This window comes from Nuphar pumila, chromosome 15 (assembly GCF_984573655.1).
Source record: "Nuphar pumila chromosome 15, dmNupPumi1.hap1.1, whole genome shotgun sequence".
In the NCBI taxonomy this organism is placed as follows: domain Eukaryota; kingdom Viridiplantae; phylum Streptophyta; class Magnoliopsida; order Nymphaeales; family Nymphaeaceae; genus Nuphar; species Nuphar pumila.
In genome coordinates, this window is record NC_143263.1 from 19,182,860 (window position 1) to 19,254,948 (window position 72,089).

A 72,089-nucleotide genomic window follows, 5' to 3' on the forward strand; every position below is an offset into this window, starting at 1 on the left:
CTATCAGTGTCGTTAGACTGCTCAACTTTGATTAAATTCCGAATTGGAGTTCATTGTGAGTCAACCTGCCAACTTTTTGGTCCACTTTTGAGACTGATTTTCCACCAACTTTTGCTACTCACAGTTTGAGCATGCATGGGTTGGGATGCTTGAGTCTGGGAAATTACACTTGCTGGACTCCCGTGGACTGCTTAGGATTCTAACCAACTTGAAGCAGCATGAACAGGATAGCAAAAGGGTTGAGTAGGCCTGTCTTTCCTTAGCAGGTTTGAACTTGTCATATATAACCTGCGGGTCTTGCCCAAGCCCATGGACTTTGCAAATTGTATGGTTGGGTGGTTCAGGTGAGATGATCCTGTTCGGAATGGTGCTTATTCATCTTTGTCCATTCAATATGATTTTGGTTGAATACCCATTTGTAATAAATAAGCAACTGAAGCCAGCTTATGTTCAGTCCTGGTGGCTTCTTGTATATATACCAGCCACCTGATCAGACTTGATTAAATCTGGTCCTTTTATTAAAGTTTTAAATTGGTGATTCTAATATAAACAATGTGGTTATTTGCAGCTAGGTGGTGCTTTCTGAAGGGACGGCTTGCATGGTAATTACAGAAGTCACAAGGTTTGTTATTCAAATTACGATGTGTTTTGTCTGTTTTTTTATTTTTTTGTTCTCCACTGAAAACAACTGATGGGGGCATCACCCACACAGGTTGTTGTCTAGAGCATGGTGACCCGTAAACGGCAAATTTAAGAGCATGATAAAATAACTGAGTGGAACTCAGATTTTGATTTTTCACCTGTAAAAAGCAGAAAAACAGAACTGATAAAATAATATAGTAGAAAAACTTGTGGAGATTCAAAATCTTATGTTTAATGTGCTGTAGTTGTGATGTTCCAAAAGCTTCTTATTTTGTCATTTAGACCAAAGATTAATAGGGCATCAACGGTCTATTTCTCTGGTTAAGATTTAGGGAAGTGACTGGGGACTGACATGGATCAATTTGCTGGTCACCAGCCTAGCTGATGCCTGAATCAGGGTAATCGCACGTTCAGTTGGGTCTCTCACTCATTTTATTTTCGAATTCCAAGACTCTAGTATGAAATGCAGCTAAAGCACATATGAACCAGATGACCCTTCGGAATCTGCGACTGAGGACTCCTAGTTAATTATTGACATCAGTTCCATAAGCACCTGATTAGACACTTTGAGTGTAAAGCCATTAAGGAGGCGTTTATTTCACCCCAAAAAGGTGAGAAAAAGGCTTAAGCTCTTTCTTACAGTTCGTGAAACAAACGCCCCCAATGAGAAACAGGGGTGCCCCCCCCTGCCTTTCACACAATGTGCATCATTTCTTATCAAATTTGTGTCAGACCGCTCTCCATGGGGAGGTGTTTTCCTGGATGGGGGAAGGTTTCATGTGAAAGCGTCTTCCCACCTCCTGCCATGTAATAAGTTCACTATAAAAGAAAGTCGGTAGCTGATGATTAGAAAATGACTCCCCATGCTTTGGCTTCATATGTATAGAGGCAATATGGGTGCTATATGTTTAGGTTCAATGTGCCCGTGTATCTGTTTGGCACGAGCATGGGAGATAATCACTCCTATTGCACATATTTGTAGGAAAGAAAAGATCAACTAATATATTTCTAACCACTTGGGTAGAGACTTGATCTTTTGTATATTTCTGGCTAAACCCTTAGGAACTTGACCTTTGAATATTTTGAATGAAGGAGGCCCCATAAACCCCTCCTACAGAGGCATTATGTGTTTGTTCAGTTCTTCATTCCCGAGCGATCCATTTTTCTACCTTGGAATGTGGCACACAGATGGAAATGAGATATCTGTGTGCAATACGTCACAATCCAATTAGATCCAATTCGCTCCAAGGGGGGTTGGCATAGTGGGGTGTTGCCTTGGCTGCTAGACGGGCAGTCAAGGTTCAATTTTCATGGGCATCGACTCTCTGCACAAGCCAACGTGTAGCATATGCCCTGGGGGCAGGGATCCTAGCCTTGGAGTTATATGCTGCCGGCATGACAACTGTAGGTATGGCTAGCTGAGCTAGCACGACCAGGTCTTCGTGCTGGGTGCAGTTTCTTCGGGTTATAAAAAAAAAGTAGATCCAATTCCAGTGGGACCGTATTACCTTCTCTTGCCATATGATACTGATATTACACATTGTGTTTGCATCATTCAGCTTGTGTTGACCAGAGTTTCTCCCTAATTCCTTCTACTCCTTTACATTTGTTTTATTTATAAGAGTAGCATGCACAACTTCATATCAGAAGTGGTGTAAAGCAAAGGAAATTCAAAGAAGTTGCTGTGAGATCCTTATGGAAACAATCGGCCCGTTCTCTCCAGCCTTCATTATGTGGTACCTTACCTGCAAACCTGTTTATCCAGCACAGATGAGAAATATGTCATCTGCTTATATCTGTGAAATTGAGAAGTCAGTGTTTATAAGTTATGTTTCCCCCTATAGAGGACATGGGACAGGAACACGAGGGTGTTCTTTGTAGAGCAGGGGCTATATAATAAATTGATGCAACCGCACCCTGTGTCCATCCATCTGAAAGATTGAGCTTGATGAAGGGTCCTCGTAAAATAAGATCATCAGTCTCAACTCTCAGCTGTGTAGATGGCTGCCTGCTACTGTGAAGCAAGGCAGCCTCTCCTGAATGTAGGAAAAAAGGGGGTCCGTTTTATGTTCGGCATTGTTCTATGATGTGGTGAGCTTTGGAGAGTCTGCAGTTTTCTACCTTCATTTTGCAGTAAGTTTGTATTGGCAGCGACTGCATGCTGAGTTATCCTTGCCTTTGGTTGCCAATCGGTTGGTTCTCCAATCCATGACTTTATATTGAGAATCTCTGTTGATACAGCACCAACCATTGAGAAGGATGCGACTCCTGGTGCCGTTTGCGGCAATGAATAATTTAAATGTCTATCTAGAGATGGACGGGTAATATGTTACTGCAGATAGAACATGACCGAGAAATCCATCTTTTACCACATCAAGATGGAGATTGGTTATGGCACTGCTGTATATAACATAATGTCACAAGTCTCATTCTTGGGAAAATCTTGCTATTAAATTGTTTATTTACTCAGCAAAATGTTGATATTTATAAAAATAAAAAAAATATTAATTATAAACAAAATATTTAAAATTCTGAAGGATCAATTTTGATGCATTAACTTCAAGATAAATTGTGATGTTGAGTTTTTTAAGGAAAACATCAGTGTTTGAAAAATTGCAACAAAATTATGATAATTTCAAAATATTGACATAGATACAGCAACCCTGTGAAATTGATGCCTCGCTAGAAAATAGAAAAGCACAGTAGAAATGTTCCAATCCTGCCAAGATTGGCTAGGAAGATTCTGATGAGGTGAATTCAGTTATACATTGGCAAGTACTGGTACATTGCCATTGCAATCAATAGTCGTCATTTTTACATGGTCCTGATAAGGGGATGCATTTTGGTTGCATATCAGTGGGCTATTGCAGGTTGACTCTGAACCAGGCCCAGACCTTCGCCGCACCTACTTATGGTCTCCCATTTGTCAGAGCAATGCGAGGGCATACAGTTGGTGGCATGGAGTATGGCACTTCGCCACACATTTGTGCCGTCGTAATGGACAGCAGATTGGAGAGTGATGGCAGTCCTTGGCTTGAGTTGAATCTGGAGCTTATCATCACAATCCACAGATTCAGCTGGTTTGTGTCTTTTTGACTCTGTGAGTTAAGCAAGCTCATGTTAATTGTGTTCCACAGCTATACTGCTCTTGACTAGTTACAATACTCGGAGTTCACTTGGTCATGATCGCTTCTTCACACACTACTCCGATTGGAGTGTTCATGAGCCAGTGGCTTGTTCTAGATATCGGTTAAACTTGTGCTCAGATTTGGGTTGGATATCCAACTGAATCCAAACCCCTTTAGTTGGATTTGACTGTGGAAATGACATCTGATTAGTAATCAGATTCAGATTTGCTTAACATTTTGGGTTCCAGTCAGGGTCCGAATCTGAATCCGATTAGGTATAAAAGGCATATCCAATTACTTGTAAAAGGTAATTGAATCTGGGCTTGGAAATAGTTGCACCCTATTATTGATTAGGTTGGAATCAGTAACGCCTACATCCAAACCAAATCCAACCGGTAGGCTGAGTTTGAAGTTTCAACGGTCTAATGGGAATCACTCATACCTGCAGTGGACGGGCTCCTGAGGTGCATAGCATCGAAGATCCCCCCGGTGGCTCCATCGCAGTGCTTCTCAACTCGATGAGATCCAACCTCATGGTACTGCCACGTCCCATCCTTGTATCCCTCATGGAGAAATAGCTCAAAATGCCTCGCATCCAGCGTTTGCATGGTGCCTAAAAATGGAAAGTGTTCAATTGAATTGCACACAATAGCAACAAATTTCTAGTGATGAGAACTGCTACTATATGATCACATGTAAGTGCGTTGTTTCATAGCTGACCCATCAGTTATAAAATCATATTTTGTGTTTGGATGGGATAAGTTGAGATACTCCACTGCGGAGCATAATGCAATTTCCCGGCTTATCCATTTTATTTGGATAAATTGATACATCCAAACACCCCCGTAAGAGTAATGTATAGATGTCATGTAACAAAGATCCCATTTGAATCGGGTTTTCCTACGAATGGTGGTTCTCGAGATTCTCTTTTCCCATTTTAGCGATGATAGTTGATGTCAATGATGAGATTTCTCTGGTATATATGTCTATTACCCTAAAAAATAAGCTAAAAAAATGATAGGGGCCATCGGAGGTGTAGCATCAGACCTTCACAGTTGTTGAGGTTGCAAACAGGGCACCGGACCAACTGCAGATCTGCATTCATCACAGCTCCGAAGCATTAGGAAAAGCAATTTAGTTCACGGGAGTTGCTCACATTAGGGTTTGACTGTCATAGAGCACTTAAGCCAAATTAAGCCTCTCATGTTCAAAGCCGAGCAACCTATATGCTCCGATTCTCGGCCCAGCCACCCCATCATATGGACTCAGATGAAGTGAAGGGGGCTTGACTTGGCAGGAAGTTGCCCGTAATTGCATCAAGCCCACCTGAGAGTGGGTCAAATAGCCTGAGCACAAGTGCGCAGGCCGACTTAATGGCCGTCTTAGGTAGGTACTTTTTCTAGGTGAAAAGTAATACCAGCAATCCAAATCCCTTGTTTGATGTCTGTCAAGATGCAACAACCCGTCGTCTGCAACACCTTTTCCACTGACGACTTGTTGATCAAGGAAACCTCTGGAATACATAGCTTCTGTGTTGCCAATGCCACTGATGAATCGAAGAAGAACGCCCCAATTCTCATCCAATCTGGTAGAGGAAATCAAGGCAGTTAGTGTCCCTAGGGATTAAACAAAACATCAAGACACTAGGGAATTTAATGTTTGCTTTCATTCATCAAAACACTACGGAAAGCCATATTTGGCAACCCTTTATTCAGAATTGTGTTATTTTCGACTAAGCTAATCAATCACAACCGATTAGTGATTGGGTGTGGGATTAAAAATCAAGCAAGGAGCTAACATGTCTATGAGGTTGCTAATATAAAAAGATAAAGGAGAAGGTTGAACCGAGACATGCCTGGTCTCATGGAGTCCTCTTGTGTCTTCTCTCTTAGTCCAGTTCCACTAGACTCATGTAAACCTAGACGACCAAATTTGTTCCATGGGACTTGGTGGCAAGACGGATTTGTTGAAGGAACCTGGCGGACGTGGACGATTTAGGTACGTTCAGTGGTAAGTAGGACTGAAGTTTTAAATGGTTCAACCTTCCATTGGTTTTCGATGACTATTTGGAGACTCAATAGGTTGCACCAACATGGGCCAGGCCACAAACGTGTCTAGCAAATTGGCAAGGGAGCTATGTGACAAGGATACTCCAATTTAGTTTCATGTCGTCTCCCCATATATCTATTATCTTAATGGAAAATTACACAATAGCCTGTCCCGTGTCCCTTTGTTGACCATGCAATCGTGGCATTGCCCCAGAGGCATGAACCCATGGGGATAAGGATGTAAATGGTTCGGCTTCAAGTCGGATGCAGCCAATAGCAGATCCGACCAATCGGATGTTGGCTAAACGGATTTGGATTCGGATTCCAATTCAGATAGTGAAAAGCTAATACCATGTTCGGTTTTTAACATGTATTCAGATTCGGATATCTATCAAATCCGGATACCCATCCTATTCAATGGCAAAAAAAATCAAAAACCATATCTGCATCCGATTACACGCTTACCAAATCCTACTAAGCAGAACCTGTTAGTTCGGCTATTTTATCCGATACGTTAACATCCCTACATGGGGAAGAAGTGATATACTTTTAGGTCTGCTGTTGATTATGGAAGTAGGAGTCATTAACGGTAGCAAACTTACCGATGTGCTTCTCTGGCTGCCTGGAGGTGTATGAATGTCTGCCATCTGCACAAAACGTACCCAAGTTACATAAATTGCTATACGAAGGGTCAGATATTTGGCTTCCTAACTATTTAGTTACTGAGGAGGTAAGTTTCATATCCTTGTCAATATATTATCTTCCCTCACCAGCGATCTTCAGTATCATTTATCTTGTTGGCTGAAGCAAGAAAAATATTCAGGGATACAAGCAGGGGCGTAGCTAGGATTCATGTGAGGGGGGGGGGGGGATTTTTTTTTTTGAGATAAAATAAAAAATGACTACAATTATTAATAAAAATCTATTTCATATGGACAAATCAAACTATTTTCTGCAGTCAGGACTGGGCTACAAAAATGGATAAAAATCTATTTCATATGGAATCAGGGCTGGGCTAGGACTGGGCCTTTAAATTTTTTTTTTTAACTGGGCCTTTAAATATTTCATATGGAATCTATTTAAATTTTTTTTTAACTACAGCCCAGTTCTGCCCCCCCCCTGTGGATACAAGGCATTTAGAAACATGGTCAGAGATGCACAATCTAATACAAATAGGCGAAACAACAACAGGACATATCGAGTCAATCTTCACTAAACCTGTCTTTAAGGTCCGTAAACTAGTGATATGACACTGGGATTTGGACGCAGCCTGCATGGTATATCCAGTATTTGACTAAACCTAAACTGAGCAAAGTTGAACGTTTATGTCCACCCGAGGGAGTTCCCAATGAACTCAAAAGCAAGTGGTAGGAGAGAGGTTTCAGGCTCACGCAAACTTGTGCATGCCCATGATGGAGTAAGTAAATGGTTGGTAAGACCCAAGGGGTTTGGCGTAGTGGGATGGGGCCTAGACCGTTTGACGGGCAGTCTAGGTTCAAATCTCATGGGTGTCACCTTCTGCGTAAGCTGAAGCTTGGTGACTCCCTGGATCTAGGGGTAGTATAACCCTTTGGAGTTTTAACCTGACATGGATAGAGACCGTAAGCACGGCAGGCTGAACCAGGGAGGCTAGGTTTCTGCGCCTGAAGCGCCGAGTAAAAAAAAAATGGTAGGTAAGCATTACCGAAGGAGGAAGCATAAAGCTCGCTCCATTTGAAAGCGACTTCCCTGGGCGGTGGGACGTGAAGATCTCGTAGACAGGCGTATTTCCACACGCTCTCTTCCGTCATCAATTTGTGGAACCAACGATCCGCCATCCCCAGCCTCACTAGCGACTTCCCGTCCAGGTACTTGGATATCTCCGTCCATATATCATCTTCGTACCTTCAAAATTTTACAGAAAGAAAGAGAACACACCACGAAGTTACGGAAGTAAAATTGAAGACTTTTCACTGAGGTGGGCCAGCTTCAGAAGATTGGCCTCGATATTTCCACTCTTAAAATGGGAAACTCCATTTGCTTTGATGATAGATTTCTCATAATTGAAAAAGAAACCGTTCACCTTCTTTGGTTATCTTCAATATGTCCCATGACTAGAAAGGCTCCTAAACGTAGCGCAGAGGGCAGTCGGGAAAAAGCAGAGATTTCAGAATGTGTGTTTGTGTGCGTGCATGACGGGGCAAAATAGGTGCAAAATTAATTTTTTTTCTTCAAGTCAATGACTTTAGTATCCTTTTAGCGTTTCTTTTGTGTCTCTCGTTTCTTCCTTTCCAGGAGGGCGTAACACCAAACTAGAGAAAACATACAAACGCTCTATATTTACCTTTTGACATGCAAACATACAGTAAAGTCTGAAGATTCCACCGGAAACATAGCGATCCCACCGTTATGCATACCGATCTACGTACAGTTAACGGACAGCAGAAAAAATGTCAAATAACGGGGATGAGTTGAAAAACGATCTGATAGAGCCTCTCAAGATAATTAGCCAAAGAAATTCTTCACTTCGAAAGCCATCGCTTACTGAAAACCAGCCAGGTCCAAGGAAGAACGTCCAGGTTTCCGCAGATCCATTGGATTTTAGCTAAAAGATCATTCTTCAGTAATCTTTCGCATGAAAATTTTCAAATTTATTTTCTTTTCGTTAAATACTGAAAAGCGAAGTGGAAAAGAGGATTAATTTTGGGAAATTTGGCCAGAAATTTCAAATTATAGCATTAAAAGTGGCCGATCTTCATGGAATTCAAGCTACGAACTCCAAATTACAGCGATTGCCTTTCTAATTTCTGGTAGTTCTGCAGCCCCTTGCGGTTAAGTTTATAAAAGAACACCTAGTTATTATCTCACCTGTGCAAGTATGACACTTGAACTCAAGTAATCCAAAAATTCATCAAGAAATTCCCCGATCTAGAAGATCTGAATTTAATAATTTGAATTTCTGAATCTAGAAGGATCCGATCTAAAGAAAAAGTAGAAACAGAAGAAATTCATTATCTTGAACTACTAAATATTTACGTTTCTAGCTTTAACTTTGAGATCGTCCATCTTTACTTTGAAGTATTTGAACTTCAAAAAATGTCTCGCTTCGAACTTTTCAAACTACTAATGAGCAAGCCTATACAAAAATTTAAATTCGTAGATAGACCGCCAGATCAAAATTCATTAAAATTCTATGTTATAGTAATAATAAAATTTTGTGATCGTAAGGTCCCTTCAAAGCTATCAAAAGCTTTCCGGATGAGCGATCTTCATCCAGGAACATCAGATCTGATGGATGCTGAGTTGATGAAATAGATTATCACAAAATTTGAAGAAGATATCATCGATCTTCTTAAGAGCAAACGTGTTTCCCCACAGAGAGAGAGAGAGAGAGAGAGAGAGAGAGAGAGAGAGAGAGAGAGAGAGAGAGAGAGAGAGAGAGAGAGAACTCATGCGTACCATCTGAATTGAGATATCGGCAGAGGGAGGGAGAGAGAGAGCGATTGCGGAGAGGAGCGGCAGCAAGAGATCGTCTTGGCCCTCTTCATGTACTTTCCCATCTCTCTCTCTCTCTCTCCTTCAAAATTGCGCGGGAACAGAAATCGCCCAACAGGGGAAAATGAGGAAATGGACAGAACCTCCCCCTCGTTTTATACTCGGGTGCGTGGCCCCTGCTCCAGTTTAAATATTTTAATTTTTGCAACGAAATAATCAAGATTTTTTTTTCATGAAGAACGGAGAAACAACCGTCATGATTAGAGACCTAATAGCGCTAGCTTGCTTTTCCGACCGTGTAAACCCATCACACACCCCTTGCTATGAGTCGCTCAGCTTCAGCTGAGCCAGGGATAACCAAAGGGGGGCTCCGAGTGATTGGTAGCAGCTGTTAGTCCACGTCTCCCCTATGATGGTACATTACAGGTTCAAAACCAGTTGAATAATAACTGGTGGGGTCTGCCAAACCCCAGCTTGCCTTTCAAAATATAAAAAGCTAATCCCTTGACCTGTATCACCTCTCCTCGTTAATGCAAAGGGTTGACCAATGGAACCTTGACCACCCTTCTAGTGGTCAAGGCCCATTCCACTTTACCAAACCCCCTTGGGCTACGAAACTCAAACATTTATCAAAACAATCATGTCCCTTGATAGTTCATATCGGTTTGATGGATTCATCATTCATTAACGGTCGAGTTCAGATGAGCATATCTTGAGGAAAAAGGTATTAATCACTGCCCCCCAACAAAATGAGGTAGTTGAGTGTAAACATTGTGATTTATTTAACTAAAAATGGTGGTACTGTACAACTAATTTGACATGTTTTCTCAAAAACTCTGTAATTTCTGTTATTCTTCCGATGTCCAAAATCTCAAATACCCAACCTCGTTGGGACTTTTTTATCCTTTGCAATTGCACATTGATGGGTTATTGCGATAAAATTGTATCGTTCGTCAGCTAATGCAAACTCTCACTTAAAATCTAGAATCACAATTTTTTTATGCAGACCTCACGAATTCGCACAAATTTATTTTTAAACACTAGGTGAAATTGAAACCACTAAAATCGCAAATATTTTATGTATTCTCATATACTTCACGAATTCGCATAAATATATTTATGCACATCCTGTTAGACTAAAACCAATAAAATCACAAATATCCTACTTATTCACATATGCTTCACGAATTTACAAAAATATACGTGTGAACCTTTACTTAAACTAAATGTCACAACATTGCAAATATCCATAATAAATATTTGTGAATTTATTACATATATGTGAGTTTTTTTATTATTTATAGAGTTCACGAATCATATATAAACTCATTTTTGTACCTTCGATCACGACCCTCTTCGCTGCATGATCGACTCTACATTGTGGCACATGAAAATTCATAGACAAAGTCACGCATCTGAGATCTTGTAATAAATATGTGCTCTCATATCCAAACCTCCAGGGATTAATACACAGAATTATCTATAAATCAAAACTTTATGATGCATACACAATATACAAGTATACTATAATATTAAATGGTGTATGAGTATAAATCAAAAGTCTAGGTACAATGAAAAAATAAATACCTTCAACACCACCATACCAGTAATGTTTTTTCTTTCACTTCTCGTGTTACTCAAACTTGCATACAGATGTGCAAGTGAGGCTACTCCCCCATGCATATTGATCAACGTTATCCAGGTCTTGCAACAGTTCGATGTACGATGCATGGACTGACTTCCCACAAGTGTTGATGAATATGTATGAGCTAAAGAAGTAGAGCAAGACTATTTTTATCGTCTTGTCCTTCCTACTACCACCCTTTCCTCCAACACATGATAGCTTCGCCTTCATCCTCCTTACCATATTGGGGTCATAGTGGCTCCTAAGCCATAAAAGCTTGATCCTTTCGCTTTCAAATGCATCATCCTTCGCTTTCAAATATATATCACACAAGTGCTTGAAATCTCTCCACCGTTGTCTACTCACTGGCTCCCCATGACACTTCAGTATGATGATTCATGCCACATCCTCCAACGTGATGGTTATCTCAAGATCATCAAACTGGAATATGTTAGTTGTCGGATTCCAAAACTGCACAACGGCCTCTAAGAGGGGGTGATTAATGTTCAATAGTGTGATCTCTAAGAACTTGTAAAAATACATTTGATCTAGCAACTCCTTCGCTTCTTCTATTAGTGTTACAAACTAATGATGTGCTTGGTTCGAGTAGAACCTATAATGTCCCTATAAATTCACATTTTTTAAAACTTTTCTCCAAAACCCAAAATTTTAAGAAAATTTAATTTTTTTTATTACGCGACTCCCATGAGTAATAAGTCAATGTGTTCATCTACGACCACGTTCCAACCATTCTAAATACTAGATTGCCCGCCTGAGCGCAAATGTGAACATATATTAGCCTCCCAGCATCAGATATAGTACAAAGCCAACCTTAGACACAACCTGCTTGAGGCTATTACTCTAAGAGATGTCACATATGAAAATGCGAAAGACGACATTTATTAAAGGTTTAAGACAATTGAGGAGTTACAAAATTTTTTGAGATTTGCAATGATACACACAATTATTATATAAAAGAAAAAACAACATTCATAAGGATTCTCATTGCAAAATATTTAAAAGTTCTCAAAAGTAAAGATCCAGAATTACAAAGTTTAATTGTTTACAAGTTTATCAATATCAAAATATTTGGATCCCCTAAGGATCGCAGTAGGTAAGAGTGGTGTCTCCAAGTGCGTAATAACCCATCCCTCGCTCAGTCTGCCAAAATAATATCTGTAATGTTGTAGGGCATTAACCACATGCCTGTAAGAAACCCAAAACCAAACTTGAGAATACAAATCAAGTTTGTAATTATACAATCAAAGTATAGTTCTCATCATTTATAAAATAAGTGTCAAGGAAATCCACAATAATAAACATTCATATAGCATATACATCTATAAAGTTGTATATGACATATAGGTCAAAATCTCATTCGACCATTCCATCGTACTTGATACGTGCATGTTTTTCAAGTGAATAAGACATAACAATCTATGAAAATGTAAACATTCACATTCTTTTATAAAAAAAAAGCATACACACGTCCAACTCATGACTATGGTATGCATTCTTACATTTATCAAATCATCATGTTTGTTCTTAAGATACTTAATGCACTTAAGCATTTAAACAAATAGACCCTAACTCAACCATTCTCGTGTGTTTCACACATACCAACACCTCACGTGCAAACCTATTAAGTCTATGACTTGAAGCAAAAGGTCAACCACATAACCTTAAAATGTCTTTTTCATTCTCATGTAAATTAATTTGTAATGACATATATAAACATTAACAAACTCTACATGTCTAGATCTATATGTTTATACACATGATTGCAGTGATTCTAAAAATCTAATGTATTGTTTCTCTTATTTATTTAAATACATCTAGTACAAAAGAGGGTATAGCCGCCTAGAAACAACCATAAGAGTTTATTATTCTATATATTTTATTTTTCCTTCTATGGCTTAACTGGGTCTATTCTAGGCGGTCGATCCTATCATGTAGTGATTGGAAGATAAACATGGAGTCCTCGTACCGGCCTACGCCTACGTACATTGCCTGAGCTAAAACAAAAAAGGAACATCTTTCTTTACTCTGCAGAGCTTTTTGCCCTACCCTATGGATTCTCCAGGTAAGCCTGTCCCTTATACCTCTACGGGGCGGGGGACGAGGTACACATAGTTCTCTAACTCTTAAATTACCTCACGAGATTTATACCACCTTTTTCTTTCCCAAAAAGCCAAGAGATCGGGACAAACCCAGCCTTCTGTGAGAGCTCAACTTCACTGACACCTCAATTGGACCTATGGTCTCAGGGTTATCTTTATTATTAAGTCATAGGTCACATTCTAGTGTCATTATCTCACAGGATAACCCTCTCATGCTCTCATGCATGATTCAATAGTCCATGTCATATGCATGACTTAAACAAATATGCTTTGATGCATGGTACATGTCATGATCCATTCACTCCCCTATGTATGAATCATTCAATTCAAATTTTATATGCATGATACATTCATTGCATACATGACATACATCATATGCAACATTCGCACAAACATTCAATTTTAGTCATGCAGTCATACCAATCATGCAATATTCAATTCAATCATGCATATGCATACATGTACCTGCAAAAAATACTTCATATTCTGCTATCTAAAGTCATGTCAAGCATGATTTCCTGAACCATAGCAAAAGAACACTTATATTCTCATACATTCAAATCATACTCAGCATGATCTCCGAACTACAATAATAACAATCCTAATATCCACAACTAAGTAGTGTGTGTGCGCATATTGTGTTTTATACAACCATATATCCTTTATCATGATGTATTTGCATTACAAACACTTACCATAGGTATTTACCCAATTTTCACAATACTTTGGGTTTTATGCACATGACCTTTCTAGCCGTAAGTGATACTTAGCATTTAAGTATTATTTATCTTGTACTTGCATGACAATTCGCACATTGCAATATATATTTCTAAGCATTTATACTATTATAATTGAATGAATAAGTGCTTCTAAATACTTTTCATTTGCGAATACAAATTATGCATGTGCACGTATAAAAACCACACTTGCGATATGCATGTTAACATAGTTAATTACGCACATTCACACACACTCAAATGCATTTTTATGATGTAATCAACATAATCATAATTATGATCTAATCATGCATAAAACCTCTTTCAAACTAAGTTTTCAATATACATAATATATATTTGAAAATTAATTTGAAATCCCCTTCAAAACTGCTTTCAAATATGAAAATTATGCTCTCTTGGGCATTTTACCGAACACTTAGTGTGCGGCACAATTTCTAAGGTATAATCTAATTTTTTAAAATTATGATAATGCTATACATAAATAAATCAACTCATTTAATTATGCTAATCATATACTAACTAAAATCAATAATCAAATCATGGTATAATCCATTAATTAAGCATCTCAAAAACTTAATTCACTCACATGGTACTTATGTTACATGCTTAGGCTAACATGACACACAAATACACTAAATTGTGATAAAAATAACTCAATTATGCATTCAACATAATTAGTTTAGGGATCCTACCTTTTTGGATTTGCTAAATGAATGCCAAAACTCAAAAATCTAAAGGGTTTCGCGAAATCAGCAATGAATTGCCACTTTAGCCATTCACCGAACACTTGGTGTTGGGCATGCAACACCAAGCAAAACACAATAGTAATGATTCAGTTAGGGCTTTCTCTCACTGACGAAGAGCATTACGACAATATACGACTTATGAGAAATTGTTAAAATATATTTCCTCACATAAACAACAAATAAATGAAAATTGGATAAACTCATTTCACAAGAAACAAATTAAACAAAAATCAAAACAAAAAATGCTGGATTGAACTACCGTGTTGGGCATCTCCTCTGTTTTGCATGCACTCCAAGATGCTTCCATAGTGGTGGCATGAATCATGAGGCACCCAATTTCAAAGGAAACTCAAATTTTCTTGGAAAAAAACACTGAAATGATGAAAAATGAAGAATAAGAGGATGAAGCAGATGATATTAATGTTGTTGCTATTGACAAAGGTGGTGTCAACTGTAGGACATGATTCCCAAGGCTTGGAATCAGCACACATCCTAAAATTAATCAAATATGGAAGGTCAGCCAAGGTAAAATACTAAAAATCGAAACCAATTTTAATTAATAAGATGAACATAATGAAGAATGCATACCACAACCCATCGACATGTGTGAAAATGGTCCAGATCTGCTAGGGCATGATTCCCAAGGCAGGAAAATGCATAAAAACCAATGAAAATCCTAATTAGGGTAAATCAACTAGGAGGAATCTCAATTAAAAAGGGAATGAGATGAAAAAAATAATAGAGAGGATAGAGTCATGCCTATTCACATCAATGAGGCTCTGAGCGAGTCCAAATCGGCTGGGACACTATTCCCAAGGTTGGATTTGACACAAAAATCAAGGAAAAACCTTCTGAGGGCAAATGACTAGGGTAATATCCAAAAAGAGATGAGAAAAAAAGGGAAAAGAAGGAGAGGAATCTCACCTTCACGCTGGAGAGCTAATGGCTGGCATCAATCCCAATGTATTTTAGGTGCAAATCCCTAGGTGGCTGGCTCAGTTTCTAAGGATAAAGGAAAGATGGAGAAAGAGAATGAGTTTTTTCTTAAAACTCAAAAGGGGAAAAGAGAAGAGAGGGGGTGTCGACCTCTCTTGGGAAGAAAAAGATAAGTAAGGTGGTTTGGCATTCTCTAGTGGGCCCTACCCAGCTCCCTTTAGGCACATTTCCAAACCAGGTCTAATTTAGATTCAGTTTGGATCCAAAAAGCTTAAAGAACCTTATATCGATTGTAAAATAAAACCCTATACTAAAATAACATATACATGTTATATTTATATATTATTATTTAAAAGATTCAATTAGAATTAAATATAAGATTCATTTAGTTGTTTAAAACCTATATAATCCTAATATAGGTCGACCCATTTGGGTCCAAACCCATATGGCCTTCGGATCCATTCTAAAATCCATATATTTTTCCAAAATAAATTCTTTCTTTATACGAACTCAAAATAGCTATGCTAATTCTATATAGTTCATGGTTTTGGTAGTTTTTAAAATAATAATTTATTTGATTAAAATATTCTTGATAAATTATTTATGACCAAAATACCCTTTAACATAATTTCTTCTAACAACTACTAAAATACATCTAGTTAGGCTCAAAATACTTTGAAAACACCTAGATGAGTTATGTCTCACTAAATTAAATAGTTTTAATGATAAATTAAATATTTTAAATAGTAATTTGTCTAAAATAATTTCAAAAATAATAACTTTACCCTTTTAGCCAAAAATGAGTAAATGCACATAAAAATTACTCAAAAAAGAAATCTAAAAGTTAGAAACACATTTCTAGCTCAAAGATGAAGATGATTTCTTATTTATTTATAATATTTAAAAATTTATAGGTTTTACAAAACTGATGCATGTGGGATGTTGACTCTTCTGAATCAATTTGTTGTGGATCCTGCAATCAAAATTAAGTTTTCTGAAATAAATCAAATTAATCATTGAATTACACACACATATATGACAAACTAATCAATGATTGAATATATATATATATATATATATATATATGACAATTTAATCAATGATTGAATATAAAATTGATAATGATTACAAAACAATAAATGAACAAAATATCTGTCCATGAGCACTGAATATTCTTTCTCGCTGCGACCTCTTCCTCGAAGCTTGTGTTTTATCATCTGTGACATCAACCTTGGACTCTTGAAGAGGGTCCACATTAACCTCAGTCTTAGGGTTCACATTTGATCCAGCCACATGACCCTCGCTCACATCCACTTCCTGGGGAGGGTCCACATTAACCTCAACCCCTTGGTGAAATACCTCCTCTGCCCTCTCCATCTTCGTCTCGCCATTGCCACTGCAAGTGGCCACATCTTCAACATCATCTATCTGGGTATTGAGGTTAACAACAACGTCAGTGTCTGTCAATGGGTCACCCTTTCCCTCCTTATATGCTTTTGAGATGGGAGACAAGAATGTGCCGACAAATTGGCCAACCTTTTTTGCACATGCTACCTTAGATATGGTCACTTTGAAATTTATGGCTATTGTTTTTGCTCCTTGTTATTTGAGTACAACTTTCTATATTTATCGATGGTGCTTTTTTTTTTTAAAATGTTGCACCCACATTTTTGGCTTTAGATGTGGCTCCCTCTCTATCCACTTGTAAACAGTAAGCCATGCTTGCAAATGATTAGGATGATTCAATTTGTAATTCTTCGTTGGACTTTATCGTGCTCCAACACCATAAGATGATATGGGTGTGGACCCATTCGACATAGTCTTCTCAGTGGTCATATTGTATTAAACAAATTCAAATTTTTTTTATAATAACAAGACATGAAATATTAAAAAGCAATGCAAAAAACAAATAAACTAATTGCGAGGATGAGTAAATCCTCTAATAAAATAGTGTTCTAAAAACATGCTTATAATACAAGCTACACAACGTATAAACAAACAAAGAGTCAAAGGTAAGCAAGTTAGGGACCACTGGTCGGGGAACACTATTAAAGATGTGCCTACCAAAAAAAAAACTATCGATGGTTCAGCCGTGATGAAGCCACCTATGAATAGTTGTTGAAAATAGTCGTTGAAGGGAAGCATGTTGAGGACCACTGGTTGATGACCACAAAGAACCCTAGTTTAAGCAAAAATAACTCTGGGGGTGCAGACAACAAGTTTATATATGATTCATGAATTTCATAAAAATAAGAAATAGCACATGTATGTCATAAATTCATAAATATTTAAGTAGGATATTTGCGACGTTGCAACACTCAGTTTAAATTTAAGTGGCGCTTCACACATATGTTTATGTGAATTCATGAAGTATATGTGAATAAGTAGGATAATGGTGATATTCTGGGTTTAATTTTTGTAATAATATTTATGTGAATTCATGAAGAATATGCGGATAAGTAGGATATTTTCGATTTTAGTAGTTTCAGTCCAACCAAATGTGCATAAATATATTTATGCAAATTCGTGAAGTATATGTGAATACATAGGGTAGTTGCAATTTTAGTGGTTTGAGTTTCATCGAATGTTCACAAATAAATTTATGCGAGTTCGTGAGGTCCACATAAGTAAAAGTGCGATTATGGATTTAAGTGAGAGTTTGCACTAGCCGACGAGCAGTACAATTTTGTCGTAATAACCCGTTAATTCACAATCGTGAAGGATAAAAAGGTCCTAATGAGGTTGGGTATTTGCGATTTTGGACATTGGGAGAATATCAGAAATTATAGGATTTTTAAGAAAATGTGTCAAATTAGTTATACAACACGATCATTTTCCATTTATTTAATGTAACATGAGCATTTAGATTTCATTCCAATTTACCTTTAAAATTTTGGGAAGAATGTATTTTAAATGCCACTTATCTGATGAACCCTTCTTCTTACCCCACATAAGCCTCCATGTTATGATCACTTTAGAGTGTTTGGATAACTTTGTTATGTCTATAACATACATGATTCACATATTTGATTTTTGGGTCAAAAAATGTGTGCTTATAGGATACCCACATAGACAAATTGGTTATATTTGTCGATATGTTAAATTTTATAAAAATGAATTTTCACTTCAAAACATCATTGTTATCCAAGTTCAGGCCTGAGACAAGCAGGGACAAGAAGCTGTACCCAGGAATTGTAACCCAAGAAGGGTTACATATAATTTTTTTTTGAAGTTAGAACCTTTGACATTCGCTAGAAAGGCCAACCCAGAAATGGCAGAGAGTAGGGTCAAAGAAATTAAATGAGTTTTTCAAGTGTTATCTATGCCAAAAAACAAGAAGACATACATTGGCATGTATAGGTTGAAGAATAATGCTAGGAAATGGTGGGACACCATCAAAGGAATTCATTTTTCGGGGAACAAAGCGATTCCTTGGAAAGATTTTTGAAAGGCCTTCTTAGAGAGCTACTTTCCTCTTCATGCAAAAGATAAAAAGAAGATAGAATTTCTTGAGTTAAGTCAAGGAAATATGAACTTAGTAGATTACATCACTAGGTTCCACTAAAAGGGCAAGTATGCCACAAACATTCTCTAGAGTTGTGACTGCGGCCACCTTGCTGAATGAAGAATATGAATGGTCAAAAGAAAGTTTAAACAAGAAGAAAACAATAAGACAAGGAGGAAATGACAAGAGGCTGTTTCTTAGTAGCCAAACACAATGACCACTGTTATGTAAAAAGAATTTCAGAGGAAAGAGCTCCATTGCACCAACCCATAAACTACCACAGTAGGAAAAAACCTCTCTCCTACACCTTCTGCCTCAAGTGTAATCGGCAGCATCTAGGACAACATTGCCCCAAAGATATGGGAGGTTGTATATATTATAGCGAGATGGGCCACTTCATAAAGTAATGTCGTGAGAAGGTGGCGAATGATCAAAGGAGAGCTTCAGGAGGAGGAAAATCATGCAGGCAACCCCAAACTTAGCAGTAACCATAAGCCAACAACGACATGTCGTGTTTATGTCGCTACTATTGAGTAGCTCACCAAGGGTGACCTAGTGCAAGGTACTATACTGATTGCTGGTCAAGCTGTATTTGCTTTATTCGATTGTGGTGCATCACATTCATTTATTTTAGTAGATTTTTTTAAACAATTACATATACTTATTGAACCTCTGAACAACACATTAGAAGTATACAATCCTATAAGATACACTTCTCTCTGTGTAACATATGTACCAAACTTGAATGTTGAAATAGAAGGACAAAATCTACCAACTGATGCAATCCTACTTGATATGATGGAATATGATGCAATATTAGGCATGTATTAGTTACACCAACACTTTGCTAAGATCCTATGTCAAGAGAGAAAAGTCGTATTATTTTGACCAACCTCTAAGGTAGAATTTAGGATTTTCAAACCCATCTTGAAGGATTAAGTAATATCTGTGTTGAAGGCTAAAAAATACGTGAGGAATGGTTTCACATCTTTCTTAGTTAATATATCATACGTAGAGCCGACATTCATATCTATTGATAGCATAGAGGTAGTGCGTGAGTTTTCGTATGTTAAAAGAATTATCAGGTCTTCCTTCTCATCGAGAGATAGAATTCAATATTGAATTATTACCTGAAATTGCATGGATCTCCAAGGCACCTTATCAGATGGCTCCAGCAAAACTCAAAGAATTAAAGAAGCAATTGCAAGAATTGATGGAGAATGGATTCATCAGACCAAGCGTATCGCCTTGGGGAGCACGTGTGTTATTTATGAAAAAAAAGACCGATCATTAAGTTTATGTATCGATTATAGGTTGCTCAATCGAGCCACAATAAAAAAAAGTATTTGTTGCCTTGTATTGAAGATCTATTTGATCAACTACAATGAGCTAAGGTATTCTCAAAGATTAATCTCACCTGGATATCACCAACTTAGAATCAAAGAAGATGATATTTCAAAAACAACCTTTTGGACAATACGAGCATTATGAATTCATAGTAAATTATTCTTTGAAAAGTTTGGCAGATCCATATATCCAGGAGATTATTAGATTACATGGGGTACCAATCTCGATTATCTCTTATCGTGACCCTATGTTCACATCTCGATTTTGAAAGCAACTACAACAAACATTAAGGACACAATTAAAGTTTAGTACAACTTTTCATCTTCAAATAAATGGCCAATCAAAACGAATGATACAGACTCTGCAAAATATGTTACGATCATGTATGTTGGATTAGAAGAGGGATTGGGATTCTCACTTACCGCTTGCAGAGTTTGTATATAATAAATGTTTTCATGCTAGTATTGGGATGGCTTCGTATGAAGCTCTGTACAAGAGACCTTGCCGATCATTGATTCATTGGGATGAAGTAGGTGGATGAACAATAGATTCGTCGATTATACTACAACATTACACACAAGTGAAGATGATTCAAGAAAGGTTACAAATAGCTGAGAGCCGCCAAAAGAGTTATGCAGATCTAAAGCATAGAGAGCTCTCTTTTGCAATTGGAGATGAAGCTTTTGTCAAAGTATCTCCGATAAAGAGCATGTTCGGATTTGAAAGGAAAGAGAAGCTAAGTCCTTAATTTATCGAACCTTTCAAAATTTTGAGAAAAGTTGGTGCGACAACTTAACAAGTAGAGTTGTCTCTCAAATATGCATAAATTCACAATGTATTCCATGTCTTAATGTTGAGAAAATATATCCATGACCATCCAATATGAAGACGTATATATTCAAGAGGATATGACTCTAAAAGAAAGGCCCATATAAATCATTAATCGAAGAGATCAGGTGCTAAGAACGAAGAACATTCCTCTAGCCACACCTCCTTATAACATTCATTCGTTGATCTATGATCTGACTGCTTTTGAGTATTCTCTAAACACACCAATTCACACATCGACATCTGCGGTCTATGATCCATCTTCATCCTCCTACCCTCTGTGCAGGGCAAAATGCACTGAAAATAAAAGGAAATGTCTAAACCAATACTCTAGACACCCATAAGAGGAATTTATGAATGGTTATTTTGGAGTCAGCCTGTTGAACTCCAAATAGATAACTGGCTTTTTAAATTCTCCTAATTAGACATGCTGGTATTTTTATATATATTGCGGATATTATCAATGTTATTTTCTATTATTTTGTGCCTATATCTGTTGCATATTGTGATCAAGTCATTCTAATGTAAAAGGGATGATTCACTACACGAGAAAGAATCTGACTTCACCTGACGAATAGGTAGAGCAATGAGGGTTCATTATGGAGACCTTGAATACTCACTTTGTATATAGCTGCTTGACTATCGCAACACATAGCTATCAAGAGTACTAGCTTATCTTCTAATGGTATTTTCATTACGAGATCCTTTAGCCACTTAGCTTCCATACTATCTGATGTCAATGCTATCAACTATGCTTCCATTATAGAATGGGTTATCACCGTTTTCTTCTTAGATGCCCAAACACTTACTCCAGATCCAAGGGTAAATATCCAACCACTTGTAGATAATGACTCATTAGAATTAGAATTTCAGCTTGCATCATTGTACCCTTCAAGTACATTAGATTCTCTTTCATAGAATATTTCATATTCTAGAATTCCTCTCAAGTACTTCAGGACTCGATATATTGCATCCCAATGCTTTTGTCTTAAATTACTAGTATATCGGCTCAACTTGCTCATGTTGAAAGCCATGCCTAATCTAGTTTCATTCATAACATACATGAGACTATCAATAATACTTGCATACTTCAATTGGGATATGCTTTTAGTCGACAACTTAACACTAGGATCAATCGGAGTAACAACTGGCTTACAACCATAATGATTATATTTTTTCAATGTAGTGGCATTGAGTCAATGCATAACCATTCTCATGTCTAATTAGTTTAATACCAAGTATGACATCAGCTGAACTAATGTCTTTCATGCTAAATTTAGATAAAAGAAAACTTTTTGGTATTATTTATGCATTCTAAATTATTACTCATGATTAGCATAGCATCCATATAGAGACAAATGATTATAACATGACTATTTTTTACTTTGATATATATGTATTTATCAAAATCATGAATTCTAAAACCATATAAAATGATTACTTCAATAAATTTTTTATACCATTGTTTAGGTGATTATTTTAAATCATACAATGACCTTAACAACTTGCAAACTTTCTTTTCTTGACTTGATGTTATGTAACCTTCTGATTGTTCCATATAAATTTCTTCTTCTAAGACACCTCTGAAAAAAACAGTTTTGACATCCATTTAATAAATTTCAAAATTATAAATTGATGCCAAAGCAACCATAATTCTAATAGATGCAATCTTACTTACAGGAGTATAGGCGTTAAAATAATCAAGTCTGGGTTTTTGTTTAAAATCATTAGTTACAAGTCTAGCTTTAAAATTTTCAATAAAGCCATCAGTTCAAAGTTTTCTTTTGAAAAATCATTTACATTCCAAAGGTTTAAGACCAGGGGTAAATCAACCAAAATTCAGGTTTTATTTTCTATGATAGAATCAAATTCACTTTCTATGGCTTCTTTCCAAGAAAGAGCATCAGGACAGGTTATAGCTTCTAAAAAAGAAACATGATATCTATCTATCATATAGAGATGAAAATCAGGACCAAAATCTTTTTGTTTTCTTGATCTTTTACTTTTTTGAATTTTAGGATTTTCAGACTCACAAATTCTTTTTCTTGAATTATTTTCAATAACTTTTGGAGCTTCAAGTGATTTTAAAGTTAAATCTTCCCTAAATTTGGCTTGGATAGATTCTAAAATTACTTTACTTTCAACATCTATAAACCTATATGTCTTACTATTTTGAGAATATCCAATGAAGATACACGTTCTGGTTTTTGGACCTAGTTTGGTTAATTTTGGTTCAGTAAGCTTTACATAAGCAATACAACTCTAAATTTTTAAATAATTTAAGTTTGATTTTTAACCTTTTCAAAATTCATAAGGTGTAGTGTTTGACTTAGAATATGGAACTCTATTTAGAATATTACATAAACTAAACAATATATCACCCCATAAATTATAATTTATACAAGAACTAATAAGCATTGAATTAACCATAACAATTAAAGTCCTATTTTTACGTCCAGCTACACCATTATGTTGAGGAGTATATGAACCAATATTTTGTCTATGTATTCCATGAATTTCACAAAATTCAATAAACTCATTTGAAAGATATTCACCACCTCTATCAGATTTAAAAGACTTTATTTTATAATTATAAAGGTTTTTAACTTCTGCTTTGAAAATCTTATACAAGATTTTTTGTAATTGTAGGTACGTGATACACATTTTGGAAGGTTAAACATTTCTTAGAGGTGAAGTGAAGTTTCACACTCCCTTTTTCATGAACTTTAGCTTCATATTTATCTCTTATATAAATCATATGGTCTTTTCCTATGGTTTTGTATGTTTTGAACATATTTCTATTATTGCACGAATGGATCATCGATCCAGAATCCACATACCATCATTTATCTGAATTAATCATAAATATCTCATTAACTATAATAACTAGGTTGTCATCAGATTTACTACCTTTAATACCTTGGAATTTCTTCTTGTGTCAGCATTATCTCGCATAGTGACTCAATTTTCTATAAGTATAGTAGGAAACAATCTCTCTTTTTAGTAACAAATTTGGATTTCTTGTTCTTGTTCTTAATTTTAGGTTTGAACCTTGGTTTGCATTCAACCATGTTTACCTTAGCACGGACTTCTTTTACTTCATCTTTCTTATATCAAGATCGAGCTTCCTCTTTGATTCTAAGATGTTGAAAAAGTTATTCTAAGATAAACTCTTTATTCTTATGTTTTAATTCATTTCGATAATCTTTTCAAGATGGGAGCAATCTGCCAATGATTGCAGCCACTTAGAATGATTCATCAAGGTTCATACCCTCAGACTTGATTTGATTAGCCAAGATCTGCATCTAATAGACTTGAGGTAGCAGTGGTTTATCATTGAGGAATTTGAAATCCATATACTTGTTAATAAAAAACTTACGATTTCTGGCATCCTTCATTTTGTACTTGCTTTCAAGGGCTTCCCACAACTTCCTTGCAGTGCTAACTTCTAAATAGAGGTCAAACAGGGTGTCGAAGAGTGCATTCAATATGTGTTTATGGTACACAAAGTCATCCTACTTTACTTTCGTCTCTTGAGACTTTCAACAATGGTTTTATCCTCTCGTTCTTCAAAACAGTCCTTCGTGAGCACGTACACCACATTTGTAATTATGAGGAAGATGATCACCTTGAGTTGCCATCATTTGAAATTGGTACCATCGAACTTAGACAACTTGGGCAGCTTCTGGTTTTCAACCTTTACCGTCACCATTTGCATTACTATCGCTTGAAAATTGTTGAAACTTTTACCTTACTTAGTGGGTAAAGCAACTAAGATTGAAACAGTGAGCTTAGAGGCATGCATAAATATGTTGTCTTTCAAACGATAGTTTCCCCACTTAGGATCAAATTCTCGGTACAATGAGTATTCGTGCAACTACGCTCATAGGATACAAATGAGCTTTCGCCTTCTCACGAATGATCGAACCACACCCTACACTAAGAGAGTTCAACAACATCGACACATACCACCTTAAACATCCTCTTGACTTGGGTTGAATCAAGTATGGATCCTGATCTGGATTCTAACAGTAACTGGATCAAGATCCAAACAATTACTGGATATGGGTTTGATAAGCAACCAGATCTGGATACTGGATAAGGATCCAAACTATAACCAAATCTAGATCTTATGATTAGATCTGATCTGGAACAGATCTGGATCCGAACCACTACTGGATTTGAGTAACCAGGGCTAGATATGGGCTAAACCAGATCTAGATCTCTCTAAGAGGATTAGATCTCTACCAGAATTTGGGTCTAACCCGGGAGAGAATTTGGGTCTAACCCACGAAAGAAATAAGCACCAAAGACTAGAGAGAGAGAGAAATCTCAACTAGAGAGAGAGAGAGAGAGAGAGAGAGGGTAGTGAGACATGAGAGAAATGAGAGAGGGTTGGGGTTTATATAGGCCCCAACCCACCACACTATAATGGCCATTAAGAGAGCATAAATGGATAGACATAATTGGCCTGGGTTGGCCAAACGGCTAGCCAAGAAGGGGCACCCAAAAAGGACCAAAAAGACAAAAACAGGGTACAAAGTGACCTTGGCATGGACAAGACCATCCATGTCAGGATCAGAAGTCAATGGTCAACATGTTGGGTGGCTATGGACCATTTGAACTTTTAAAGCTCAAGCAAAAACATTGGGCAAGGTCTGAACGGATCTAGATGAGATCGAAGAAGATTTTAATGCAAAGTCAAAGTCCATTTAATGGTTGGTCAAAGGTCAAAAAAATACTTGAGAATTAAAATCGTCTCAAGTACTAAAAAGAAGTCAAAGACCAAACCAAGCTGGTCCGGGTCTAAATTTGAATCCAAAACCGCAAACCCAAACCCAAATATAAATATAAATATAAATATTGTTTATGATTCAAGATCTTAGGTTTGTTCAAGCCCAAAATCTAATGCCCATGAGGGCCATACCCTCTAAGGCATCACCCCCTCTATATAAGAACAATGAAAGTTCCCACAACTTTCAATATGAACTTTTTGTTAAAAACTCAAAAACTCATGACTTAGGCAAATGAAAGAATTAGGGTGGAAAACATAGGTAGTTTTGAGACATAATCCCAACAAAGATGGCCTACCTCAAGGTATTGCACACTCATAGGACATAGTTTAGTAGGAAAGAAAACTAGAAGCAAACAACATTGTCCAGATCCTCGGAGAAAGCATAATATTGATCCTTAGCCAAAGCAAATTGTAAGCTTACATTGATAAAGTATTTGTTGAATGATCTCGGAATACAACACCCACAACCTATGATTCTTTCTGTTATGTGGTAATCAAGCAGCTCTTCATGTCGCAGCAAACCCAGTTTTATGTAAACACCAAACATATTGAGATCGACTGCCATATTGTTTGTGAGAAGATCTAAAGTGGGTTGATCTAAACCAAATTTGTGGCTACTTCACTACAGTGCAAGGATGTATTCACAAAGGCATTGGAACTGAACAATTTTTTAAATTGGAGAACAAGTTGGGCGTGTTGGATCCCCACGCTCCAACTTGAGGGGGAGTGTCGGAATTTAGTTACTATAGTAAGTTTAGGTGGTTAATTGTGTACGTTAGATGTAAAATGTAAAGCATTGCTATAAAATGTTGTAATTGTTATCTTGATAGGTCTGATGTGATATTCCTTAAGTATTTGTAGGAGAGTTAGCTAGAATCATGTGAGTTAGCTGGAATCAAGGAAAGCTGGAGCTGTTCTTATCATGTGTTTATATTTGATCTTTATTGGTGAAAGTGAAACAAGGCAATTCATTCTTTCTTGTTTTTTCCTGTTTTAGGGTTTTTGCTCTCTACCATTTTTACAGGTTCAATCCAATATGAGAATGGGAAATTAGGGTTCTCCATTGATTTGGAGTGCCCTTAGCTGAGGATGTCTATGGTTCAGGTTTGTGTCTGATATCCCACTTGACTTTAATCCGATTAGGTAGGTTATGCCTACTTTGTGATCGGCCCTAATTGGTATGATCCAATATGAGCGTCTCAAACCAGCATCTGCATCTGAGATTGGGGAAATCCAGATCATGTGTAGGATTTTGGATCTGATAAGAGGTCAGGCCTGTCGAACTCAAATTGTTGGTCTCCAAAAACAAGCCTGAACATGAGAACAATCTGATAGTTCCAGGGCCATGCAGTCTCAGCCACAGCTAGATGCAGCCCTGTCCACCCTGTTTGCCTCCCCCATTCTTATTTCTAAAAAACAAGGGTTCCTATCTAGGGTCGGAAGGGTGTAAATGATTTGGACCATCTTGTTGAACTGGAATAGACAAGGAAGCAAGGCAAACAAGCCAATGAAGACAGAGAAAGTTGTGTATTAGACCATGCCAATTTCCCTTGATTGTACTGACGAATAATTGGCATTAGATATTAATCGGCTCCTAGTAGACCGTTATTTTCTGTGAGCCCTCTCATACACGATTTTCACATTACTTACCGGTTCCCTTTTTATGTTCAGCGAATTGGCAGTCCCTATTTCTCTGTTTCCAATTACCAGTGGTCCTTCAATTCCACAGTTTAACCTCATATGGAAAAAATATAACAGACAAACGACAATATATATTTCTCAAACATCACCCTCGGCTTTCGGACTCGAGGTCCACAACGTGAGTCACCACCAATACCAGGAATGAGCCAAATATATACCACTAAGGAGCCAAAACCAGAGGTAAAATGGCATTTCAGGAACTCAAAAACTATACATCGTTTATTGGTGGGCACATGAAACATCACATAACACCTTGAACTTGACAATAAAAAATATGGGAGCAAAAAAACCAGTTTATTAAAAGAACTATCAAAGACAAAAACCACTTGACCAAAATTTTGGCTTGCCACAATGCATCCGTAACCATCTGTATGTTGCACCCGCTGGCCACAATATCCACACGTTCACCATGTAGATCATATTAGGGATTCCAGATCTACCTGCAGCACTGAGCCCTGAAATATGGACTTTATTCATGTCACTCCAATCTCAGACTAAGCCATTCTTGTTTTATTATGTCACAACCGTCTGTATGTTGTCCTCCTGAGCAGCCACTTCCTGGGGCTCGACAGGGGTTTCTTTCGTCAGATACTTATCAACCTGAGCAGCAGCTTGTCGGCCTTCAGCAATCGCCCAGACAACAAGCGATTGTCCACGCCGACAATCTCCAGCAGCGAAGACTCCGTCCACATTTGTCGCAAACTGGCCATACTCAGCCTTGAAATTAGACCTATTGTCTTGCTCCACCCCAAGCTGGTCTGAAACCGTCTGTAAGGCCAAACACGATGAATATGAGAGAGAGAGAGAGAGAAACGATGATGATGACAGCAAACTTTGCTACAGCACCTAAGGATTTGAAAACACCCAAACCAAGCAAGACTTTTTGCTCGGTCCTAATGCAACAAAGAGGAGAACTTAAGGGTTTGGAAAGCGGCAGATGATCAGACTGCTATAATTTTGTATGAATGTAGCATGGCAATGGTCTGAAGCAGCATCATGTCAAAAGAGAGTGGGTTGATCAGCAGAGAGAGCTCTCCTTTCTACTCTCTTGAGACCATGCTTCCTACATCTGGGACGGGTAATGGAAATTCACCAGCAACTTGGGATTTCCACCATAACACGTACATTGTGCAAATCATGGGCACTTTTGCCCATGTATTTTGAAAAAAAATGGAAGAAAATTTACCGATTCAGGACCAAGAAAGCCCATGGCTAAGAAGACCAAATCTGCCTCAATTATCCATTCAGAGCCCTCGATTTCCTTAAAGCCGAACCTCCCACTAGCATCTTTCTCCCATCGAACACGTACTACTTCAAGCCCTTTTACAGCTCCATTTTCGTCACTCACAAAACGCTTTGTTGCAACCTCGTATGTACGTGGATCTTCCCCAAACTTTGTTGCAGCTTCTTGGTGACCATAATCTATACGGAATATTCTAGGCCACTGCACATGCACATGAAAAACATCAGCAATCACATGCATCTACATGTATGGACAGACCAAAATTAGGTAGGTGTGTGTATATGGGGTATGTGCGTGTGAGGGGCAGGGGGTGGATGAGGTTGATAGAGTGGCACTAGGGAGTAACATTCCCAAGAATCACCAGTGAACAAAACAGACACCGATGCAGTAGATTATAACCGTGACCAAGGAGATGAACCACCACATTAGAACTGGCAAAATTTATGTGGAACGATTTCCAGGATCTCTACTATGATAGAGATGCTGCAAAGCAAGTTTTACGCTCCAATTTAACCATATGACGCAGTTTTGCAATTTCAGACCCAAAAGGAGTTGAAATATGCCCAAACTTGACCAACCTAAAGCCAACAATCAGTCAAACCTTTTGCAAATGTGGCATGGGAAGCAGATTTTTCCAAGAAAGGTGGAGTACCTGTGGCCATGGGTTGCCTGGTGCCCGAGTTTTAGGTGGCTCAGGAAGAAGCTCTAGATTTATGATCTCAGTGCAGCCATGCCGAATTGATGTGCCAATGCAGTCAGTTCCAGTATCACCACCTCCAATAACAACCACCTTCTTACCTTTAGCAGATATGTATTGCCCGTCCTCCAGATTGCTGTCCAGGAGGCTCTTGGTGTTTGCATGAAGAAACTCCATCGCAAAATGGATTCCTTTAAGTTCCCTACCAGGAACAGAGAGGCCCCTGCGATGGAAAAACGGGCCTCAATTAAACAAATATACAATAATCAAGAATAGCAGAAACCAGCATCAAGAACCATAAATTGTTTCAAGTTCAACTATTAACTTAGAACGTGAAATGAGGGACTGGGAATCAACTTGGGAGACAAGCCGTCAGTAAGTTTGGTACCCAAGTGAATCTGCTTGCACAAAGTTGGTCAAAACTGAAAAGATTATTTTCCTTTATCATGCATGTGTTAATGAATTCCCTTCAGTAAATATGACACGAGACTAATTTGAGTCCACCAGGCTCTACCATGTCGGAAGGCAAGTCACAGGTTGGGCTTCAGTCATTAAAAGAATAAACCAATAAATGACCATTCACGTCACTCAGAACATGATGGGCATCCCCGGTCAGATTAGCACCCAAGAAAGCCAGTATAAACTTAGCTTCAAAGTATGCTCAGACAAAAGCTTCAGATGTTACCTTGGTTTTGTGGCCCCACATGCCAAGATCAGTGCATCACTTTCAGCACGAAGCCTCTCCAGAGAATATGTTGGATCTGTCCCAACATTTGCATTGACCACAAACTCAACACCCTCCTGTGCCATCAGATCAACTCGCCTTTGCACAATGTTGACCTTATCTGCTTTCATGTTTGGAACTCCATACATCATCAGACCACCTATCCGATCAGCACGCTCATACACAGTCACGGAGTGACCCATCTTGTTAAGTTGGTCAGCAGCAGCCAGGCCTGCAGGCCCACTACCCACAATGGAAACCTTCTTTCTGCATCAAAGAACAAACCTGGTCAAAATCATGAGATCACCAATCAACAAGTCGGCCTAAAGATAAAATATTCAGAGTAAATGCACTCTGAGAAGTCGGAAAGGCAGTTCTCACATCTAGACCCAATTCAAAAGGTGGATCACTTGTGAATTCATTGTAGACAACTTCTATTTAGCTCATTATCTATCAGGAAGTTTCTCAAATGAATTTCTCCAAAATTACAAAAGAAAACAAATCCAATACCAGTCCCAGGAACTGGTATTATCAAATAATAGCCTGTGATCTATGCCATGTAAACACGGATGTGCTATGGGACATGCTGCGGACACGAGTTTCGTAATACTAGGACATGAGGATATGGCCATACTATATATGTGTGTGCGATGATTATGTGCATTCAAATCCCTTAATCTAAAAGGATGATGCATGAGTATCGTCTGAAGTGCAAATTCTTGAGCAACAATTCTACATTGTAAATCTAAGCTGATACATGAAATATAATATAACTGATGACAAGTTTGAAGGAAAAAACACATAAATAATACAAAGTAAACAAACTCATGGAAAGAAATTGATAAAATTAAGGACATGGACTTGACTGTGTTCAACACAAGTTTGATCGGGTCCATGAAGTGTCATGGTGTGTACCAACATAGGATATGCATGCTAAAGTGAAGTGTACGTGTAACATAGCATATGATTGTTTCAATGAGGTAAGCTGCCCATCTAATGTTATCACTGCATTAGAAGTCAGCAATTTTTCCAGTTCAAGAAGGGAATATATGGTACTTCAATAGCATCAAAATTTTTGAGGTACCTGTTATTCTCAGGAAAAACAGAAAAGGCTCATCTTGTGAGAACATTTTTGTGAAAGGCCAAACTCACGCACCATTATTGCACATCACCCTACCTCTGATGTTCACCTTCTACTAGGCCTTTCAATTCATATGAATTATGACATCAACCTTTTTTACACCATGATAATTTGAAAACCCAACAAGAGCAAATTAATACGTAAATGCGTCCATCTCGGTAAAATCCCATCCAATGCAAAAACCTTAAACTAAAAGGAAAAACGGAAGTGGAGAAGAGAAAAGCATACCCTGTTCTTGTAAGTGGTGGCCGGGGTACCATCCAACCTTCTTCAAAAGCCTTGTCTATGATAGAGCACTCAATAGTCTTAATGGAAACTGGGTTCTCAATGATCCCAAGGACACAGGAACCTTCACAAGGTGCAGGGCATACTCGACCAGTGAACTCTGGGAAGTTATTTGTCTCCAAAAGCCTATCCAATGCTTCTCTCCATCGGTTCTGGTAGACTAGTTCATTGAACTCAGGAATTTTATTTCCAAGAGGGCATCCACTGGTTTCCTATATATTCAAAATGTAAAAAGTGAATCTCTCTCTCTGTCTCTCAGATGCACATGTGCAAAACATACATGATAGAGAGTGGGCGCCAAAGAAGAAAACCTAAGTTCAGCTAAAACCAAAGGCACCTACTTGGCCACTTTTTATAGAAAATAATATTCCACCCAGATAATTACTTCTTTATTATTAAATAAAAAACCAAGAGCCTATTTTACTCAATAGGCAAATGATATCTTAAAAAGAAATACCATTGGCATCTACATCAGAACATGACCAGCAATTTCAATAAGAATGTGATAAGACTGGTTAAAAGTTCTGTTAGACCCATCCAGAGAAAAGGTCCTCCTCCAATGGCTTTTTCTCATGAAAGATGTTTACTTTTCAAATATGAAAAGAAATCATATTAGAAAGTTGCATAAAAAAATACGAAAACAGCACCTTAACAAAGACATGTATTATGAAGTGATTCTAGCTTGAGAGGTTGGTGTATAGACCCAAATTCATCTGATTCCATAAACACATATATAGTGAAGCAGATGTAGGGTCCAGAACCACCAACCTGACATAATTCAATCAAGTAATTAGGAGGTAGGCATTAGATATCAAAACAGATCAAAGTTGACGATTTTAGAAATACCAGTTAAATCTGACACAGAACCATAGACCAACACAACCAGGGAAAAGAGGACACACCTTCATAAAAAACTGACAACCACGAAAACTCAAAACTTCACAGTGGTCTATCTGCCCACATTTCATTTCAAGCATGCAACTCAGACACATACCTGATGACAAAAGGGAGTTCCACAATCCATACAACGAGCAGATTGTGTATGTAGTAAGTCAGCAGGTCTGGAATCCTCTGTAACCTCTTTCCAGTCCTCAATCCGAGCTGCAGGATCACGATACGAAATGGTCTCACGCTCATATTTCTTAAAGCCACCATTCTTTACTGCATTTTCATCACGAGTGGCCCTAAAAACCTTTGGCACTTTCTGCAGAGTCATGCCGTAGGCATTAGACCATGCTCCCAATAAATCTATCATCTTGATCATTTAAAATAACAGATACTAAAAAAGTTTATAGTCAAGGACAAAAACAAAAAGTTGCCAGATTCGGAGAAAAAAAGTGAGATATTACCTTCTATAGATTTATTTTAAGAGATTCTTAACTTTTCAAAACAAATGAAAACAACCACTAAAATTAATAAAAGAAAACAATAAAAATCTGCAGAAGATATGTGTATATGCACAGGGATGTATGCACGCATACATGCACCCGTACATATTTGACACATGAAACAACCATGCTCCATATCACCAGATATTGTGGCATGCATTGCCTGTAAAGATGAAAAGAAAACTATAATAATCACAGCTACAGATTTTGGAAGGCAAAAAAAAAAGACCTTTTTTGGTGTTCCATTTGTTGAAGACGAAGAAGCCATCTTTTTGAGTTCTTCAAAGGCATCCTTCTTCATCAGTTCTGCTTCCTCCTTCTCTTTTGCTTCTTTGGCAGCTTTCTCAGCTTCCAAATTCTTCAGTATACGTTTATAATCCCTTGGGAATACTTTAACAAACTTAGGAATAAGCTCATCAAAATCAGCAAGAACTTGCTTGGCTAGCTGACTGTTAGTGTGGCGCTGATGCTGCTGAATCATCATTCGCAAGGTTGTAATGTCCTCCTCCTCTTCAACCATTTCAAGATCAACTAACTCAAGATTGCAACGTGATGGGAATTTGTTATCTATGTCGAGAACATAGGCTATTCCACCACTCATACCAGCTGCAAAGTTCCGACCAGTTTTACCAAGCACAACAACAATTCCTCCAGTCATGTACTCGCATCCATGATCACCAACACCCTCGACCACAGTCCTTGCTCCTGAATTACGCACACAAAACCTCTCTGCAGCCATTCCATTAAAATATGCTTCACCTTTTATTGCTCCATATAAAGCAACATTGCCAATAACAATGTTTTCTTTTGGATCAAATCGACTATTTCTAGGAGGATAGACTACAATTTTGCCACCAGATAATCCTTTTCCGACATAGTCATTGCTGTCACCTTCAAGCTCAAGGATGATACCTGGGCAAAGGAATGCTCCCAGACTCTGGCCAGCACTGCCTGTAAGCTTTACATGGATGGTGTCAGAAGGCAGGCCCTGCAAATGATAACGCTTAGTAATTTCATGGCTTAACATTGTGCCAACAGCTCTATTTACATTCCGGATAGGCCTTTCAAAGTATACTGGGACACCTTTTTCTATAGCTACTTTGGATAAAGAAATGAGTTCATTATCCAAAGCCATGGCCAACCCATGATCCTGTTTTTGTATACAGTATTGTGCAGCTCGTGGCCGAATCTCTGAAGCCGGACGAAGTAGGAGTGACAGATCAATGTTTTCCAATTTCTCATTGTTCTTTGCCACCTCTTTATCAATTTCCAGCATGTCCGAACGTCCAATCATCTCGTTGATGGTTCTGAAACCCAACTGAGACATGATCTCCCGCACCTCTTCAGCCAGCATGAAGAAGAAATTTATAACATGCTCTGGTTCTCCAGCAAACTTCTCACGAAGAACAGGGTCCTGGGTTGCAATGCCCACTGGGCAGGTATTCTTGTGACACTTTCGCATCATAATGCAGCCAAGAGTTATTAGAGGAGCTGTGCTAAAGCCAAACTCTTCAGCACCAAGGAGGCAAGCAATGGCAACATCTCGCCCAGTTTTGAGTTGCCCATCCGTTTGAAGAACAGTTCGACCACGCAAGTCATTAGCAACGAGAGTTTGGTGTGTCTCAGCCAACCCAAGTTCCCAAGGTAAACCTGCATTCTTTATGCCAGTCCACCGAGAAGCTCCAGTCCCTCCATCATGGCCAGAGATAAGGACATGGTCTGCATGGCCTTTTACCACTCCACTAGCAACAACTCCAACACCAGCTTCAGAGACCAACTTGACACTAATACGAGCACTTGGATTGGAGTTCTGCAGAAAAAGACCCAAGAAGGGAAAATAAGAAACTGATTTGACAATCTATAGCATACTTATTCACCATAACATTAATAAGAAAAGTGATTCACCAGTGTACATTGGTGTATATATGACAATATTAGTGACCATCAATTTAAGAAAATGGCACACTGCAAACATTAAATAGGTAACAATTTTGTGAAGAGGTGACATGCTTGTATGTTTCATAAAAGACTTGTATGTAGTGATGAAAATAACAACTTTATCTATCATTTCTTTACAATGTAATTGTCCTAAGGACTGCCAATTCTGTATCAGTAAAAAAAGAATCAACCATGTGAGAAGCAAAGGCAGTAATATATGTGTTTCCGCTTGGGATGCTCCCAACTATAGAACTAGGAGCAATATCCTTGGTGGGTGTTACCTCAACCCTCACATGCTGATCTGTAGTTCAAATGGATAGTTACAAACAGGTGTGTATGGGACATTGGAAGAGTACCTTGAGATCATGAATCAATTGTGCGAGATCTTCGATTGAGTAAATATCATGGTGTGGGGGAGGACTGATCAACCCCACACCAGCGGTAGAGTTACGTGTGACTGCAATGTCACCAATAACCTTGTGACCTGGAAGCTCACCACCTTCACCAGGTTTAGCTCCCTGTAATTGTATAACAAGAAAGCCAACAGCAATAAGGAAAATTTCAATCACAAATAAAAAAGGAAATTAAAAGCATATATATCATCTCACCAATAGGTATGTATCAGTTAAAGACGCAAAGACACACTGAGGTGCTTTGCAGGGTCAGCAAGATCTGTCCATGAACATAAATTTATAAACAAGTGGCATGGTTCATGGGAGCCCCATTCCAATAGGAAGTTAATGGATAAATAGGCAAGAACTAAACAACAAACAGAATAACTAAAATAAGGATTGAAAGTTCAAGTTAACAGTCAAAAAACTACCTGAGCCATCTTTATCTGGAGTTCATCCGCATTAGTGAGATAATAGCTAGAGACGCCAAATCTCCCACTTGCAACTTGCTTAATGGCACTCCTTTTCAGATTCATTGATCCATCTGGAAGCGGCTCCATACGAGATGGGTTCTCGCCTCCCTCACCTAAAGCAGACACAGATAGGAGGAGAAAAAGACAGAATAAGAACAGAGTGAGTAGGATCAGGTTATGTAATGTCATATAAAAGAAATAAAAAATGATCCAAATCTCATATTGTCGACAAAAGAGAAGACAAAATAAAAAATGACCCAAATCTCACAAGAGATATGCCTTACAAACATATTTGAACTATTTCTGAGAATTGGTCGCAAATTTAAAATAAAATAGCCAAAAGCAACACTAATAAAATATTTCATTCACTTAATCAGCATTAAGAAAGTCTACTATGATGGCTAACCACAAACATGTTTTCTACAACTCATCAATGATGATCATCAGTTTCAGTTTTCCTAACTCGATTTTAAGCATGATGATGTCTGAAGTGAAATTTCCATTAACGAAAAATATGGAAAGAACTCATTCAGAACGCGAGTATCTAAAAGCACACATTAATGAAAGCAAGACATGAGATATACCTGTATTTGACTTCCCTCCAATTCTGTTCATTGCAATTGCCAAGGTGGTATGGGCTTCCAAAGATATCGACCCATAACTCATGGCACCCGTGCAAAAACGCTTCACAATCTCGCTTGCAGGTTCAATTTCATCAAGAGGAATATTGCTTCCGACTTCTTTAAACTTGAACATACCACGCAAATTGCAGGACTTGTTAAGATTGTCCACAAGTTTTGAATACTCTTTATAAGCAGCCACACTGTTACTTCTAGCTGCCTCTTGTAGCTTTGCAATGGCAAGAGGATCATTAAGATGAATTTCTCCACCTTTTCTCCAATGATAATCTCCAGGATTCGGTAGAGCAACAGCTTCTGCACTACCTGGAGGTAAAACTCTACTTGGAAATGCCAATTCATGTAGGCGAAGTGTGTCTCGAGCAAGCATTTCAAATGTAGCACCTTCTATTCTACTTGGTGTACCAGCAAAACATCTTTGGACCACTTCACTAGCAAGACCCAGTGCTTCAAAGATCTGAGCACCCTTGTAAGAGGCCAATGTAGATATTCCCATTTTTGCAAGAACTTTCATTATCCCATAGTTAATTGCATAGAAGTACTTACCAACAAGCTCATCCTTAGAATGGAACTCGCCATTTTCTTTAGGAGGAATCTTACCATCAACCTGCAGTCTCCAAATGGCCTCCAATGCCAAATAAGGGCATATTGCATCTGCACCAAATCCTACAAGAGTGCAGAAATGATGAACCTCACGTGGCTCAGCAGACTCCACTATCAATCCAATCCGTGTGCGTTCCAGGTTTGAAACTAAATGATGATGAACAGCACCAACAGCCAGAAGAGAGCTGACAGCAACCCGCTCTGGTGAAAATGCTGCATGTCGATGTGGTAAAAGGGGGGGGGGGGGGAGCCAAAGTTAGCAACCTTTCATCTGATCTATGAAGAAACACATTTCAGTGACTAAAGAAAAACAGAAATATGGAAATACAAGTTCAAAGCAACAAGTATGTACAATCTAGTAAAAAAACACCATGCTTTTACATTTTTTCAATTTTCATTTTTGTTGTAAATCTAACCTTACGGATGTGATCTAAATGGTTTTATTTGTAGAAAATATGTTTTTGATCATGCAATTGTGCAATGTGAACAGGTTTTCTAAGGAGTCGTTTGTTTCATTCCCACCAATAAGAAAAGACTCCATTGGAAAGGCATCCCATGTGAGAAAAAAATCATACATAAATCCATTCACAGGGTGGTGGTGTGTATGGATTTATGTAGTAAATGCATGGTCAATGTGAAAAGAAACCTATGATGACTGTTGGCCTCACATGAAAATGGAGTTAGCATGTTTGTTTCACCTGCATACGAAAATGGAAGGTTTCATACGTAAACCCCCATTTTCATCTGTAAATTGGATGAAACAAACGGCCACTAAGTTTTTAAAAATCAATGGCTCAGAAAAGCATGCTTTTACATCAAAATGACACAATCCAAGATGCAGCCCTTAACAAATAAACCATGTTGAGTGCATCTACAGGATAAAGCTTGCATCTATGATTTCTACCTCTGTCGGATAACACTAATAATGTGTAGCCTTCATGTATTGCATCATGAGCTTCAGCACAAATCCTGTTCAGTGTCTCCTCCAAACCTCTGCGACCACGTTCTTTTGAGAAAGTAATGTCCAAGACTTTACTCTTCCATCCCTTGTAATCCATCTTCTTAATAGCCTCCATCTCATAAATGGATAGGAGTGGGCCTTCAAGGGAGAGACGATGGCACTGTTCTTCGCTGCTTTCAGTCAGATCACCTTCTGGACCGATCATGCATCGCATGGAGGTGACTATCTTTTCACGAATTGGGTCAATAGGTGGGTTTGTGACCTGAGCAAACATTTGCTTGAAGTATTCAAATGTAAGTTTCGGCCTGTTTGACATTACTGCCAATGGGGTATCATTGCCCATGGAACCAAGGGCCTCTGTGCTATCTTTTGCCATTGGCAGCATCAGCATCTCCAGGGCTTCTACAGTATAACTGGATAGCAGAAAAGAATACAGTTTCTCTAAATTCGTGTAGGAATAAACATCATTATGTGAAAGAAAGAAATCCAAACAGTGACTAACTGAAACAAAGTAAGATATCTCTACCCAAATGCCTTCAGAGGAGCCAACAAGCCATGAATTCCCATGTTTTCCATGCTATCATCATCCCCATGCACCTAAGGGAAACATATGCCTCATATTAAAAACTTCAACAAGATATATAAAGTGATACCAAAATTTGCAAAGGATTAGAGTTTACAGGCAGTGCCCCAGATATGGCTGGTGGAGCGCTCTCAGTTTCTAGAACAGATTCAATGATATCCTTCAGCTCTATCTTCTGTCGTCTTAGCCATTCAGCATATGGCCTGGCCAAGGAATATTGCTTTTTCAAAGCATCATCATCCACCACCACATGATTTTCAAAATCTACCAGCAACATCATTCCAGGATTAAGCCTCCCTTTCTTGCACACATCCTCTGGTGGTATATCCACAACCCCAACTTCACTGGCCATGATAACACGCCCACTATGTGTTATATAAAAGCGGCCAGGCCGCAAACCATTACGGTCTAGTGTTGCTCCAAGATATCGCCCATCAGTAACTGCATTGTCCAATGTTTAGACTATTAATTAATTCCATAGAAATGATATAACTTACATAAGGCTCGCAAAAAAGAGAGTAAAAGGAATCACCTTTTAGGATAATCAGTAATAAGACTACTAGTTAGTCATGTTAAGCACCACTTAAAAGGAGTTCTTCATAGGATTTGGTGACAAAAGTTAAAAAGGACAAATTTGTCACCCTCATAGTTGAAGTTAATTTGATAAAATAAAAGTTGGACCAAAAGAGTCCCTGAAAAAACTATCAATAAAGAAAATGTTCAAGTACCAAAATACTTCAAAATATATCAAAAAATGAATAAGGAAACACTACAAACTCTCACACAATAATTTATTTCATGGTCATTAAACAAAGAACAAATAGAGCTTGTATTGTACTCTGTTCCAAAATAATGTATGAAATCACAAGTGAAGAATTTACATGATATGAGAGCAGGTCCATCCCAGGGTTCCATCAAAGCAGAGAAGTACTCATATAAAGCCTTTCTCTCAGGATCCATGTTTCCATCATTTTGCCATGCTTCTGGTATCATCATCATGATAGCTTCAGGAAGAGTTCTTCCAGCACGCACAAGAAGCTCAAGGACACCATCAAATGCCCCTAAAAGAATTTTATGTGAATGTTGTTAGATATAAAGGAACAGGTTTTAACTCAAAAAAAGAAAAAACCATCCACAGAAAGGCTTACCAGAGTCGGAAGAACTGGCATCAACAATGGGTAGAAGTTTTGTCATCTCATCCCTCGAAAGATTCAATTTCTTGCACTTCAATAAACCTTCACGTGCTCTCATCCTGAACAGAAGAGGAAAACTCAATTAAAGCAAAACCCATAAAGGGGAAAAAAACTACAGGGAGAGAGAGAGGTTAATCTCAGATAAATAGCAGTAGTATAATCATTTACTCAAAAAGATAAAGATTAAATTATTAATCTCAGACAAATTTACCAATTAATATTTCCACGAAGTGTGTTGATTTCCCCGTTGTGCCCTAGAACACGCATGGGTTGAGCTCGATCCCAGCTAGGAAATGTGTTCGTCGAAAACCGAGAATGGATCTGGAATGAAGTCAAAGAACTCCAAAATCATTAGTATTCAGCCATTGTTATCAACTTCCTGGTCAATTGAGAAGCCTGTTGCAATAAATGAATTTTGTACAGGCACCTAAAAAGCACTGTAGTTTAGTTAAGCTGCAGTCCCAACACAAGTACCCTAAGCTAACTTGCCATATAGAGTTTAATATATTCTTCCATTTCCACATTGGAAGTCACATCCACAAAGCTCAATCCAACTCTTTGGCAAAGCAATGAAAGAACTCTTCCATTTTATCACCAAGGCAGGCTGCCCTCAAATTCTGCAACATTGTTTACTTCAATATCAAGGTTTCACCAACTTACCCAAGGCATCTAGCAACGAGATTCAAAAGGACAGAAGGTACTAAAACCAATATAATAAATCATTCAAACTTTGATGCCTCAGAATATGTTGCATAACCTTACGGATGATTGCATACCCACAAACTCCCCCTGATGCTGGCTTTATAATAGAAATTAGTCGATAAAAAGGCAAATAAAAAGGGTACACTTACCAATGCCATGTAGCTTGTAAAGCGTTCATGACTAAGATCTGCATAATAATAGTCATTCAACTGGACAGGCTTCAGCTGACCTTTGTACACGATTGTCCTGCCAAATCAAGCAAAACTTAAGTTTTTCAACACATATCATACCGAGGCTAGCAAAGAATAGGTGGAATTCTGCAACACAGAAGATTCTTAAGAAAATCAAATTTGACTGTGAAAAATGTTGAAATTCATGAACTCTGAACATAAGAGCTAGATCCAAATAAATGCTTATTACTACTGATTAAATGCACAAACTTCATTCTGCAAAGAATTCGCTTCTTTTCCCACCTTTTTCAAAAGGCTGGAAGTAAAGATTTTACACATAAAAGGGAAAAAACCACACTTTAAACTAGTAAAGCACAGTTTCCAACCCAATGGGAGAAGAGATCATTTTAAGGTTTTCAGAAAGACCAATTTTAAAGGTTACAGAGTTTAAATGGATTTAATGATAACAAAATGAAGAAATTGCTCATTCTGAGCAAGAACACAATTAGCTGCATAATCTGTCAAAAGAAATTCTTTTTTTCTTTTTTCTTCAGAGGCTTCTTAATCTACATGCATTTTATCAATGTGTCCTCCCGCAGCATCTGCTTTAAAACTTGCATCAATATTTTACTCTAGCATTAATGATGATCATCAAAAGAAGAGGGAAATGGAATAATCATTACCTAGAGGACAAAGAACAAATGTAAAAGTCTCTGGCACCACCATGCTGCATGTTCAGAGCAGCTCTAATTGCAACCATTGAGACTCTCCTCAATATATACATCTATGGAAGGCATAAATCAATTAAAATGTCAAAACAAAAAGAAAGGGAGAATTATCAAATTGGTGTGGTCTTCATAAGCAGAGGAATTGGAAACGCACAATGAAATCAGTGGAGAAAGGAAGATACCTGTTGCTCAATATCACCCTTGGATCTTGAACTTGCAGTGAGAAACACCTGCTCAATTATTGGTTCTGTTGCAATGGCAGACTCGCCTAGATGCGAATTGTCAGTCGGAACACGGCGCCAACCAAGAACAACATGTCCAAGGGATTCTGCAACCTACATAGAGGAATATATATGTTTCTCATGGTATAGCTCGAAAGCGATAGTGTAAAAAAGGAACGTACAGTGCCCTAAATGGCTCAAGATAGAGCAAAAAAACAGGAACTAGGTACTAAATGCACAGAAAATTTTATGAAAATCCAAGCAGAATCAGGAAAATGATGCTCAGTAGCAGATGAAAATGAGTAAGCCCTTTAGACTTTACTATCACTGAAAACTGTTGGGGCAATCCGCTTAAATGAAAGAAAATTGATTGTGACATCTATTGTTACTACAGCTTCCATAGATGAAGTGCAAGACAAAACACAAATCTACATCAATGCACATGCACATAAAATGATCTTACCGTGGTAAATATTATCTTGCTTTGTTCACGGCGATCGTCAGAAGTTGGCAAAAAGAACATGCCAACAGCATATTCACCAGGTGGTGGCAGCTCAAAGCCCATATTTTTCGCAACCTGTCAGAAGACAGCATACAAGAACCAGTTAGAGACTGAAAATCACTGTGCTGTCATATAAAGAGGAAATGTGCACATAGAAAATTCACTACCATAACCATGATCCCACATACCTCCCCGAAGAAATCATGAGGGAGAGCAACAAGAAGGCCAGCTCCATCTCCAGTATTTACTTCACAACCACAAGCCCCTCTGTGTGCCATTCGAACCAACATCTCCAGTGCATCCAATACCTGCGAAAATGATATGGATCAAGATGCACACGAGAATTCAATAAACCATAACCATATGTAAGTTATTTAAAATAAAGCACCCATATGAATAATGGAACTGAAAATGAGCACAGAGCTAACAAGCCATATATCAAAATTAACTAAAGGGTACAGGGACACATCCACGATTAAAAAGGCCAGACAGCTAGAATTACATAAATTTCAACAAGATCTCTGGATTGGGAAAAAATTGCAACCTCTTGAACTCTCATATCTCGAATTCAGGATGCAACAAATGAAATGGTAGTTAAAAGAGAAGTCTTGAAGCAACGGGAGACAATATTCTACAAGGCGGAAGAAAGGGGGAAAATGATCGTACCATGAAACTGATTGTGTGTGGTTATGTATGTGTGTGTGTGTGTGTGTGTGTGTGAGAGAGAGAGAGAGAGAAGTGGTTCAATAATTTAAACTTCCTAAGAAGAAAAACCAGTTCTATAACGAAAGACTACACTTGCCAGATTACTTTTTGAGATACTAAAAATACAAATAGCTTACCCAATATATTGTCACATAGCCTGAGAAACAAAAATTGCAATACATGAAATAACGATACCTCAAAATGCCAAATGTTGGAAATGTTTATCTTTATCTCGGTCTAAGATCTCAAAGCACCGTAACCCAGGTTCAAAACCTCAATCCATAGAGGGATAAAAAAAAACAATTAAAGAGAGAGAGAGAGAGAGGCCAACCAAAACCTGAATTTTCGATGGTTGAACTTTCAGATTTTGACATATAACCACAAAATACATGTAATGTTTAATAAAAAAAAGCAAAGAATGAAAGGTAGGCTATCGGACAATACATAATAGAACTCACAAATTGCTTGAAGAAAATTACCGAACATTCAATTCAACTACAAGGGTACAAAACAAAGCAATCGGAGCACCAACTCCAGAAATCAGATTCAGAATGAAGGGAAGATCATTATGTCTATATTCAAAAAGAATAAATCCGACCAACACTGAAACGTAGCAAACAAAAGAAACACATAAAAGCTGGTTAAGGGCAACAAGGAAAGGGGATAAAGAAAGAAAAATCAAACTACTCTAATGTTGAGAGTAGAAACAGAAAAAAAAGGCAGCATAACCCCACAACCAACAGTTCGGCAGAAGAAGCTTAAAAGTAAGAAGCACTTGTTTGTTCAAGATACTACTCGTCATAATTATAAGCACAAATAGATCCCTATGGGGAAGGAAAAGCAAAACAAAAAAACTCACCGTCTTGCGACTAGGCACTCCAGATAGCTCTGCAACGAACCCCACTCCGCAAGAATCCTTATCCAAAGCCGGATTGTAGAGACCAAGGGGCTCCGTCGGCACACTGGACATCCCCATCGCTCGGACAACCTTGAGCTCAGGCGCGCAACCGGGCCCCTCTGAGCGCCACACATGGTGCAGCCGTTCGGAACTCGGGCGGACCCTCGCCCCAAAGATACCATTCTCCCTCGGAACATGGTAGCAGGTGGCCTTGTTGTTGTGGTTCGGAGGGTTGAAACCTCTCTTACTATGAACAGAAGGCTGCAGAACGGAGTCGTTCCTCAGATGTAGACCCAAACCGGGCACCGCTGCCATCGGCGATCTCTACAATTCAGACCTTTTTCCTTCCCCTGTCTTCAAAAGGGAAAAAAAAGTTTCAGAGAAAGCTCGGATTTCACTTGAACTTTCTTATTAATCCTATTTTCTATCTATTTTTAGTTATCCCAACATCCATTTTTTCGCGTCGGAAATACTCTCTCGGCGACGTGACGTTGTCGAGATTCCCTTACCTTTTTCTCAATATTAAGACTTCATAACAAGAATTTTCCTGCTCTTCCGTTATATGGATATACCGTAGAAAATAAAGAGTTTTGACCATTTTACGCTACAGATCGGCTTCAAACCGGACTAAAAAAGAAGCCCTTTTCTCATCGATTTTTTCGACGAGAAACTGTGAAAGGAAATACATCTGAAGTCTTAACACACAAGTTCCACAAGAAAGAAGACCACACGGCATACAAATCTGATGGTGAAATCCGTTCAATTTTCATCTAAAACCCTAAAAAGAACTCTAAAAAACATACATTTCGCTCTGTTTCTACCCTCTGAGACCAGATCTCCTCAACGTACACGTTTCTCCAAGGTGTAGATCAATAAAAACCCTTGAAAGAAACTCGTTTTCTCTAAATTCTACACCAAAACCTGCATCATGCTGTGGTTTCACCGCAAGAAAACCAGATTACGTCACTCTCACGTCCTCCCGCCTGGTAGACTAAAAGAACCTTGAAATAAGCAAGAAAATGGAGAGCTTCGCTCACTCCTCTCACAAAGGATCTCAAGAAAACCATTTCCCCACTTTCTGATAAAAAATAAAAATAAACTAGAAAAAAAGGATAACATTTTTTTAGACAACGTTTTCGCTACGCCACACCTCTTCCGAGATACACACACGAGGAAGCTCTCCCGCTCCCGCCGAACCCTAATTCCAAAATCGTAAACTAATTAATCCAAACCCAACGACCCTTTCCTCTTTTTCACCAAAAGAAACGCAGAGATAAAATCACGTACCTCTTTGTATTTATTTAATAATTTTCTCCGCCTTAATCTCTCTCTCTCTCTCTCTCTCTCTCTCTCTCTGTAAATACGGCTACAAACTCAAGAGGAAGAAGGCAAGAGAGATCGCCGGCTTAAAGTAACGAAAAAAAAAACTCCAGATTCTCTGCACGCTGATTCCCTCCCTCCCTCTCTCTCCTCACAGAAAGAGAGAGCAGAGAAAAATAACCAATAAATACCGGAGAAAAAATAAAGGAAATTATACCCCCCTCTCGCTCTCTCTCTCCCCTTCGCTACCTGAATTAGCAGACAGAGCGTTGTCAGAGAGCTCTCTATTTATAGGCTTCTCAGTTCGACAGCTCAGCATATGACGACCATGGGCCCACGACCTCTACCCACCCCCCTTCACTTACCACGAGGGTGTGGCGGGCCCCACAGAAACCCTCCGTCTGTCCTCGACGCCGAGACTATCGATCGGACGGAGGAGCCGGAACGTGGACATCGTAAGGGGCGACGTCTGCAGGGAGTGGGCCCCCATGTTCACCCCGATTAGTGGTAGCCCACTTCAGCTTCGGAACCGAACCTATGAGGCTCGGGTTGGTGAAAAAAACGTTGAGGCCCTTGCCCCTTGGGGAAGAGAAAAAGACAGAGAGGTTATAGTCGGGTCTGACTGACGTCAACCCGACAGACGTTATTTCGAAATTACCAAAACAGGCCTTGATTTTGGGAACCGCTTCCGGGTTTGAGGTGGTGGTACTGGATTAGGATCCGGTTCTGAATTGACGTGGAATGTCAAAAACGAGTCTGCATATAGCTAGGCATAAAAAGAAGACCGGCCGAAAAATTACGTTGAAAATTAGTTCATCTTATTCTGCAGAACCCAAGTTCCATCGGATTCGGTTCGGGTCGTACCGGTTGACAGGGTTTGGTGGGGCTCAAGCTTGCGTGAGCAACGACGCCTCTGCCCGTTGGGGTTAGTCGGTCGTTGACGTATGAGATTACTGGGTTTTACCTTTGATTTTTTTAAAAAAAATTGCAATAATATGCTTAATTTTTTTATAAAATTGCAATAATGAGCCCACGTCAAGACCATTGATCGTGTGTACCCACGGGAATATCAATGGTATATGGTAGGACCCAATATTCGATGGGCTTCAATCGAATCACGAGCTTGGTCCCGAACCCGATTGACTTCACAATAATGTTGCTTGATCCGGTGGTGGGGGATGCAAACAGGCTGGATATGAATCGGGTTATGCCTGACCCCCATAGCTAGATCTGATTTTTGGGATATTCTAGAGTACTAGAAGCAGCAGAACTCATTAATAATCCCAAGCAATATATATGCCACTGGAACTGTTGAAAATGGGCAAAATCTATTGATTTTTCAAGTGGAAAAGTTTAAAATAGTAGGATTAGACACAATTTCAACTGGGATTTGATCATTTTGATTTAGCTCAGATCCATCTACACTCATCAATGTTTGTTTAGAATTATACCATCTACAACTGATAATAAGGGTCGAATTCTACCTAAAATCCTAGTCAAAACTTTGAACCCTCGGCTGAGGTAAGAAAATCATGATGGAGATACAACGCTTTGGGGCATTTCTTTAGCAAAAGGATGTCCACTCCCTGCCCAACCATGCGTGGCATTGAAGCCAAACTTGACTAAACTTGGGCTTAAGCAAGAGCCTCACATGATCAAAACAACGTCGGTGCCAACGGGCCCAAAGGGTCAATATCAAACGGGGCCTAGACCAGCCAGTATTAGCGGTTTATATTATTTTTTTGAGAAAAAAAGGCAAATTTTATTAATCTATCTGTTTACATAGTGCAGCTTCAAAAACTGACAAAATGAAAAGAATTACATGGAAGATTTTAAGTGATGACACATCACTCATATTGATAGGGCGATTGCCATAGATGCACATCTCTAGGTCATTCTCCTGAACACCTCAGGCAGATTACTCAGACTTCACATTTATCATCTCAATTTCAATCATTTTTTTTTTGTCTATGCACCTTTTTTAGTGCTCTTGATGACTGTGTAATTGGCATCAAGAAGCGTATGTACAATGGTATGGTTTGCCCCCTTATGCAATGGTCTAAAAACTATGTTAGAAGGTAATTGAGCAAGATCACACAATTAAAAGATCTCTAGTGTAAATCTTAGCTACTATCTGGGCTTCTTGCTTCTTAGGATATCAAAAGCCTCGGGTAGAAGCAGGTTCAGAATAAAAAAGGTTACCAGAAAAGGTTTCTTCAATGGTATCTTTTATGGTATGATACCCAGGTGTAGAGGAAAGAGAAGTTGGGCTTTTGATATCTCGAGCAGAAGTGCAAGCAACAACTTTTTCTTTCTTCAGAATAGGGCGATCGTCAACCTGAATAGTAGAAGGAACAGGTTGTTTCCCATGGCGGGAAGCACCAGCAACAACAACTTCAACTGACTGCTGGGGGAGTAGTGGCCTATACCTCTTCTTGATTCTCTTCAAGAGTCAAAAAAATTATGACTTGCAGATGAGGCTTTCAGGGCCTATACTTTTTTCGCTTTGCACTTCTATTGCTGCCACTCTTTGCTAGGACCAAGCACATTAGGTTTCTTTCGTGGGCAATTTACAGTGGCATGCGACCTTACCTTACATACCTCACAAATATGTGTGCCCGATTCAATTTCAACATGAAGGTCTCCCTTATAGAACTTTTTCAAGATAATGGAGATCGTATCAGAGATCTCTGAATCATATTTAACTTCTATGGGGATTCTTGCAAAGTGCAAGTAAACCTGGGCAGAGGTCTTATCATCGATAGCAACCAGCTTTTCCTACAACGCATCTTCTATTAAGCAGAAGACGTCATTGCACCAATAAATGGGTGAAAGACCATGCACTCTAATCCATACTGGAATAGACCTTGAACCCTAAAACTTAGGCATGCCACAACTGCTGCCCCAAGTTTTCATAACTGAAGTGTGACCGACAACCATCCACAGTCATCTTCTTATAACCAACATTAGATCTGCTTGTGATGAAAAGTGCACTAGAAACTCGTTGTCCGAAACCGTAGAAAAGATCTGGTTAATAGGGAGCTTCCATCGCTTATAAAGCTTGTGAATATAAAACTCTTGTTTCATTGCCTTGGTGGCCCACTTACAAACCAGACAATGGCCGAAAGATTTCTGTTGCTCATCACAAAATGATTGTGGAAGAAAGATAGTGCATTTTCCATCTTTCATTGATGGATTCAGAAGATTCTGGTTAGGAGAAAACGAAAAGCCACCTATCACCTGGGCCCAAGAACGACAATAAGCAAGACCACCATCAGAAGAACCACTAGTCCCAGTAGGGACAACAACTGGGGACGCTAAAATGTCTTCTCCAAGGGCCGCAGGGGATCCTGCAAGGGTTGGGGTCCTAGCTGCACAGTCCTCCAACATCTCTCAAGAGTGAGCTATCGCATTCATGTTCCACTCCAAGCTATCGGTCGTTGCCACCCTAGGAGTGCATGAATAAAAAATTGAACCCCGTGAGGTGGTGTTTACATATCTAAGATATAGAGTTCGATCTTTTGAATGTTGTATTTAATTATGTTGTGTAATTAATTATCATGTCCTTTAAGTTAATTAAGAACATGATATCCATTACATTATTTAGTATAATTTTTTCCTCTCATTTCTTTTTCTATTTTAATTTCTTTCTTTTTTTTATCTTCTAGGGTGAAACCATGAGCATAAAGTCCATGAAAGCTCCCTTTAGCCCACGTCCATACATCCAATTGACCAAATTTTATGGGAAAAGTTTTGATGTATGTTAGATCAGCATGGACTATATAGGTTTAGATCACTATAAATCACATGCACTCTCTCTTTCTCTCCACTACAAAAAAAGGCATTTACTAACGCTAAAACAGAGTCAGTAAAGATCTTAATTACACTAGTAAAAGACCTTTACTGGAGCGATTTTAGCACCAGTATATGGTGCTGCCAATAAAGGCTTTTTCTAACACTATTTTAGCATCAGAAAAAGGCCTATTTTCTAGCACTAATTCAGTGTAAGAAAAGTAATTTTTTATTAATTTAAATCATTTCTCATACATTTATTTAATAATAAACTTACTCATACATACATTTATTTCATTCATCTGAAATGAACATGTTCATTCATTTCATTCATTCATAAATAAACATGTTCATACATACATTTACTTTTTCATAAATAAACATGTTCATACATACATTTACTTTTTGCATTTAATATGAACCAACTTTTATAATCATTCATTCATCACCAAATGAACATGCTTGTACATACATTTATTCAAAAATGAACTTGCTCATGCATACATTTATTTCATTCATTCAAAATAAACCTTCTCATTCAATTCATCCATTCATAAATGAGCTTGCTCATACATACATTCATTTTTTGCATTCAATATAAACTAACTCTTGCAACCATTCATTCATTCATCACCAAATGAACATGCTTATACATACATTCATTAAAAAATAAATATGCTCATACATATATTTATTTCATTCATTCAAAATGAGCATGCTCATTCATTCATTTTATCCATTCATAAATGAATCTACTATATATATATTCATTCATTCAAAATGAACTTGTTTATACATACATACATTTATTTATTTAAAAATGAATTTGCTCATATATACATTCAATCATTAATTCAAAAATGAATATAATTATATGTACATTCATTTATTCAATAATAAACTTGTAATAAACACAACATTTAAAGCATACATAAGTAAACAACCATATATATTTCTTTCTTTAATCCTCCATAACTTCAATATTCAATTTGAAGCTCTCTAAGAAATACAATATTTAAAGCATACACACACACAAATATATATATATATATATATATATATTTCTTTTTTCAACCTTTCATAACTTCAACATTCATATTTGAAGCTCTGTAAGAAATACAATATTTATAGTATACATATACACAACTATTTTTTTTTCAACCCTCTATAACTCCAACATTTATAACTTCTTTGAAGCCTTGCAAGAAACACAATATTTAAAGATATATATACACACAACTCTATATTTCTTCCTTCAACTCGCCATAACTCTAACCTGCATAACTTCAATATTTACATTTGAAGTCCTGCAAGAAACACAACATTTAAAGCATACATACACATAATTATATATATTTTTTCATTCAACCCTCCATAACTCAAACATTTATATTTAATGTCCTATAAGAAACACAACATTTAAAGCATACATATACAAATAACTATATTTCTTTCTTCAACCCACTATAATTTCAATCCCCATAACTCCAACATTCACATTTTAAGGGCTGCAAGAAACATAATATTTAAAGTGTATATATACATACAATTATATATATTTCTTCCTTTAACCCTTTATAACTCTATCATTCATATTTAAATTTAAAAACTTAAAATATTAGAAAAAAATCATGAATTCACATGTTAGATAATGCCAATTAACAAAAAATTTATAAGTTTTGTTTTAAATATATATAAACAATTTCATAGTTGATGAAATAAGGAAATAATGACATCTTATAACCTGAAATTTTATAGTTCAAAATAATGCATTAATTGTAACCACTGATGAGAAGGGATGTAAGATGGACGTGTTATCAGGTGTTCATCGAGAGTAGTATGTTGCTTGAAGATTTTCCTAAGCTCGTATATGAAATTTCTTCAAGCTTTTGTATATTCTTTCAACATCATGTTTTCATGATATCAAGAATGTCAAACTTTTTTTTGTAATAATATATATATATATATATATATATATATATATATATATATATATATATATATTACCTATAGTTGAACAAATAAATACTAAAATTAGAAAAATATACTATGTATATAGAAAAAATATACATATCAACACTAAAGTTCAAGTATCCTCTTTGTAAGAATATGGTAATATATGCTAGAAAAAATATATAAAGGTGTGTAGTCAGGAAGATCTCATATGATTGTTCTTATGAAGATACCTAGCATTTGTGCCTCTCACCCTATGGGTTGACTATAGATATTAATGTCAACATTATGCTTATGTCCATGTATCGATGCTTCTGATGATACACGGTTATGAAGCATTTGTTATAAATTTAACAATAAATTAACAACATTTATAAAAAAATAAATATTCAAAATAAACATGCATTCAATAATATATTATAAAAATATAAACATCACAATAAAGCATAAACATATCACTAAATAAATAAAAATCTACTACTATCATATAAACATTCTTATATAGGTGTGTCAATTGGGATTTCAATGTTTGTTCCAAGGATATATGTTCTAACCCAATATATATCAATATCGTCATTTACACTTTGGACAACTTCAATAGCATGTGGTTCACTAGAGTAATATAGTTTAGGATCATCATCATTCATATCATGCCATTCACTTATCTGTTTGCTATGCATATCAAATAAATCTTGAGGTTTTGTTTTAATGACAACCTACCAATCTGCAGCAGTAGGATCTTGCATATAAAAGACTTGTTCTACTTGAGATGCAAATATATAGGATTCATCCTCCATGCAACATAAGTTCATGTTGACAAGTGTGAAACCAATTCCATCTTTCTTTATCCCCTTTGCATGAGGACTATGGGTGTCATATCATTCATACTTGAAGAGAGCAAATTGCATATCTCCTGGATATTTAACCTCAATGATGTTAGTAATGTATCCATAATAGACGACATAACCAACTATCGAGTTTCTATCTCTTGCACTTGAATAACTTGAAGTTTGGGCACTAACAATGACACCACTATTTTTGGACTTCTTTTTTTCTTTGTGTTGTTTCGTATGAAACCAAAAATCATTTATGTCAAAACTCATGTATATCCTTACAACTTTTCAAGAATACTGAGAAAGCCATATTATCTCATTCTAAACTTCATTGTTAGTACCTTCATCATATAGTTGACAAATCTATTATATTAAATAAATTATTTCATAAACGTAATACAAAATACGCACAAGATGATAATGTAGTAGTTTCTTATGTGGTTCTAAAACAAAACTGCAAACTTTGCTTTATGAATGAGCTCAAGTTCACGTTGACCCCTTAATCACTGACTCTGAAGCGATATTAAGTGTTTTCTATAAGTCTAAAATTTGACCCAAATGTTACAAACTTATTTAAAGAAGTAAATAACAATTGAATATAAAAACAATCATAATCTTACTGAAGATACAATAATACAAATTCATGATTAAATAGAATGTATATATGGACTTGATTCAATGTTGGGGGTGAGAAATTAAACAATTCACTTGTGCCCAACGTATGTCCCTTTCGCAACATTGAATTACTACCCGCTACAACACCAACATCTTCTTCATATTTTTTTTTTGGCCTATTGGACCTTGTTTCCATACCATGTAAACACCTGTAGCAAAATGTTAAAATTTCTTTAGTTAGGTATCCCTCAACGATTGAGCCTTCAGGCTGACTTATGTTATGCACATATGCTTTCAGCTTATATAAGTAGCTAAAATATGTACATATCAATTGTAATAATTGATAATGCACAATTGGTTAAAAAACCATAATAGTGTTATATTTATAAAGTATTGTTGTTTGTACCTTCGATAGGATACATCTATCGGTATGCAACTAGCGCACCCAACCTAACCTCTTATGCTAGATGAATTGGTAAATGCACCATGATATCAAAAAATGAGGGTGAAAAAGTCTTCTCTAGATGACATAATATCAAAACATATTCTTTCAGATGTTGCAACTCATAATCGTTCACAACCTTGGAGCATAAGTCCTTGAAAAATGTGCATAACTCAATAAGCATTGCATTGACCTTCTTGGGTAGCATCCTTCTTAATGTTAAAGAAAGAAATTGATGCAATAACACATGGCAGTTATGACTCTTCAAGCAAAAAAATTTACACTCTTTGGTGCATATACATCGAGACATGTTTATTGAATAACCATCTTGAACTTTTATATTTTCAACACTTTACAGAATATGGTTTTCTCCATCTTGCTCATAGAAAAGCATGCAGCAAGTATAAACACTCTAGTAGAATTAGGACGCTTTCGTGGATGAAGTGCATGTCTTATATTTATTGCTTGCAAATCGAGTCGAGCATTGAGATGATCCTTTGTCTTCTTATTAATGTTCAATAACATTCCAATGATGTTACAACATACGTTATTCTCAATGAGCATGACATTCAGGTAATTATGGTCTCAATAAGGCAACTAAAAAATATTTTTCTTCTTTCAATACAATGAAAGATTAAGCTCACTAGCGACTAAAATATGTGCATTAATCAAATTCTGCAACACATTCATGCCTAAAAGAGGAGCTGGAACTGTATTTATTTTAATTGTGTCATCAAATGCATGTTTGTCTTATCGATATCTATGATCTATGGGCAAGAACCTGTGATGCCCCATATAACACATTTTTCTTGCTATTTTTTAGCCACATAGAATACATGTCCTTATGGCAGAACGAGCATGCTAACTTCCTTTTTGTATTTCATTATGGTAGATCAGCGTATGTAGGTAAATCATTGATAGTTCACATCAAAGCTGCATACGACTGAAATTTCACATTACTTGATGCATCATAAGTACGAACAGCATCAACTCATAATGTCTTCAACTCCTCAATAAAAGGTTGCAAAACTACATCGATGTATTTTTTGAGAGATTATGATATGAAAATAAGCATTGACATCATTATGTAAGATTGCTTTATACACATCTATGGAGGTAAGTTGTATGCAATGACAATGGTTGGTCATATGTTGTAAGTGGTACTCAAAGTTTTGTAGGGATTGAAACCATTAATTGTCAATCTCAATCTAACATTATGATTGTCAACTGCAAACGATGGATATAAAAAATCAAAAGTTTTTCGTATATATGAGTCTATAGGATGCCTTAAACTATCATCTTTAATATGCCCTTCATCATGTCATCTCACTTTTGAAGTAGTCTTTGCTGACATAAACAACCTCTACAGCCTCAAAATCAAAGAAAAATATTGTAAAGTCTTTGTAGGAACATTGATAACTTTTTAACAATGTGTCACATCACCTTCACTCTCTCTCTATCTTGAAATTTCATAATGCATACATTTCTTCTTTTCTTTGTCTTCTTTCCATTATAACATGCAATTTTTAATATGCATCTATTTTTTTATAACTCAATCCTAGTTTCTCAATGCTTCTCTTCGTCTCGTAATAATCCTTAGGTAATTATACACCAGTAGAAAAAGCTTCATACAATAGCTCAAACAACATATCGAATTATGACTTATTGCTCTACCCATTAATGTATTTCAGATAGAACAAATGCACTAGAAAAGATAGTTTAGTAAACTTTGAGTATCCAAGGTATAATTGTGTGTTATCATTTAGCAACTTGAAATATGCATCACCTTCTAGACTTTCACCAGCAGATACCTTATTTACATTACCACTGACTATTGAATTTGGATGTACTTCAAGTCCATCCACTATCAACTCATCCATATGATCTGGCATATCACTTACACATGGTCTCATTAGTTTACCATGAAAACTCTAGTTGACATAGCTTTCAAGAAATTCATTGCACAATATATGATCGAACACATCCTGCATTGGCTGCAACAAGATGTTGACACACTTTTGACATGAGCACCTGAGACTTTCCTTGCAAATAGCATTATTGTTCTTAGCAACTTCTAAGAAATTCTTAACTCCTTTTGAATAGAGATTAAGGTCATTCCTGTGAAATGAAGGTTATCAAGGCAAGGTATTGCCTAATTGGATATCACGTAAAAAATATATTAAAGTACTATATATATATATATTTATATAGTTATGTGTATATTAAATTAATTAAAAAACCCTGACAAGCTAGTTATATATATATATATATACACATATATATTAAATTAATTACAAGCATATGGATTAAAATGCAAAGCTCCTAAACTATAAGTCATATATGATATGCAAAACCCTTAAAATCTAACTCATACTTGAAAAAAAATCAGATTTAGCATGCATTCACTCAATAAATTATACAAAATTAGGAATTAAAATGTAAAACCCTTAAATTCTAAATCATATATAAAAAAATCAGATTTAGCATGCATTCACTAAATAGATTACAAAATTAAGAATTCAAATATAAAAGCCCTCAAATCTAAATCATACATAAAAAAAAATTAGCATGCATTCATAGAATAAATTATATAATTAAAAATTAAAATGTAACATCCTTAAAATCTAAATCATACATGACAAAAAAACAAAATTAGCATACATTCACATAATAAATTACATAATTAAGAATTACAATACAAAACCCTTAAAATCTAAATCATACATGAGAAAAAAATAAAATTAACATGCATTCACTTTATAAATAACAAAATTAGCAATTAAAATGCAAAACCCTTAAAATATAAATTATACATGTAAAAAAAAAGAATTAACATGCATTCACTCAATAAATTACATAAAATTTAGAATTAAAATATAAAACCCTTAAAATACAAATCATACATGAGAAAAAAATTCTTAAATAGATTTAGCATGCATCCACTAAATAAATAACAAAATTAGTAATTAAAATGAAAAATCCATAAAATCTAAATCATATATGAGAAAAGAAAAACAAAATTGGCATGCATTCACTAAATAAGTTATATAAAATTAGAAATTAAAATATAAAACCCTTAAATTCTATATCATATATAAGAAAAAAATAGATTTAGCATGCATTCTTTGAATAAATTACATAAAATTAGGAATTAAAATATCAAACCTATAAATTCTAAATCATATATAAGAAAAAAACATACTTAGCATTTATTCACTGAATACATTATACGAAATTTAAAATTAAAATGCAAAAGTCTAAAAATATAAATCATACATGAGAAAAAAATCAGATTTAGCATGCATTTACTAAATAGATTACAAAATTAGGAATTAAAATATAAAATCCCAAAATTATAAATCATATATAAGAAAAAAAATAGATTTAGCATGTATTCACCGAATAAATTATATAATTAAGAATTAAAATATAAAATCCTTAAAATATAAATCATATGTAAGAAAAAAAATAGATTTAGCATGAATTCATAGAATAAATAACAAAATTAGTAATTAAAATGCAAAACTTCTAAAATATAATTAATAAATAAGAAAAAATCAGATTTAGCATGTATTTACTTAATAAATTATAAAAATAATAATTAAAATGTCAAACCCCTAAAATCTAAAGCATACATGCTTAAAAAAGTCAGATTTAACATGAATTCACTCAATAAATTAGGATTAAAATGCAAGCCCCTAAAATCGAAAGCATATATGAAAAAAATTGAATTTAGCATGTAATTACAAAAATATGGATCAAAATGCAAAACCCTTAAAATGTAAAGCATATATGAAAAAAAACGAATTTAGCATGGGCAAGAGAGAGAGCACCTTAGGCCAGGCGTTGCAAAGAGAGACAGGGGCCTATGTTCGGTGGTCGAACGCCGCAAAGAGAGAGAGGATCGTCAGTCGTGTCCAGTGGTTGAACACTGCAAAGAGAGAGAGATTGAGAGAGAGAGAGTCGTCGATCGAGAGAGAGGGAGAGACAAAGAGCGAGATAGGGAGAGAGAGCCCATGAACGAGTGAAAAGTGCTTAGGCCGCCCCAATTTTCTTTAAATTCATCCTTTTTCTGGCACACATTTTATTTACGCTAGAGAAAAAGGTTTTTCTTGGCAATTTTTTTATTATGCCAGGAAAACTTACTTTTACTAGCACACTTTTTGTGTGCGCCAAAAAAAGTTTATTATACTGGTGCAATTCATCCAGTGCCAGTTTAACAAGCATTTTCACTTGCGGACGTAAAATAGCACTAGTGAAAATACCTTTTTACTGGGTAAAAGTGGTTTTCTTGGAGTGCACTCTCTCTATATATATATCAAATGTGCATGTGTGACAAACTAACTTATTCGTTTTTATAATTAAAGAAATAATACGAAATTGTTTACTAAGTTATCTTTAGTGGAGATTATAGTAATCATTTATTTTTTTCAAAAGGTGTAATGCATAATAGATGACATCAAACACCACGTTCTCAATAGTCATCGCTTAGTTTTCTCGACAGAAAATAGTCATCGCTTAGTTGAAAAATGGAAAGAAGAATGAAGAATGGTGTAAAAAATACTGAAGTTTTATAATTGGGGTGACTTTCTCAACTAATGTATTGACAGCCAGCACTCAATTGCAAAGTTCAACGTTTTGATTTTAAAGTGCTAAAAACAGAAAACAACGGATGATTAAAAAGAAAAGTAATTGTTTAAAGTTTTAATCAGGAGAGAAAATTGTTTTTAGTTGAAAGGCCCAATTTATGGGTGCATTTTTGTTCTTTACTAAAAGATCTAAAATAGTCTTGATGAAAAATTCTGCTTTAAATTTAAAACTGACAACGGCTTCACCCATCTGGATAAGGAGCGGCTCATGGCATCCAAGTCGAAGTCTTGAAAGGCCATTATGGATGTGAAACTTAGAATGTGCATTCCTTATTGCAAGGTTGAGCTAAGTGACAGTAAGTACAGCAGGCAGAGCCAGCGCGGTTAGGTCTCTGTTCTTGAAGACGTTTTCTGCGAGTAAATATTAAAAAAAAGTTTGAGCTAAGTGTAATTTCTAGTGAGCAAACACGGGACTTTGAACTTTAGGGGCCGTTTGATTGCGGGAACAGCAGCTTATGCAGGTTACTGTTGTCACACACTCGAGACAAATAGTGGAGGTATGGGACACCTGGAATAAGGTATCCCATGCACCCAACGAGATACCTTTTATGTGCCTCGCGGTGTTCCACCCCTTCCCTAGAGCAGTGGTCTCTGGTACATCTAAGACCAAAAACCAAAAACTTAGTAAAAAAAAAAAGTGAAACTCGTCGGACAAAAACTTGACTTGTCCTGTACGCTTCTGGCACAGGGCCAGCAGTGTTCAGAAACAGTCAAGCTCAACCAATTATATTTTCGGTAAACAAAAGAAAGCCACACATTTTTTTTTTTGTAAAAAAAAAAAAAAAAATCTAAAAATCGAAAGCCTAGCATCACGCATGACGTACATTTTCTCTTTTACCATCATACATGACGTGCCAAAAAATATGTCCCCACGAAAATAAATGTAGAGATTATTTTACAGGTTTATTCACCTGAAAGTGCACCAGTAATATATATCCTCTCATTATCGATCGATAGGTAGAAAAAGAAGATAAGAAATTTAAAGATTCTTTGTTTTTATTTATTTATTTCGCCCTCGTGTTCCCTGTTTCTGGGGGAAAAAACGGACGTACACATCAACTTCTACCCTGTAGGCATTAATGACAACGATGCTCTTCTCTCTAAAAAAAAAAACGATAAACGATAGTTCTCTCTTCCCAAAATGGCCAATCCACAGCATTAATATGACTATAATATACTGTATGCTCTTATTATAATTAATCATTATTAACAGACAAGATGCTTTCTTTACAGAGAGAGCAAATGGCGAAGTGCCAAGCATGTTATTGCTGAACTACATTGCCACTTTCTCATCATTTATTAATTGTTCATATTAAGAGAAGAGATTAGTAGAGCACAACAATCAAGCAGCCGTGGACAAAATAATTATGCCGTCTAAACCGCAAGTTTCATTAAAGAAACCAATTGGTAGCTTATGCAGCTCGAATCCCCAAGGAGGTCATGTTGTGCAGAGATCTATTTGTGTGATCAAAGGACAATGAAAGCGCTCCTACAGTCCTTAGCCAACCAACCTGGCACCAACGCAAACCATGAGATGATTTAAAATGGATCTTATGGATCCTTCTGTTGGGCTCATTCTCATACACCGACTAGTGATTAATTCAGTTTCTTATTTTCATAGTTGATTACACTACAACAAAATAGATTAGTGACAGATTTTTTCATCACTAAAGGCCTAAATATCCCATCACTAAATATTTTAGCTACAGGTCAAACCATCACTAAATAAAAATCTTGAGCCGCAATTACTTACGACGCAAGAGAAGACCTATAGTGACGGCTATAGCCAATAGCCATCACTAATTGCCATTCTCTTCAAAAACACATTTTTAGTATCAGCGATGGCATTAACTGACACTAATGATCATTTGCTTCAAAAAAATAAAATATATAAAAATACTTATTAATAACTAAATTAGTCGAGCTCTCCTTGCGTCCAGAATCCCTACAAGACAAAGGAGATCAGATACCCTAAAGTTGCGGTTACAGGTAAGCCACTATCATTTCCTTTCTACTTCTTTTTGCTTTTCTTTTGGGTTTTCGGTTCTGGGCCTCCATTAAAGCACCTTGGGTGGTGTTAAGTTGCCTTTGCAATTTTAACACCCCCCTGTGCAACAACTACAGAACGGGTAGTTCCCACATTCTGTTTCTTTTCAATTTTACAATTCATTTCGTTAAATTCCTTCGGCTTATGCAAGTGCAAGTGTTTGTTGGTGTTAACACTCCATTTGCGGTTTATCTTGTCATTTTTTTTATTATTTAATTTTTCTTTCCCAGTATCCATTATTGTGGTTGGATTAGGCAGTAGATCTACAAATTCCCTAATTTTAGATCTACATCGAATCAACATCCAATTTCTTTGATTGAATTTGAACGATGATTCGTTTGATATCCCCTTCCCAGTATTTGTATCTTGTTTCTCTCATTATTTTAGCTTTGATCTCCATGTTTGCATCGGATCACTTTGTTTACGTTCCATCTTTAGTCTTGTTAATGGATTGCATTTTGTTCAATATATATATTTGAACTGCAATTTTTGTTTATCTCTGAGCATTTGGCTGATTCAAGGCGTTCAGTTTCTTCTAAACTTTTCCTAAACATGGGAGTTCAGGAATGGACTCCTCTCTAGACATGGAATCTTTCATGTGCGAGAGTATATTTTCTTCAACAATGCATAGGCTGCGGGTGGAGTTCATCCCCACCCACCGTCAGGTGCCCTGACTGCAGGGCACCTCTAATGGTTTGCACCAGTGCAAACTAGTCTGGTTTTGAACTTGTTCACTACCAGTTATGGGGATCCAAAACCATTTCACATAGTTCACGACCCGGTTCCAGCTAGGGATGGCAATGGACTGTGGGAAAATGGGGCCCCACCCCGCCTCACCCCCATTTGGACCGGGGATGGAGGACATGAAATGGGGATAGAGGCATGGATTGAGGTTAAAATCAAAACCTGTGCGGAGATGAACTTACACTTTCTCCTGCCCAGCCTCGCCCCGTCCCCGATCCTCGATTCCCGATCCCCGTTAGTAAACCTTTCTTTCCTTCTTCTAGTCAGCATGGTTGATCCTTCGATGATTCAACCTCCTTTTTAGATATAACAATGGGCTAAGTTTTGTTTGGATTGGGGGACGGAGGATGCAGGTTAAAATCCAAACCCATGTGGGGATGGAGGGCAAAATTTTGAGACGGGATGGGGATGGAGACCTTGTCCCTCACCCCCGCCCCGATTCACTATCATCCCTAGTTTCAGAATGAAACCCACATTTTGTTTATAGGTTCGATGAGGTTTTCTATCCAGATCTACCCCAACTCGATTATTTTGGTAATCAATGCATTAAATCCAACCCAAACCAGACCTTATCAGACTCAGCTCCAATCACATTTTGGGATGAGTCAAGACTTAACCTATGGACATTATGGATCTAGAATGGATCTAAACCAAGCATATGTATCCCAATATCCAATCCAAGGTCCAACCTGCGTCCAATGACTAATTCGATACCCAATCCGGTCATGATCCAACCGGATTTACACTAAACCCAATTCCAAACCCAAACCAATTTAATTGTTCATACCCTACCTTGACCCAAACACAAACCAACCCCAATCCAAACCAGTCCTACTTAGAACCCATACAACCTTTACCCCATCAGGACCCATCTAGTCCTACCTGTGTTGTCTCAAACTCCACTTTTGGACAAGTATGGGCACCTGGTCTGTCGAGAGTTCCAAATCCATGACCTCCCTTCCAAGGGGCACAACACACACACCCATTATACCAGCACCAACAGATGTTCAGAGAGGATGATACCCCCAGGGCGGCCTCCGTTCTGCACTCGAGAGGCCGCCCTGCACCTTAAGAAGGAAGATTAATTCTAGATCCATAATGTGCATAGGTTAAGAACTTGGGCATCCTCACCTCACCTTAAGAATCGTTATCAACAAAAGCATCATCGGGGTGCAGGGCCTGCTTACAATACTGGGTGGTTTAGATCCATTAATTCTTGGTTTAGATCCATTAATCCTCACCTCACCTTAAGAAGGAAGATTTAGGGCCTGCTTACAATACTAGATCAAGAACTTGGGCAACCAAGCAGGCAACTCATTGTTTTCGTTGTCATGAGATATGGGACACTTAGTTTCATAATGTCTTACTCTCACTAAGAGTAATCATCTAATTGAACAAACTTACAAAGGTGACGTGTTTAGTTTGGGATGTCTTGAGGATACTCAAGAGTCAGGATATAAAAGTGACACTGATGAAGTTAGTAAGATGGACTGTACTGATGCCAATAATCTTCTCTCTGTTCATCACACTCTCTCATCCAAACGTGAGTTTAGAGGTCATAATTGGCTACCACATAACATTTTTCATATGAATTGTTAGTGTAAGGGTCAAATTTGTAGTGTCATCATAGATAGTGGGACATGTTAAAACATGGTGTCTTTAGCATTGGTCCAAAGTCTGGATTTGAAAATAGAAAAACACCATCTCCCTTACAAAATGTCATGGCTTTGAAAAAAAAAAAAATGGAAGTGACAATTAAGTCACGTTGACTTATCAGCATTTCAATGAAATCACGTTACCATGATGAGGTTTGGTGTGATGTTGCCCAAATGAAAGTTTGTGATATCTTACAGACCCGTTTACACCCATATATTCTTGCGGCAAAACCATGTTATAATTTTCACCCACTTGCAAAGTTTAGATGGCCCAATCTGGGTTGAAGAGCATATTTTATGCTCCAGACATGTGTGTCTTTTCCATAATCAGTAAGGGCAAATGAGAGTTTCAGAATGAAAAAGCAACAGCTGGCTATTTATTCAGTGGGTGATAATGATGTTACTTTCCTCAAAAAAAAAAATTAATAATAATCATATTGATGTTACTTTCTTGAAAAAAAAAAATTTTAATAATAATGATGTTAATCATGGTTAATCAAGATAAAAGAAAAGCAAATGACCCGGGGTTTGGTGGGCTGTAGAATCAAAGGGTAAGTAGGTGGTGATGACGGCCTAGGGTTAATTTTGACCAGGGTGGTTGGTTTCGGTTTTGAGCCGTCTCTTTCGACGTCATCAATGACGCCATTACAAGGGGGCGGAGGGCGACTTTGCGGGACGAGGAAGCAAATCGGCGACGATTAGGAGCGGAGGAGAGGCCAACCAGTTGCGGCGACTCCCTGCTCCGTTTTTCTTTGCTTTTCTTTTTAGGTTTTTCTTAATCTTTATCGTCTGCCGAAAAGCTCCTTGCTCTTCCACCAGAATGACTTTCATGCGCCTTGAGGTTTTCTGTCGACCAACATCTCTATAAGTTGGAGTGTTCCTTGACGGCCTCAAGCACTTTGTTAATGTCATTCATGTCCTTGGACATTGAGAAGTTCAACCAATAAACTCACAAAACCTAAGGCTGGGGTTTTTTTTTTTTTTTATAATCCAAGGGAAAACCCCATCACCTACCCCCACCTTGGCTGGCCTCCGGTTGTTAAAACCCTCAAGGTCCCTCCGGGAGAGTACACCCAGCTTCTTCGACAAGGGACGCCACCCGTGGGTTTCAAACTTGTGATATCCCGTTAACTTTGTGACATTCGCATGTCGGCCCTACCAGATGAGCGGAGTCTTTGCGGGCAAGGCTGGCTTATCGCGGATCTTAAAATTGAGGGTTTGTAAAACCTTTGAGGAGCCCCAAGGTAGATCAGACCCTCACTTGTTAAAAAACAGCTATTCAAAGTGTGCTTAGATTGGCGATTGTCCCCATTAATATGATTATAGGTTTGATCTGAAAGAATTGTCTTTAATTAAACATAAAATGAAATAAGAAAAGCAGGCCTTGTCGATTGTAATTCAAAATGTAATCCAAAGAGATTATACCCTACCAGTTATACAACCACACCATTAGGTTTTGAAACTGCAACGACCCAACACAAGGTGACGTGCACTAGACTGCTCCTACCAGACAACTGGAGCAGCCAGTTGGTGACGTCCAGTTCGAATCTTATTTTATAGGCTATGCTCAAGTTTGGTAATAAAAAAATGTGATACCACCAATTTCCACATTCTAGCATGTCATGGCAAATCTAGTTCTTGAAATTTTGTGGTCAATGAAAATCTTGTGAAGATTTTTATAAAAATGGCTTTTTTTAAAAGCATTAAGAAAACATTGTCAAGTTAACAATTGATGTTGGAGTAGAGCGGAACGACCCGAGATCCATCAAATCATTTTGGATCCATTTAATTTAGCTTGAATTTTTGTATTTATGAGCTTTGGATCATTGGCTCACATTTTTAGAATAGGATTTATTTTTTTGAGAAAGTTATCAAAATAGAAATATTGCTTTGTTGGGATTAAAAAACTTAATCTACAAGTAATGGAGTGGTCTAAGGGTTTAGGAAGACTTGAGTTGGATTACAGAAATTGTTATTTTCATTTTTTTCAAGTTATTTCTATTTTTAGTTTTTTCTTGCATTTTCTTACAATTTTCCTTTATTTCTTGTTATTTTCAGATTTCTTTTCTATTTTTTTAGATAATGCATAGTTGGTTAGATTTTTCTGATAAATCAAGACTCTGATTTACATCAACAATTAAAAAAATGAAAATAAAATAAAAAAATCAAGATATATTATCTATTTTTTTAGATAATGCATTGCCTTGTGAACAATTTAAATTTTTATAAAATATAACAAAAATAAAATTTTAATATTATAATAAAATGGCTACCACAGAGGGCCATGCATGAATGTCCCACTATTGCAGATATGTGATTCAATCCCATTTCAAGATATACAACAGTCCCACTGTTCCATGCCAACCCCCATAGGGATGCCTCGCTCTCTCCGCACGAAAGTCAACCATAGTTTATATAACAAAGCACTGAATCTCTTTTAGTCTTTGACCATGATTAGAAGGGTATTATAGTAATCCTGCAAGATAACCTTTACGTGGACGCCACCGTTATTCTGAGGTTGAACAAAACCTTGATACTGGGTTTTTTATTAAACAAATTTGTCCTTACACTCTTCTTGAAATTAACTCAAAGACCGTTTTCTCCCTTTGCCAATTCCCACAAAGTAAAGGGTAATTTCGTCTTTAATAATGTCAACGACCACAAGATGCGATGATATAGTTGAGCCCAACCGCTTTGGCATTTATTAAAGAAGAAAATGAAGCCGTCCCTAGCTTCGCAATTTTTTAATGCCTAAAATACCTCTTCCATGATATTCAACCGTATGACTCCAATAAAAATATGATTAATTAGTTTTTAAATGATTTAAAAATGCATAAAATGCCACGAGTTACTTATTTTTTTAGTACACTTTGAGATTTGTCCTATCCTATAATACGTGAGCCATGAGGCCTTAGATGAAGAGGATGATAATAATAAATAAATAAATATTTGAAAAAAAAGGTCGGTTTAAGAGGTGTTTAGGTCAAGTCTCTATGTGCGTTGCCCTACATATTAAGTGACTTATTAAGAAATAATAAACAAATCAAAAGTCTTTGTCATTATGTGGTAACTTGGATCGGCCATTGACTTGGATTTGGTTCAATTATAAGCCTTTCGAAACTAGCTGTTTAAGGTTCACTTGACCGGGCTCGGCGTTGCTCTCCAACTTAGATAGGTCCAAGACTTAAGTCTAGTCAGGCCGCGGGCCGGAATCCTTTCTTGAGTATATATTGCCTTGTGCAGAAAACATGGGACCAGTTCAACTCACGAATATCCAAATGGGAATGAGAGCCCATTTTGGAATTCTAAGACTTCAGGCCAAACTTGGTTAGGTCCTAAGTCAAACCATGTTCACAAGTTAGCCTATGCAGGCGCACTAGGTCCACTAGTTGGCTCAGGTTTCTCCAATGCAGAGGAGTAAATTGATCAAGCCCAAACTGTTTTATTCAGATGGCAACTTGGACCGGAATCCAGATGTGCTCGGCGGACCCAGTTCCCTGTTGACCCTGCAAACCTTTTGAATTCTATATGCAATAATTTTACAAAACAGAAAAAGGTTCATTAGTAAACAAATGTGCTTATTAAGTTCCATACTCCAATCCAATCTTGTGAGGGACCACATACTTCTCTTGTGTTTAAGCCATCTAGTGGGGCTGCAGAAAAATGTACTATCACTATTTGAATATTGCACTATTGAATCGTTTTGGCCTGTATTCATGTCCCTCCTCTTAGTGACATAACCTGAATATTCATGTCTTCCACACATCTCTATGTGAATATGCACAAGTGGGCCAAAAAAAAATTAAAAGAGAAACAGTTAACTTGAATATTCAAGAAAAGACTTGAATTAAATAAAAAAAGAAGAGGGGATCTTACCTAGATTGAGTACAAGTTGCCTGAAAGTTACATAAATGGTAAAATATTATTGTAGAATAAAAACGTTGGCTTTTTGTTAGTTAGTGGGCACCATGCGTGCAACACTAAGTTTACCAAAGAGGGGGCTTTGTTTATGTTGCTTCTAAGGGAGTTTTGGTCAGGTTATATTCTATACTTACCATAAAGAAATGCTTGGTTATCCCAAAAAAAAGGAATTTCTTGATTTCTTGTTTTCCTCATAGCTATAGGAATGTGAAAAGCTAAGAGGTTCTTGATTTTGGTGTGGATCAAATTCAAATCCTATGATACAAGTATTGAATGTTTTGAATGAGAGAAAGAAGTGAGGAATCCTCTTTTGGACTTTGACTCTCCTACTTCAGTGGTTGCTTTTCTTTCTGTTACTTTGAAAGTAGCTGCTTCAGTTTGATAGTGTTTCTCCGAGGAAGAAGAGAAACATAATAAATTTGAATTCTTCCTGTTTTTTTTGGTATTCCTAGGAGCAGTAAAAACTTTGGTGATCCCAACTCTGGATCTTAGGGGGCACCCAAGTGTAGCTTTTCTTTAGGGGCAAACTCTCTTGATGCATGAGATGTGCACTCACAGGTATACCTGTTACTGTTTATATTAATCGACATTTTTAATTTAAAGTAACTTGGTGGTAACGGTTGTACAGCATAAGATTTGAGACAGATTTTGTTTGACATAAAAGTGCTAATGATATTTTAAACAATGTCTTAGTTGGCAGCTCGAGCTTTGTGCAGGTACAGACAAGGGAAAGAGGCTGGCCACATTGGTTTAGACTCCAGAGACAAAGGATTTGGTTTTCCCATCATTTCAAGTAGTTTAACAAAGGCTAGGTTATTAGTTTCTTCTCCTTTTTGGGTGATTGAGGGTTTTTTTGGTGATTGGAATGAGTTTAAATGGTGATTTTAAGTATCACTTTGGTGAGGGTGTCAGGTCATCTCAATGGAAGCTACCAGGCAACTGAAGGACGCACCAAAATCAAAAGAAACAGGTATATGTTAGCCACTTTAGAATAATAGGCCCTATTGTTGTTGGGTGTAAGAAGAAGAGATGAGGGAATTAAAATAATGGAAAATAATGGAGACCACTCTTTTTTGGAGTATGTTTAGACTTGATGATGTGGAATAGTCTCATATTGAAGAGTTTCAAGAATGTTGTAGGCTTTATAACCTACATGAAAGCTCTTACACTTGTTTCAAAGAACAAGGGAGTGGGATGAACACACGCGTGCACTTGCACACGCGCGTGCTGTGTCAGGCTGGTTTGGGCTAGGTAATTGGCCTTTTAGGGCCATATCCAATCAGAGTCCAATGATCTTTTTGTCCCAATTTTTTGTTTTTATTTGGATTAACCGTTAACGGGTCACGACCCTTCGTATTCTGTAACGGGTCCCTTCCACATTTTGTAACCATTCGTGGGTTATAAAACGTAGTTAGGGCTGGGAATACAGAGGAAGTCGTCTGACTCTTCGTTTTCTCTCTCTCTGTTGCTATCTTTCTCTCTCTCCTGAGTTTTCTCGGAAAGGAGTTTTCTGCAACAGTGGTTTCGAGAGGTTGTCTTTGAAGGACGGTCTACTATCGGAGTGCACCGATCCGAATCGTCGAGGCTATTGTATCCTAGGGGAAGGACGTCGGACCCTATTTGCGTCGTATGTGGAGACGAATCTTCTCTAAAAAGAGTTCTTTCGTACGTCTTAGCCTATTACATAATATTAGCATGATCTGTTGATTATATTATGTTCTTTGCATTTGTTTGTTCATTTGCATGTGTCTGAATTTTGGTATATTGTGAAACTTGACATGTTTGCTTCCTGTTTATGTTTCGATCAACTGTCTATCGTGATTACTGTGTTGATTATATGTCATGCTGTTGATTGTGAAACGATGTGATTTGAAATATTATACAACATTTGTTTCATGCAACTTTTATGAAAAACTGTTGAGTTGGTAATCCGATCTAATCCTTTCCCAGCATGAATGAAACAAACATCAATTCATCATGATGAAAAAAGTGAGATGCTGGCACAAGTGCACCTCAGTTTTTCCTACATCCTACCACTTTTCTCTCTGTAAATCTTCTTGTACCTCCTCCCTTAAGAAAGCTTTCACATGGGAAGTTGAGCTGGCAGGTTTTTTTTTTGAAATCCATGCTCATTATCATGTAAAGCCTTTCCTTTACATGGAAAAACATACGAGCCCAGTGTTTTTGTTCAAACAATAGAATTCCATGCAATAAATTGATATAGTAGGAAGCTTCTGGTTTATGTTGAGGGTGCATTCTTTGTGCCACCACAAAAAGGCTCACTTTCGTAGGTTTCCTGCTCCCTATTACTGCTTGTGTAAAGGTTGTAGATCCAAGATTTTTTTTTTTACTGCTAAGGACGTTTGACATGAACTTTTGTTCCTGAAAATCCAAAATTTCATGGTTGCTTATGTTCCTGTTTGGTAGTGGGACAATACAAAATACAAAATCATGGACATTTATGTTGGGCATCAAATTGACTGTCACCCAAAAAGCAGAATTCCTTGGATTTATGAATTTCTAAGTTCTTGCTTGTATGAATGTTGAAAATTTGGTACAATTTATGTACTTTTGGAGGGATTGGTGCTTGCCATTGAAGGCTCGATTGGTAATTTGTTTTGGTCTAGTGCTTTATACCATACCAATCAAATGCATTTTGAATTGCACAGAGATGACACAACGGGTCACTGCACTTGGTGGTTGTACTTCGGCGGGCCCGTGTGAAATGGTAGGTGCCAACACTAAGCCAAAAGTTGACAGCCAGAATTGACCTCCCTTTTTATACAACTGGCACTCTGATCTGCCAAATCCCAGAGTGAAATCTCATGGGTTGCCATGATTTCGAATCACAGCTGCCTGAAATCTCATGTTAACATGAGATTTCTTGCTTGATGATCAAAATAACCATATGGGGGTTAGGGTTATACTACAGGCAGTTGAAGGTTTCAAAGAAATGCCTCTTTTTGCTTTCCCATTTCTTTTGAAAGATCATGGCAACCTACCAATAATTGTGGTAGGTTCTCTCTCTCTCTCACACACACACAGCAGGACAAGCTACAGTTTCTAAGTCTGACACTCGTTCAAAAGATTCAAACAAGACACAAAAATCATGCCTCACCAGCCCCAATATTTTGTGGCCATTTTAGATTCTGCATTCGTCCTTTTCTGAATTCGTAACAGACATAATGGCCCAGGAAACAAATACTATTAGAGAAAAAATATAAAAGCCCGTCTCTCGTAATTATAGAAAATGGGTTTTTACTTAAATGTGGTTATCATGCGTCCTGTTCAAGTGCGTTTAGGTGTCATAAGGAAAAAGAATAAAAAAAAAATTTATACATCAGCGATGCCTCATTTTTATCTAAAAAATTGGTAATATCAAGGTGTATTAAACGTTCAAACTACCTAGAAAACATCACTTCATTTTTTCAAAAAGACTAAATAGTCTGGGTGGAACATGGCCAAGTCTGTGAATTCCACTGTTTATTTTTTGTTGTTAATTAAGCATGCTGGGGGTTAGGCAGATCATTGTATGAAAATAATAATATTCGGTTCTTCATTTTTTCAAATTGCCCAGATCATTGTATGAAAAGATACATCCCTTGGGAATTTAACTGCTGACCATATAACAATATCTTCTTTGATGGACCCTCCTGTTTTCTAATGCTTATCAAACATGCTTGCTACTGCTTTTCAGATGTGGTTAATTATTGAACATCCCAGGAAAATATGTTCATCTGATGCTTAGGATTTCTTGCAAAAGGCACATCTGCTTGAGAGTTGAAAGCCTAACCTCTTTAATTGTTCTTGGGTAAGCAGGTTTACCTTTATGTGCCAATCGCAGAGTAGCATTGGCTCTTGGCAATGCTTTACTACTCCATACTATTTTGAACACTTGTGATCTCTAACCTTTTGCTCTCATCAAATCCCATGCCTCCCTAAATGTGAACTTCTCTGATTTATGCCATTTCAACTTGTCCTCCTTATCTGGTTGCCATACTAGATTTTCAATGTCCCTCATTACTTTCTGAGGAAGCTGCAGCTTGAAATCTACCATTCTTATTTCTAGATATACATTTCTATCAATAACCTTCGATAATTGAATCACCTGAATACTATTATATAACACTTGTTGCGTGTTATTTGACAATTGTTTTATGAGAGAGCCTTGATACATCCATGGGTCGAACCAAAATTCACTATTTTCTCCATTAATTTCTTACTTCCCACCTCACTCCTTCCTCAATGACTGATACACCTATCGTTACACCTTTTCAACCATATCAAACTGGCAATTGATCCTTAGGAACCCAAATTGATTCTTACGTATTTAACTTAAACTATGATTGCCCACGGGTCTGATTTTTGGGAACAAATACTCCATGCTAATTTTGCAAGACATGCTTTATTGTCAGGACGCGAGCTTAGGGGAGGACAATCCTATGGAATCTGGGCAACGCGGAGTGTGAGGCAAAACAAGAGAGAGAGAGAATTGTCTCTCCTGGCCGGCTGCATGGGGTTACGTGCGGTGGAGAGGTAAACCACAAGAGAAGGGAGAAAGGGTGTTCCCTCTTGGCTGACGACGTATGAAGAATAAGGGGTGAGGGAGGAATATGTTCCCTCGAGTGTTAGAGTTCAGAACTAGAACGAAGATTAGAGAAAGTTCTCAATAAAATTCATTGAAAAAATATCTAAGCTATGTACACATATTTATAGATTTACAAGAGAGCAATTACGTAAAAATATAAGGGAGCATCACAACCTGATGAGAATCTAGGATGATTGTTTCTCACAGTCTAGCCCGGTTGGGCATCTCTCACAACCCCAACCTAGATGGGACTCTAGGCTGAACGTCCTCCATAGTCCCTGCCTAGCAGTCCTAGCCTAGGTAGGACTCTAGGGTGGGCCATTCCTCTGGATCGAATCCTGGGGCAACATTTCTAGATCGAATTTGGGGTTGCCCGTAACATTTATTGATTTCCTCTAAATCTCTCATATTGAATCCTCCTCGTTTGGTTTGCAAACATATTGCCAATTCAGGAGATGTGGTTTCTTCGGGTTATCTTTGTCATACCATAGAAAGCCTCTCACAACCGCCTCCATCCCATAGAAAGTAATTTCCGTCCCATGTTTTCAGTCTTCATATATAGTTTTGATTCTTAAGGTGGAAGGGGCAAAAAACTGAGTTAATTTAGACCAATAAGTCTGTGTAACTTTGTTTATAAAGTAGTCATAAATAGTAGTCAACAAAATGTGAGGAATTTTGGAGAAGCTAATTAGCCATAATCAATGGGTGTTCTTGAAAGGAAGACACATTCAAGATAGTGTTACTTAGCGCATTAGATGGTTGATTCAATAGCTGCAGGGAAGAGACAATATTATATTCAAAACATATTTATCAAATGCCTATGATAGAGTAGGTTCAAATTTTTTGGGTTTGCAATCTGTGGGTAAAAATCATTATATTATGTATTCAAACACCCCTTTTTGTAGTGAGAATTAATAGTAAGCTGAATAAACTATTCCAAAGTGGTAGGGGAATAAGGCAGTGTGATCCGATGTCACCATACTTATTCCTCGTGGTGATGGGAAGGTTGTCAAGATTAATGTTCCATGCATAGGCTATCGAGATTACAAGCTCAATGAAGATTAAAGGGATCAGTTGGCATCTGTTTTTATGTTGATGATGCTTTATTTTTCTTATGGATCAAAAGAAGTCACTTAGGAACTTTTTAAATTTGGTGGACTTTCAAAGGGCACCTGGGCTCCAAGTCAACAAGGAGAAATCTATTTTTGTTGCATTTAATGTCTCACCACATAGAATTTACCAAATCCATCAATGGAGTGGTTGGCAGCCTAAGGATCTTCCAATTTTATATTTGGGGTTGCCCCTAACAACTTCTTGGTTCCAAAAAAACTCTCAATGGCCTTACATACCTCCATCCCTACTATGTTCTAATATTTTTGGAAAAAAAGCCCCTGAAAATCCATCTAGACTAGGAGCACTATCCGGGTCCAAATTAATAAAAACTTGTTTAACCTCTTACTTTGAAACCGTTTCACAAAGCTTTTGATTTTCCTCTTCTGTGACCCTAGGATATGGATTTCCTTCCACTTCCTATCTTGATGTCTCCTCTCTTGCTAGGAGACTCGAAAAGTAGTCCACAACTTCACTTTTGATGTCTTTCTTATTTGTTAATATCTGGAACATCCACTTTTTCTAACTTCAGTTTTTTTTTTCTGCATAATGTTTGTGTTAATAACGGTATGAAAATATTTTGTATTCCTGTCACCTTCCTTCG

The 72,089-nt window shown here is 37.2% G+C and overlaps 2 protein-coding genes and 1 long non-coding RNA gene across 3 annotated transcripts in view; 1 reads left to right on the forward strand and 2 right to left on the reverse strand.

Annotated features, from left to right (window-relative positions):
• Positions 1-1,022, forward strand: part of LOC149814711 (uncharacterized) — an 8,433-nt gene extending 7,411 nt beyond the window's left edge. Inside the window, exons 2-3 of the long non-coding RNA XR_016428016.1 lie at positions 569-622; positions 713-1,022. This is a non-coding gene — a long non-coding RNA (uncharacterized LOC149814711). The remainder of the gene's footprint in view (positions 1-568; positions 623-712) is intronic.
• A 1,215-nt stretch (positions 1,023-2,237) lies between these two features.
• Positions 2,238-11,147, reverse strand: LOC149814712 (putative F-box protein At3g61730). Its single transcript, XM_089990417.1, has 9 exons — positions 10,944-11,147; positions 8,142-8,218; positions 7,503-7,702; positions 6,421-6,465; positions 5,188-5,355; positions 4,818-4,865; positions 4,213-4,383; positions 2,764-2,871; positions 2,238-2,395 (listed from the first exon to the last, which is right to left on the reverse strand). Exons 1-9 carry the CDS (start codon positions 11,145-11,147, stop codon positions 2,313-2,315), a joined length of 1,104 nt encoding a protein of 367 aa, XP_089846543.1. The 3' UTR covers positions 2,238-2,312.
• Positions 11,148-27,795: 16,648 nt separating this feature from the next.
• On the reverse strand, positions 27,796-45,392 carry LOC149814713 (glutamate synthase 1 [NADH], chloroplastic-like). The gene is made up of 23 exons (XM_089989765.1): positions 45,104-45,392; positions 43,778-44,170; positions 42,402-42,521; positions 42,175-42,288; positions 41,673-41,825; positions 41,446-41,546; positions 40,742-40,838; positions 40,102-40,211; positions 39,846-39,949; positions 39,579-39,758; positions 38,795-39,138; positions 38,641-38,711; positions 38,058-38,527; positions 36,497-37,366; positions 35,871-36,025; positions 35,404-35,565; positions 33,339-34,919; positions 32,716-32,925; positions 31,665-31,933; positions 30,257-30,562; positions 29,527-29,794; positions 28,818-29,075; positions 27,796-28,399 (listed from the first exon to the last, which is right to left on the reverse strand). Exons 2-23 carry the CDS (start codon positions 44,129-44,131, stop codon positions 28,145-28,147), a joined length of 6,552 nt encoding a protein of 2,183 aa, XP_089845891.1. The 5' UTR covers positions 44,132-44,170; positions 45,104-45,392; the 3' UTR covers positions 27,796-28,144.
• Between the last annotated feature and the right edge of the window lie 26,697 nt (positions 45,393-72,089).

Bases quoted from the DNA above. Each gene is read 5' to 3' on its own strand.
- LOC149814712 (XM_089990417.1), bottom strand. From the start codon at position 11,147: ATGAAGGCGAAGCTATCATGTGTTGGAGGAAAGGGTGGTAGTAGGAAG. The intron at 6,466-7,502 runs GTAATGCTTACC...CGTTTTGTGCAG, and splicing joins GCTTTATGCTTCCTCCTTCG to ATGGCAGACATTCATACACC. The intron at 4,866-5,187 runs GTATTACTTTTC...TGATGAATGCAG, and splicing joins ACAAGGGATTTGGATTGCTG to ATCTGCAGTTGGTCCGGTGC.
- LOC149814713 (XM_089989765.1), bottom strand. From the start codon at position 44,131: ATGGCAGCGGTGCCCGGTTTGGGTCTACATCTGAGGAACGACTCCGTT. The intron at 42,289-42,401 runs GTATGTGGGATC...GTCTTCTGACAG, and splicing joins CTCATGATTTCTTCGGGGAG to GTTGCGAAAAATATGGGCTT. The intron at 39,759-39,845 runs GTAAGCCTTTCT...AAATTCTTTTAG, and splicing joins TGCCAGTTCTTCCGACTCTG to GGGCATTTGATGGTGTCCTT.